Raw genomic sequence first — 72089 nt, forward strand, 5'->3', positions numbered from 1 at the left:
AGATTAAGCTTGAAAGGCAGATGTCAAATCACCAAGTTCAAACCAAATCAAGCTTAGGTTAAAGGTAACCCATTTCCTCTTGCATGCATCAGATCTTCTTCTCTTCTTCTAAACTCTCTGCAAGTCCGAAAATGGCATACAAGGGAAAGTTGTTTTCTGCCCTAATCTGCTGTATATCTACGGTCACAAGTAATTCTTGGGGAGTAAGTAGCTTCTCAATGGCTCAGATTAAGTTGACCATTGGAAGATTTTTGTGGTTGCTGTTTTATGGCTTTCGGTCAAGATGAGGAAGTCAGAAGCAAAGTCTCTACTCTAAGGTTTAATGGGAAAAAGTGAATCTGTGGGTTGGTGAAGCTCAAGACTCAAGGTGTTGACCTTAGAAGAAGAACTCAGCAATATGCAAGGAGATAAAAGATGACTTTCTGCTCATTCAGAGGTAAGGAGAGAAAACCAGAGTTTGTGAGTTGTGTTCTGAAGAAGTTCCTCTACTTGGATAATGCTTTCTTTCAAAGAAGCATTCGGCCAATACTGAAGAACTGTATTTGAGGTTTGTGAATCTGGTTTTGTACATAGCAAAGAGGCTGCTGATGAAGTCAATCTCCTTCATGTTTTACAGATTGTGAAGTACTTTTCTATGTTTATCTTTCTGTAATTTCTTATAAGAAAAGGCATTGTGAGAAAGCTTAAGAAAAAGCCATGAGTGGAAAAAGGTTGAGAGAAACACTTGAGAGAAAAGCCTAGAGTTATTTCCTGATTTCTTTAGGTTGGTTAAGTGTCTTGTATCTTGTACCTGTAAGGTATCCCTTTCTTAGTTGGGTTAGCACTAAGAGTGAATAGTTAGGTATTAGCATAGCCAATGTCAAGTTAGGTTAGAACTTGAGTGTGAAAGGATTGGGTCAATCCTGTTAAATTGGTGTATGTAATACTGTTAACTATAGTGAAAATTCTTCCACTGTTGTGGAGGAGACTGGATGTAGGTTGCATAGCACAAGGCAACTGAACCAGGATACATGCTGGTGTTAGCTTTTCTCTTCTCTGCTGTGTTCTGTTTTCTGATATTCATGAGACAAAAATAAATTGTCTCATAAATTTCTACTGCTGAGTACAAACAGAATTAGAATTGAAAGTTTGTTTTAAAAGGGTCATAACTGCAACTAAAAAGGCAGGCATAGATTCAACACCCGTTCTCTAAGCCTACCACAACCTTCAATTTCAATAAAAAATGAAAGATACATTTTTATTCTATAAAGTAGTCAAGAAAAACTAATAAATTAAAAAATTAAACAAAATGCTTGACTCTAAAACTTAGACTCATCAATGATAAAAGAATACTATATATAATCTTAAGTCTCATGGAATTACTTTTGAGAATGTTCAATCAATATATGTGTTACTAATACATATGTATATAACAAAATTATAAACCAAGATTCTGAAAATTGATTTGAATCGACCAGTCTAACCATGAACCGGTGAGAAAGACGGATCGGTCAGAAGCCATGACTGTCGGATTCAAAACTGCATTTGGACCATCAAACCGGCTAGGAACCACTGATCGAACTGAACTGGGACCTGACTGATTTTCAAATTTTTTCCTAAACGGTGTCGTTTGTTCAAAAAACCCTAGCCAAGTTGCATAGTACCCTCGTCTCTCTCACTTACTTAGTCACTCCTTCTCCTCCCTCACTCCCTTACTTTCGTACAGCCACTGCCCTGTCACTGTTGCCGTTGCAATTGCTAGAAGCCTCCTTCCCCACTACGGTCATCTCCGCCACCATTCGAACCTCGAAGCCACCATCACCACTGTAACTGGTCGGCCTCGTGCTTCCATCGCTCTGCCACTGTTTCGCCGCACCGTCGTCTCTGCCATTGTTCAAACTTTGAAGCCACCGCCGCCACTACAACTGGTCTAGCCTCGTGCCTCCAATGCGCAACCGCTGCCCCGCCGCGCCAGCTCTGTTCCACTATGCTGTAGCCCTTCAACCGCGTCAGCCCTTCCGTCATGCTCCTTGTCCCCCTTTGTGCTCTGTTTGCTCTCTCTAGAAGGTATTTTTTTAACTGTAATTGTCATTTTAATTGGTTAGCTAATCTGTAATATTTCATTATTATGATTTAGGATTTTAGGTGATCTTGAATATTGATTCTGATATGATGTGGTTCTATTAACTGATTGATTTGATTCTGATATTCCTGCAACTTCGAAAATTTAGTTTTTTGCACCCGTTTTCCGACTTCCATAACTTTCACTACAAAATTCCATTTTTCTCAAATTTTATACTGTTTTAAAGCTAATGAAAATACCTTTAATGTGCGACAGATTTCGTTCAAATCCAAAATTCAAGGCTCAAGTTATGGACCGCCAAAGTTCATTAAAATAACGTTTTACCAAAAGCTAAATTCTTAATTTTTCCCAAACTTTTCCAATCCAAAACCTTTTTAACTACCCAACCTTACCACATCAACACCAAACCAGCCAATCTATGCTTCTAATATACTAAAGCACTCCACAACACTCCAAATCCACAATTAAACTCAATTCACACATTAATTCATACCCAAACAACATCATATATAATTATCAACATATATCATTGATCACTCAAAAATCATTATTTCAATAACAACAACCTCATTTATATTACTAATTATCAACCTCATAAATACGAACAATTATCAATCTCAACAACACCAACATTTTAATCCTATCTTACGTTTATCTAACCTAAGTTTTCATGACACATTATATTTTTGTTACGAGAAACCAAAACCATACCTTGGCCGATTCCTCTCTAAGCTCGAAATGCCTCAATCATCCACCGTTTCTCAAGCTCCAAAACTCCAACTCCTCACCAACTGAATTTCCAACTACCAGGATTCAATTTCAAGCTTCTAATATCCACCAATTTAACTCCAAAATGGTGATGAAGAAAGGAAATGAGCTAAATCTCATTTGCTTATGTATGTTGGGCTAGGCCTTGGGCCCAATACGGGCCCGGTTCGCCTGGTTCGGCCCGTTTGGTCCAATTTTAGGGCAAATTCTTTAAAAGTAGTGTCAAAATTCTTATTTTAGTTATTTCTACCTCATTAAACTATAAAATTCTATTTTCTAATTTCTTGAATTAATAATTAATTTATTGACTAATTATTTATTAATTTCGCGGTTTTACATCCTACCCCGAACAAAAATTTTCGCCCTCGAAAATTTGTTTCTCTAAACTCCACATATATTTCCTCTTTTCCAAAGAGCAACTCCTCGAGTCCCCATTCGATAGAGTTCAATGGTTATACTAGAGGTCTCAGGTTCAACCTTTAGGTTCAACTACAAGGGTTTTTCTAGCTTCATCCGACATCTTCATTCAAATTTTAGAATCCAAAGGCTACACACTTCTCACTACATTGATGCTCTAACACATTTTTGCTGCGTCACTCTGATCATTTATCTTTACGATCTTAATCATTAATCCATTCAATCGAAAATCGGCTGGAATCTCCTTCTCACACTAACTAAATGTCGTCAACCTTTACTTCAACTACACGAGTTCAAAATCCGTTAGTTGTCTCTACCACTAGGTTCATTACCGCCTCCATTACCGTTCCTAGTTTGCTCACTCCATCCCTTTAGCAGAAGCTTGCACAACAGCAGCCAGAGAACCAACCATATTACCTCACTCGCATTCACGAGACGCCATTTGGGTCTTATCCACACTGAACAATTGATATTAAGGTGATCAGTCTTAATATCTAAAGTCTAATACTTCGAATCTCCAAAAGTATGCTCATAAACATTTATGCTATATATGTCAAGCAAACATCCAAAATAGCATATACATATAGCCAGAGTATGCTCAGAAGCATAGTCAGTCTATTTCCCAGGTTCTATGAGAACGAACTGCTCTGATACCATAATGTAACACTTTACCACACTTAAGTCATAAAACTGAGGTGGCAAGGTATTGTTTAAAAGTAAAAATATATATTATAATAATTGAAAGAAATTTTATAACGAGGAGCCTTTGAAGGAAAGTCTAAAACAAAAGTCGTAACGCTCACGTCAACGAAAAACTTGCGTATGAAGAAACGTAAGATATATGTATATGAATAATAAACAGGGAGTGTCAAAGGTACAAATATTCAAGCTCCAGGCTCAACCTGTGAAGCCAAGGTTGGCCGGAGAATATTTACATAAGTATATACAAAATAAACCCAAAAGTTGGAATTTTTTAATTCAGTTGGCCTCTGCAAATGGTGAAAAGGTACAAAGACAACTTTATATAGAGTTTTATGTTACGTATCCATATTTTAGTTTAGCTGCAAATAACTAATTTTCTGCTGATTGATGAGCAGAGAGTAAAAGAACTTGAGCTGGAGACAAGAAGTTTAAAGAAATTGTTTGAGTGTGATGATTAAATCCAATTGTACTAGTAAATTTGTAATCTACAACTACTTTTGATGATTGAATCTAATTGTATTTGACAATTTCAATCACATTTGCATCAAGAATATTATAGTATCGGTTAATAGATTTCTTGTAATCCCTATTAGTGAAAATTTCTTATTATTTTAGACCTGAATAAGTTTAACGTACATCTCACAAATATAAACAAGTCTAAAATATGCCTTACAAAATATGAACAAGAGGATTTTAGAAAAAAAATCCTTTGTGGCTTGAAAGATCATTTATCATACTTCTCCAAATAAGAGTAATTTACTTTTTACTAATGAATTAAGTATGTCCATTTTAGAACCATGTTAATCTAGGAAGAATTGCTTAAAAATTTGTAACATATATACTGCCTATGTCTTAGCAAAATATGAACATATTATTAATTTTCTTTGGTATATATTGTAGAGTCTTTTTTTTTCTAGTCAAGATTCAATAGAGAGTTCAAATCTTGAACATATGAAAACAACAAAATAGAATGCAAACAAATAAAAAAAATAGGATTTTTTTAAATAAATTAATTATATAAAATAAAATATAATTCACAAGATATAATATTTGTATGGCATTGTTGCTGAAATAATAAATGAAAATGACATTACTTTATCATAAAAAATGAGTTTTTTTAAACTAAAATATCTATATAGTGCATAGAAATAGAGAAAAATTATAAAAGCCACAAAGCAATAAATATTTATTTAAGAAGTCATTGAAAAATAACTAAAGAAGTACATCCACCAAACCTAACAAATAAATACTCAATAACCAAAGTATTATAATTTATCTAAATTACTACTATTATCTTTACATCTCATGGTTTGTGTGCATATTCCACAACTCATTGGCGGACAGCTATAATTTGTGACTTCTTCTGGTTGATCCGGCTCCTGAGTAAATGCACAATCATGCGAATATCATGATCCTCAAGCTGCAATTTATTTATTATAAATTAGTACAAAAAAATAGGGATTAAATATAAGAGATTTGTTTTATAAATGCTCACCTTTTTGTTACCATTTGGTTTAAACTCAAAAGTCATATCTATCCACTTCATCACCCAAGTTGCAGAGTTCCAGCTTGAACTACATTGAGGTATATCTTCTGGCCTTTTAATTTTGTAGTCATGAAATTGTTTATTATACTCTTGAATGCCATCATCCTTGTAAAAGTTCGACATGATGATTTACTCCAATACGTTTGCCTGATTTCAATTAACTAGTTAAAGATTAAAAACAAAATATCAGCAAATAAGCTTAAATAAATTTTCTTTTGGCCTTACTAGTGTATTGATAACACGTTCACAATAGTGAATTCTGTCATCATTAAAATGGGTGTCCAAGTGATAGATTGTGCGATTGTCAACCGAGATTATCATTAGATACCAGTGGTCACCCTCTTGAATAAGAACATATATCTAGACCATAAAATTTGTCCATGAGTTATGTATGTTGATGAGGAAAAACTATATTCAACAAAGAATATCCAAAAAAAATCTTACAAATTTTAAATCAGCAGTAGGTTGCATAAATTTATAAATATAGTGTTGCATCTTCTGCGTTAAATTTATCTTGCTGAAGACATCCACCTAATTCATTAATGTATTCATATAACTGTTAGTACATGATAAAGCATGGTTCTATATCGGCATTACATTTATAACTTATAATCAGTAAAATTATCTTGTGAGGTGTTATATAACATACCACAAATCTCGGTGGAAGTTATCATGTTGTCTTGAAACTTACATCAGATTGTTCATCAGTGCATCTCAATGCCGCTATTTCAAGAATCTGAACCATAATCTAAATATATTGTGCAGAAAATCAAATATAAATTAATTAATAGATGATTTATGTACCTTATCAGTAATGGATCTGTCAGGTATGAAATGATCAAAGTCCAATCTAGTACCTCTGATTGTATCTATTACCACAAGTTCTTCACTGTATCAATTAAAAACCAAAACACATTAGATGGGTCCTCATTGATTGACAACATAGATAATATCAAATTAACTTATGCTGGATCTAGCAAGGCTTAAAATGCATATGCATAGGCCTTTATCTAATCTTCCAAAAGACGCATGTTTGGAGTTGGTATAAATTTACACTTCATTGACTACAAAGTTTAACACAAAAGTATTAGCAACACACATTGTAGACTAGATGGTTAATTAGCACAACTCATAACAAACTAGATAATTAAAGATTGGTGTCTAAGAGGTAATTACGTTGGTAATGAAAAGGAAATAAACAGGTCTTCTATAGTCTTATGTGGGTTGGCTCAGTGCATAAGACGCCTTGGATTTATTGAATGATTTGGGCTTGATGAGTTTGGAAAACTCTAAATTTAATTTGATGATGAACAAACATTATTAATTTAATTTAAATTACAAAATTGTTAATTTGATTTTAATTCATATATATTGATTGACAATTTTGTTGGTGCAGATTTTGCATATGGGCCGAACAGAAAAGAAAAATGTTGCAAGCCCAATTATATTGAAAATACATTTAGCATTGATACAAAATTAATTTGATCCTTATGGCTGAATATTTGTTGTATTCTTTGGGTCAAAATTTGTGATACAAGCCCAATTGAAATACTTGCTACAAGACCATTAAAGTTGGTCCGAAATCAAAAGGAATTGGGCCAGATTGGATTTTTGTTACTACAAGCTAAATTATAATCTTTGCTAAATGATCCAATGCTTGGTCCGAATCTAAGTAAGAAAGAAAGCAAAATGTTTTGCTTCATTTCTTCCAACGGATCCCACCTTTCATCATGTAATGGATCTCAAATTCAATTAATTTAAATTTAACTTACATTGGGAACCATGAGAGAGAAAATGTAATTGATATGATTGATTGCATTAATGCTACACGCTACTCAGCATAGAGGGAAGTAAAAGCAACTCACTTTAATTAATTTGTTCTATTTCATTTAATTGCTTTTCTTTCAAACTTTCTCTTCTCTCTCATCTCTCTTCTCTATTCGGTCATATCACAGTAGCAACCATGGAAGCTAAAGCTAGCCACTGAAGAGAAGAAGAAGCATGCTACAAGACCATCACAATGATGGCAAGAAAAAAAAATATAAAGTATGCTGTGGCTGAGATTCTCATCACTTATGGTAAGATTTAGTGAAGAGATCTTGGCTTCTCCATACCAAAAATGGTTGAAGAAGATATCGGTCAGAGAAAGAAGATCCTTGGAGGGATGGCTTGATTCTGACTTTGCTCAACCACCATAGGAGGTAGCTACAGTGGCTATGTGATGGAGGAGGCAGAAGTTGGAGCAGATGAAGCTATCATCATCATAAAGCATCAAGGACCAGGAGTCCATCTTGGAGAGTAAGGCAAGGATGGAGGGCTCGGATTGATGAAGATTGGTGACTAAGGAAGGACTAGAGGTAATTGCATGTTGGGTTTTGCAATGGTTATCTCTTCTCTCTCTCTCTGGCCGAATCGATTCTGTTTTGAAGAGGAAGAAGATTAGCTTGGTTTGCTTGGTTTCAACCGTAGAGGCCTCTCCCTATAAGTAAGGGTGAACAGCCAGGGTTTGGAGTAAGGAAAAGAGTGAGCACAGAGTTCCTATAGCTCCCTAAGCTAACAGAAGTTCTTCTCCTTCAATGTTTTTTATTTTGTAATTTTCTATTTAATTTTGTCTATCTTGAGTCTCATGGAAAAAGGAAAACAGTGAGGTTTGTAAGAAAAAGCCATAGAGCTGAAAAAGGCAGAGAGTGTAAAATTAAAAGAAAAAGCCATAGATGTCCTTAGAGGTCCTTTGTATATCTGTGTTGTGTTTCATGATTCTATGGGAATCCCCTTGCAAGTTGGGTTAGCACTTAGCAGTTGAAAGCTTGGCTGTGACCAAGTCAAGTTCAGGATTGGGGCTTAGATTCTGGACTTGTCCCGGATATGAAGGGTAGTTCCTAGGGTGAATTGGTGTTTGTAATCAAGAATGATTATAGTGAAATTCTATCATCTTTGTGATGGAGACTGGATGTAGGCTGCACTGCACTTAGCAGCTGAACGAGAATATATCTGGGTGTAATTTTCTCTCTCTTCTACTCCATTTCTGTTTCTGCTGCACAGGAGATAAAACTGAAAGATATCTTGTGCTGATCAACGAGGCAAAAAGAAAAGTCTCGTGGCTGGGTACGAGACAAAAAAAAATCTCGTGGCTGGTACGAGACAAAAAGGCAAAAAGTCTCCAGAAGTTGTTTCAAAGACCAGCAAGTGTTACTGAAGTGAAAAAGGGGCTAAGATTCAACCCCCCCTTCTCTTAGCCACTAAAAACCATCAATTGGTATCAGAACTTGGTCTCAAAGAGATCAAGCTTTGCAGCTTGGAGAAAAGATCCAGATGGCAGAAAATAGTGGCTCAAATCTGGTGTCCTACAACCTGACCGAAGGACAGTCAAGCAACAGACCTCCTCTTTTCAATGGGAAAAACTACACCTATTGGAAGGAGAGAATGAAGATCTTTGTGCAAGTAGTGGATTACAGACTTTGGAAGATTATCCTGGAGGGTTCTCAATATCCAACCATCACAAGTGTCGAAGGAGTTGTCTCTCTTAAACCGGAAGCAAGCTGGACCGAAGAAGACAGAAAGAAGATTGAACTTAACGCCAAGGCCATCAATTTACTCAACTGTGCTATCAGCTTCGAGAAATACCGACGAGTATCACGATGCACAACGGAAAAGGAAATCTGGGACAAACTTCTAGTTACTCATGAAGGAACCACCATTGTAAAGAAGACCAGGATAGATATGCTAAACAGAGAGTATGAAATGTTTGCCATGAAGGAAGGAGAATCTACTGATGAATTGTTTGAGCGCTTCAACATCATCATTTTCGGCTTGGATGCTATGGGAATCAAGTATCCTGAATTTGTGCTTATGAGAAGAGTGTTGAGATGTCTCACAAAAGAGTGGGAAACAAAAGCATTAATAATTTCTGAGAGTAGTGGTCTTAACTCTATGACATATGATAACTTGAGAGGAAATTTACTTGCTTTTGAAAATACCTATTTGAAAAAAGATTCAGAAAAGAAAGGAATAGCTTTTTCATCTGTTACTAACCCTCTGGATGATGAATCCAGTGATAACTCGTCTAAAAATGAATTTATGTTGTTTGCCAAAAAATTCAGGAAAATGGTGAAGCTCAAGGAGAGAGGTAAGGGAGGCAGTTCAAGAAAACAAAAGAAAGATTTCAGCAAGGTGACATGCTACAACTATAAGGAAACGGGGCATTTCAGATCTGACTGCCCTAAATTGAAGAAGGAAGAAAAGCCGAAGAAAGGAAAGAAAAAGGGACTGATGACGTCATGGGAGGACCTGGAAAATGACTCTGAAGACGATGAAGAATCTGAAACAAAGTCTCAACCATGTCTCATGGCAGATCACATTGAACAGGTAGTCTTTCATAACCCAAACACTGAAGATCTTCATCTTATGATAGACCACCTTTCTGAAAAAATAAGATGTTTTTTGCTTGATAACCAAGATCTTGAACAACAAATCACCATCCTTAAAGCTAAAAATGGTTTTCTCAAAGAAAAACTAAGGGAGACCGAAACTGCTTGTGAACTTGTTGAGGAAAATAAGTAGTTCAAAGCCCAACTTAGGAGTTGTGAAAGTGATCATTTTGTTGTTGCATATGTAAACTGTTTTAAGGAAAATGAAGAGTTGCTTAAAGAGGTTAAAAGGCTTAAAGAAGACTTAGCCAAGTTCACTCAAAGTTTTGAAAATCTGAATCAAATCTTGGCTAGTCAAAAACCTCTTTATGATAAAGCTGGCTTGGGGTTCTATAATTCTGTTGAGAAACCTTATTTTGAAAACATTGCCTCATCTTCTAGTGACACAAGGTTTCAAAACCCAACAAGCTTTAACAAAACAGCAACTCCAAGATTTTGTAGACTATGTAACCGAAATGGACACTTTCCCATTCAATGTTTCTTTGGTGAAAGGATGATTGGTGATAAAGTTTACAAAGTTGTTTTTGATTATAATGGTTTAGGACATAAGAGATGGTTTAACGTGAAAGGATCCAAGAAAATTTAGATACCTAAGGTCACTTGAGCTTGTTTTGTAGGTATGCCTAGCATCTAAACGGAAGGAGAATATGTGGTACATGGACAGCGGATGTTCTAGGCATATGACCAGAAAGACAACCTTCTTCATAAAGCTTGATGAGTATGATGGAGGATTTGTCACATTTGGTGATGATGCTAAAGGAAAGATAGTGTCTATTGGGAAGTTGGTAAAAGCTTTTCATCTTGTATAAATGATGTTCTTCTTGTAAATGGTTTGAAGCATAATTTACTTAGTATAAGCCAATTGTGTGATCTAGAATTTGAAGTTATTTTTAGAAAGTTGGTGTGTTTGGTTGTTTGTAAAAAACTGGGAATATTTTATTTGAGGCTAAAAGGTGCAATAATGTGTATGGATTGACTCTTGAGGACTTGAAAGAACAAAATGTAACATGTTTTACTTCTCTTGAATCTGAAAAATGGCTATGGCATAGAAAGTTGGGTCATGCTAGCATGTACCAAATTTCTAAGCTAGTTAAGAAAAATCTGGTGAGAGGAATTCTAAATATCAAATTTGATAAGGATCTTACTTGTGATGCTTGCCAATTAGGCAAACAAGTAAAATCCTCTTTTAAACCAAAAGATAGAATTTCAACCAAAAGGCCATTAGAGATGTTACACATTGATCTTTTTGGTCCAACAAGAACTCAAAGTTTAGGAGGTAAACACTATGGTCTAGTGGTGGTAGATGATTACTCTAGATTTGGTTGGGTACTTTTTCTTGCTCATAAAAATGATGCTTTTCATGCCTTCTCAACCCTTTGCAAGAAAATTCAAAATGAAAAGGATTTAAAAATTGCCCATTTGAGAAGTGATCACGGAAGAGAATTTGAAAACCAAGACTTTGAAAAATTCTGTGATGACTTTGGAATTGCTCATAACTTTTCATGCCCTAGAACCCCTCAACAAAATGGGGTAGTTGAGAGAAGGAATAGAAGCCTTCAAGAAATGACTAGGGCCATGCTTTGTGAGAATGAGATTCCAAAATTTTTATGGGCTGAAGCTGTAAATACAGCTTGTTACATTTTGAACAGGACCATTATTAGAAAAATGGTTGAAGAAAACTCCCTATAAGCTATGGAAAGAAACTCCTCCAAATCTTAAGTATTTTCATGTTTTTGGATGTAAATGCTTTGTACTTAACAATAAAGAAAACCTTGGCAAATTTGATCCAAAATCCTATGAAGGGATGTTTGTTGGATACTCCACTACTAGCAAGGCCTATAGGATTTATCTCAAGGAACATAGGACCATAGAGGAATTCATACATGTCTCTTTTTGTGATTCTAATTCAATTCCCAGTGCTGTGATTGAAGATGATACAGATTTTGAAGATATTGTCATCAAGGAAACCAGTGAAGAAAATTCCAAGTCTACTTAAAATGAAGAATCTGTCAGTTCAGTTTTGTCTCGTCAGATTGGAGGAGACATTTCCATTTTTTCTCCTGATCCAGCAAGAGAAACTGAAACAGTAAGACCCACCGAAGGTCATCAAAGTTCAACACCACTCCGGAAGCCTAGAGAATGGAAGTCTATTAGGGGTTATCCTCATGACTTCATCATTGGAGATCCCTCTCAAGGTGTAACAACAAGATCCTCAACCAAAAGGCAATCCAAACTAAGCAACCTTGCCCTCTTGTCACAAATGGATCCCAACAATGTAAAACAAGCTCTTGAAGATCCATCATGGGTCAAAGCCATGCAAGAAAAGCTTGCTCAATTCGACAAGAATGAGGTTTGGACACTTGTACCCCATCCGGATGGTAAAAAGTTACGGGTACTAAGTGGGTGTTCAAAAATAAATTAGGTGAGGATGGAAAAGTTGTTCGTAACAAGGCTAGATTAGTGGCCCAAGGTTACAATCAAGAAGAGGGTATAGATTTTGATGAGTCTTTTGCTCCGGTAGCAAGAATGGAAGCAATTAGGTTGCTTCTTGCCTATGCTACCCATAAGGGTTTTAAAATATTTCAAATGGATGTAAAATGTGCTTTTCTTAATGGCTTTATTGATAGATAAGTGTTTGTGGCACAACCCCCGGGTTTTGAAGAAAAAGAATTTCCAAACCATGTTTTCAAACTCTCTAAGGCTCTTTATGGCCTTAGACAAGCTCCAAGAGCTTGGTATGAAAGGCTTAGTGCCTTCTTGTTGGAAAATAAATTTCAAAGGGGTACCACCGACACTACTTTATTTATTAAAGCATCTAATGATGATATCCTCCTAGTTCAAGTCTATGTGGATGACATTGTGTTTGGATCGGCCAATGAGTCCTTGTGTGAAGAGTTTGGAAAACTCATGACTAGTGAGTTTGAAATGAGTTTAATGGGAGAGCTAACTTTCTTTCTTGGCCTCCAAATTAAACAAACTCCTAGTGGTACCTTTATTCACCAAGGAAAGTATGCACAAGAACTAATCAAAAAATTTGGCCTAGATAGTTCCAAACTAATGGGAACACCAATGCATCCAAACACAAAACTTGAAAAGGATGATGATGGCAAAGATGTGGATGAAACAAGGTATAGAGGAATGATAGGTTCACTTATGTACCTTACCTCCTCTAGACCGGATATTGTTCAAAGTGTGGGTGTATGCTCAAGATTTCAATCTCACCCAAAAGAATCCCATCTTTTAGCCGTTAAGCGCATCATTAGATACATTAAGGGAACTAGTGATTATGGCTTATGGTATCCTAAATCTAATGACTTTTCTACAGTAAGATTTTGTGATGCAGATTATGTGGGAGATAGAGTGGATAGAAGGAGCACCTCCGGCATGTGTTGCTTCCTTGGAATCTCACTCAACATATGGTCAAGCAAAAAGCAAACCACAGTGGCTCTATCCACAGCTGAAGCTGAATATATTTCTGCATCTGCATGTTGTTCACAATTAATTTGGTTAAAAATGCAGTTGGAAGATTACAAATTAAAGATCAATAGTATACCCTAATTTTATGATAATATGAGTGCTATAAACATCTCAAAAAATCCTGTTTTGCACTCAAGAACCAAGCACATAGAAATTAAATATCATTTTATTAGAGAACATGTGCAAAAGGGTACTATTGATATTCAATTTGTAAAATCTGAAGACCAACTTGCTGACATTTTTACAAAACCCCTCTGTGAAGATAGATTCTGCACTTTGAGAAAAAGTTTGGGAATGATTGATTTAAGTTCTATTGATAACTTGTGAAATTTTTTATTCTGCTCAGTTTTGTCTCGTAAGAAAGCAGGAGATAAAAATCAGGGTGTGTTGGAAGGGCTATGATCAAGGGGGAGACTGCGCAGAAATTAATTCTTATGGGCCCCACCGAATTTCTTTGACCCCACTCTGACCGTTTTATTAGTTTCTCTTTATGTAAATCACAATCTCTTTTTATTGTCTCATCAAATCTTGTTGGAAGTGGTTATTGTCAAATCAAATCTTTTCCCTCCTCTAATCCTTTGATTCTAGGAAACCAATTTTCAGTTTATTTCAAATAAAAGAAAACTCCCTTGGTTAATAACCGCCACTAATGGTCATTAAACTCCCTTCAATTCTCTCTCCACTCCACATTTAATGCGTCCCTAACCTCCCTCCTCCCTCACCCAATTCGGTTCTCTTCAACTCTCCCTATTCCACTTCTCCATTTTCTTTATCATGAAAAAGAAAACAGCCCCTAGAAAAAGTGAAAGAATCCTCTTCTCTCAAAAACCTTCCACACCTCAAACTCACACCCACATACATATCCATTCTACCTCTTCATCTTCTCCCACACCACCATCCAAACACACAGACACCATGAGGAGGAAAGTAATAGCAATGAAGACATTTTCAAGGAAAAAGAAGGAGAAGGTTCCCGTGGCTGAAGAAAAAGAATCACACACTTCACCCCTTCCATCACCACCATAATCACCACCAGGGAAGACTACACCCGGACGGAGTACCCAGAAGATAAAAGGGTTTGCCTTGCATAACATCAGGGAGCCAGCAAACTTGGAGTCATTGGATTTTAAAAATAAATTCAACAAATCACACTCTCATTTTGATCCGACCAGGTTCAACTCTTGTGCCTCCTATGAATTCCACAAGGAGGTAATTGTGCCACCTATCTTGTCAATCTCGACTCACTCACAAATAAAGGGATCAATGCTGCTCCTCTGTTTGAACTTCTTCAATGGACACTACTGCTTCATATTCAGAAACCGGTCTATCCCGGTTTGGTACGTGAGTTCTATGCTAACATGCGGCTGATTGATGGCACCATCCACTCCTATGTCAAGAAGGTTTACATAACTCTGAACACTGAGGTAATCGGAACTGCCCTGGGCTATACAGATGAGGGGCCACGAGCTTATATGACCGAGAAGTGGGACTCTCAGGTTGGGGTCACATACAAAATTGTCCTGCAACACATTTGTGAAAACTTATCTGGATTGGACGACACAATTCCAACCCACAAAGCCCTCGACCCTACAAACTCTCTGCTTCACAGGATCATCACTCACATCCTGACCCCCTCAAAGTGGTTCCCATAACAGAGTAATCTTTTCTGACTATCTCATACGTTTTGCTCTTGTTACATCTACTCCTATATCATTTGGTTACCTTATGATCAGACACGTGGGAATCAGTTAAGAGTACCAAAAAGGCGAATCTGCCTTATGGCATATTTTTAACAAGTATTTTTGAATATTTTAAAATTGATCTCCTAAATGAAGCTGTAGAAAATAAAGTATCTATGATCAAAGGGGGAAGAGATATGAAGGGAACCAAGGGAAAGAAATCAGCAGCCTCGGATAGTGAGTTTGAGAGTCGGCCTGAGTTTTCCAAAACCACTGAATCAATCAAAGAAATCCTTACTGAATTCTCCAACATGTCAGAGCTAATGGTACAATCCCATAAGGCAGCCCGCAAGTAGGCCTATGAAAATGAGAGGGCGTGGATGAGGTGTAAAGATCGGGTAGGACTAATGTTGCAGAGTTTTGAGGAGGAGCTGGGTGCTTCTAGTGAAGAAGAGGCTGATGAATCTGAGTTCCACTTATCTGATGATTAATCCTTGTTTCTTTTCTTTTCGTTGATATTTGGCTTGTTCTGCCTCAATCTGATACTTTAGTAGTTTATTTTAGTTCTGTAGACATATGACACTGTGAAACACTCTTGATATTTTGGGTATATTTTGGATATTCTATTTTCTATGTCATCTTTTGCAAGTACCCCTTGATGCCAAAAGGGGGAGAAATGCTGGAAAATTGAAATTAACAAAACAGGGGATGAAATCCTTTTGAGGATTCATGATCTTCCTTGTTTCAAGTTTCAATATCTTGTTATGATGATATGTTTGATGTTGATAATGCATCTATTGAATCTTGGTAAACATGATTGCTACTGCTTGATGTTTGTAATTTATTTGATTTATCTTGGCAAAATGTTTGTTTGCTGTGTTTGTGATGCATTTGACTTACCTTGATAATTTGTTTGCTGTTTTGGATTTATTTTTGGCAGTTCTTTTAAGCCGTGATATAAAAATAAAGTTTGATTATTGCTATGGTTTGAGATGATCATGCTTGATCAGAAATATTTTCCTTGCTATGATTAATTTGCTTTGACTGGTTAATTGGAAAATATTTTCAAAATAGCTTGAACAGCAACCTCTTGAAACATCAAATTTTTTGGTTGATATGAACTCAATTACTTTGTAAGAGATTGAGCAGAAAATCAATTTATGATAACAAATGAGTTTTGTTTATCAATCCAATTCTGCTCATAAATCAAGCATTCAACAATTTCAAAAATAATATGTTGAATAACATAGTTGCCTCAAGCTTGATTTTAAAGTTACAGGTATAAAGCTTTCCTTGGTAAAATAGCATATATTAAGGGGGAGCCTTGTGACAATTGAAAAGGAAGAGAAACACGAATCTTCAAAGGGAGTACTCAATACTCAATACTCTAATCTCTTTCCATTTCAATTTTAATAATGTTTGTCATCAAAGAGGAGATTGATGAGTTTGGAAAACTCTAAATTTAATTTGATGATGAACAAACATTATTAATTTAATTTAAATTACAAAATTGTTAATTTGATTTTAATTCATATGTATTGATTGACAATTTTGTTGGTGCAGATTTTGCATATGGGCCGAACAGAAAAGAAAAATGTTGCAAGCCCAATTATATTGAAAATACATTCAGCATTGATACAAAATTAATTTGATCCTTATGGCTGAATAGTTGTTGTGTTATTTGGGTCAGAATTTGTGATACAAGCCCAATTGAAATACTTGTTACAAGACCATTAAAGTTGGTCCGAAATCAAAATGAATTGGGCCAGATTGGATTTTTGTTACTACAAGCTAAATTATAATCTTTGCTAAATGATCCAATACTTGGTCCGAATCTAAGTAAGAAAGAAAGCAAAATGTTTTGCTTCATTGCTTCCAACGGATCCCACCTTTCATCATGTGATGGATCTCAGATTCAATTAATTTGAATTTAACTTACATTGGAAACCATGAGAGAGAAAATGTAATTGATATGATTGATTGCATTAATGCTACACGCTACTCAGTATAGAGGGAAGTAAAAGCAACTCACTTTAATTAATTTGTTATATTTCATTTAATTGCTTTTCTTTCAAACTCTCTCTTCTCTCTCATCTCTCTTCTCTATTCGGTCATATCACAGTAGCAACCATGGAAGCTAAATCTAGCCACCAAAGAGAAGAAGAAGCACGCTACAAGACCATCACAATGATGGCAAGAAAAAGAAAATATAAAGTATGCTGTGGCTGAGATTCTCATCACTTATGATAAGATTTGGTGAAGAGATCTTGGCTTCTCCATACCAAAAATGGTTGAAGAAGATATCGGTCAGAGAAAGAAGATCCTTGGAGGGATGGCTTGATTCTGACTTTGCTCAACCACCATAGGAGGTAGCTATAGTGGCTACGTGATGGAGGAGGCAGAAGTTGGAGCAGATGAATCTATCATCATTATCATGAAGCATCAAGGGACAGGAGTCCATCTTGGAGATCAAGGCAAGGATGGAGGGCTCAGATTGATGAAGATTGGTGACCAAGGAAGGACTAGAGGTAATTGCATGTTGGGTTTTGCAATGGTTATCTCTTCTATCTCTCTCTGTCCGAACCAGTTCTGTTTTGAAGAAGAAGAAGATTAGCTTAGTTTGCTTGGTTTCAACCGTGGAGGCCTCTCCCTATAAGTAAGGGTGAACAGCCAGGGTTTGGAGTAAGGAAAAGAGTGAGCACAAAGTTCCTATAGCTCCCCAAGCTAATAGAAGTTCTTCTCTTTCAATGTTTTCTATTTTGAAATTTTCTATTTAATTTTGTCTGTCTTGAGTCTCATGAAAAAAGGCAAACAGTGAGGTTTGTAAAAAAAAGCCATAGAGCGAAAAAAGGCAGAGAGTGCAAAATTAAAAGAAAAAGCCATAGATGTCCTTAGAGGTCCTTTGTACATCTGTGTTGTGTTTCATGATTCTGTGGGAATCCCCTTGCAAGTTGGGTTAGCACTTAGCAGTTGAAAGCTTGGCTGTGACCAAGTCAAGTTCAGGATTGGGGCTTAGATTCTGGACTTGTCCCGGATAGGAAGGGTAGTTCCTAGGGAGAATTGGTGTTTGTAATCAAGAATGATTATAGTGAAATTCCATCATCTTTGTGATGGAGACTGGATGTAGGCTGCACTGCACTTAGCAGCTGAACCAGGATATATCTGGGTGTAATTTTCTCTCTCTTCTACTCCATTTCTGTTTCTGCTGCACAGGAAATAAAATTAAAAAATATCTCGTGCTGATCGACGAGACAAAAAGAAAAGTCTCGTGGCTGGGTACGAGACAAAAGAAAAAATCTCGTGGCTGGTTACGAGACAAAAAGGCAAAAAGTCTCCATAAGTTGTTTCAAAGACCAGCAAGTGTTACTGAAGTGAAAAGGGGGCTAAGATTCAACCCCCCTTCTCTTAGCCACTGAAAACCATCAGGGCTCAATCTTTGGCTTTCTAACTGGTGCACGAAATTGTGATCTCAGGCATCGGCGCCAGAAACTCTGTACGCACGTCTTAATAAATCGTTTTTCATTCACAACTTCGATACAACTAACCAGCAAGTGCACTGGGTCGTCCAAGTAATAAACCTTACGTGAGTAAGGGTCGATCCCACGGAGATTGTTGGTATGAAGCAAGCTATGGTCACCTTGTAAATCTCAGTCAGGCGGATATAAAATAGTTATGGAGTTTTCGAACATAAAGAATAAATAGATAGAAAATAAGGATAGAAACGCTTATGTATATCATTGGTGAGAATTTCAGATAAGCGTATAGAGATGCTTTCGTTCCTCTGAACCTCTGCTTTCCTGCTGTCTTCATCCAATCAGTCTTACTCCTTTCCATGGCTGGCTTTATGTAAGGACATCACCGTTGTCAATGGCTACTTTTAATCCTCTCTGGAAAATGGTCCGATGCGCTGTCACTGCATGGCTAATCGTCTGGAGGCATCACCCTTGTCAATGGCTACATCCTATCCTCTTGTGAAAATGGTCCAAATGCTCTGTCACAGCACGGCTAATCATCTGAGGTTCTCGATCATACTGGAATAGGATTCACCCTCCTTTTGCGTCTGTCACTACGCCCAGCACTCGCGAGTTTGAAGTTCGTCACAGTCATTCAATCCCAGAGTCCTACTCGGAATACCACAGACAAGGTTTAGACTTTCCAGACTCTCATGAATGCTGCCATCAATCTGGCTTATACCACGAAGATTCTGATTAAGAGATCCAAGAGATACTCATTCAATCTAAGGTGAAACGGAAGTGGTTGTCAGGCACGCGTTCGTGGGGAATGATGATGATTGTCACGTTCATCACATTCAGGTTGAAGTGCGAATGAATATCTTAGAAGCGGAATAAGTTGAATTGAATAGAAAAACAGCAGTACTTTGCATTAATCTTTGAGGAACAGCAGAGCTCCACACCTTAATCTATGGAGTGTAGAAACTCTACCGTTGAAAATACATAAGTAAAAGGTTCAGGCATGGCCGAATGGCCAGCCCTCATGATCTAAGAACCAGACGTCCCAAGATGTCTAATACAATAGTAAACAATCCTATTTATACTAAACTAGTTACTAGGGTTTACAGAAGTAAGTAATTGATGCATAAATCCACTTCCGGGGCCCACTTGGTATGTGCTTGGGCTGAGCTTGAATGTTACACGTGCAGAGGCTCTTTCTGGAGTTGAACGCCAGGTTGTAACGTATTTCTGGCATTCAACTCTGGTTTGTGACTTGTTTCTGGCGTTTAACTCCAGACAGCAGCGTAGAACTGGCGTTCAACGCCCTTTTACGTCGTCTAAACTCGGCCAAAGTATGGACTATTATACATTGCTGGAAAGCTCTGAATGTCTACTTTCCAAAGAAATTGGAAGGGCCCCATTTTGAGTTATGTAGCTCCAGAAAATCCACTTTGAGTGCAGGGAGGTCAGAATCCAACAGCATCAGCAGTCCTTCTTCTACCTCTGAATCTGATTTTTGCTCAAGTCCCTCAATTTCAGCCAGAAAATACCTGAAATCACAGAAAAACACACAAACTCATAGTAAAGTCCAGAAATATGAATTTAACATAAAAACTAATGAAAACATCCCCAAAAGTAACCAGATTCTACTAAAAACATACTAAAAATAATGCCAAAAAGCGTATAAATTATCCGCTCATCACTAACTCCGCCTGGGGGAGTGAACGGTAATTTTTTCTGTGTCCCATAATAGTCTTACCCTAAGAAAAAAAAACATGTTAGTAAATTCTTATTATCATGTTAAGAAAAATAGATTTCCATAGAACATATTGGAACAAAGTATATGCTAGCACACCCATTAACCAAGGGATTGATCCCTAAAGTCTTTCATGAGCACACTGCTCGGATGGGTGTCAATATTTGTGATGCCTTGGTTTAGTGGGAGTTTATTTTATGCTATATGTCCTATGATATATATTGAATTATTTTTCCTGCAGAATTAAGTTGATGGTTTATTTCATATTATGTGAAATGTTCATTTTGCAATATTTGTTTTGCGTTTGATCTCAATAAAGTTTTAAAGTTGGACCAGTTGGAAAAAGACATGCATGAGATCACTTGGCATGTAATTTTCATATTACTCACCCAAATTTGATATATGTCGTTAAGTATGTTAGGATGGTGATTGTTGTGGTTTAGACACGACATTAATGTGATGAAAGCTGCAGCGATTCCATATCTGATATATGAGACGGACCAGATTGTTAAAGTAATGAGAGAAATAGCATTCAGATGCGCGCATAAAGTTTATAGGATGTGATTATGTCAAGAAAGAATATATGTATATCCCAAGTGGAAGATTGTTAGGAAATTATTTAATTTTCTAATTTATTTGTGGGCAATACATATATTAATTATAATCACAAATTATGCTATTTCAAATTAAATAAATTATATAATGACGATCTCATTTATTGTTATAAATACTAAATTGAATAAGTCATTATTACTTTTGATTTGGAATTAAATGAGAATAAAATCGGATATTATCTTTTATTTCTTAGATAATTATCTTTTGGATTTTTAGATATATTATCTTTTGGACTTTAGATACTATTTTATTTGGGGTTTAGGGTTTAATGGGTGCCATACTCAAATATAAATAGTGCCTTCAGGGTTTTGGTCCCAATATACCAAAACCGCCTTTGTTGCTCTTTCCCCATCAAAAGAGTTGCAATTCAGCCGCCTAGGAATACAGAAGGTTTTGGTTGAGGAAGATCGAAAGAACCACTAGATCCAAATCCTTTCATCAATTTCTGACTTTTATGAGTAAAAGTACGCTTCCGCATTATGAGATATTTTTGGTGATTTAATATGGACGATCTGGGTTAATAAAATTATTTATTCCAACCATTGCTGCTTATATATTAGTAGCAGCTAGCTGAATCAGATATTACAAGAATAACTAACTATAACTAATCTATAATAACCGAATATATGTTATCTAGAGTAACTAACTTGTTATTCAAGTAAATTGTATATGACGCATTTTCTGCTATTTCCTGGTGTTGTTCGAGTATCTTTCACATGAATAAGAGCTAGTAAAATGAAAAGAGTTTTTTTTTTAATAAAAAAAGAGATATTTAAGATTTAACTATTCAATTAGAGTGATTAACAGCTGTTACGGCCCAGCCCAGCTGAGCATGGGGACCGACCCAGTCCGGAGACCTGCCGACCCGTTTGGGCGGGTCATCATGCCCGCCTGGCTGGCAACTCGGCCACGTACCTTTCTTGCCGGCTGCCTAATAGCTGGGAAGAAGGAAACTTTCTGGAAGGAGGCCTCATCCTATGGGCCCACTTGTCTGACAAGGTATATAAGGGGAGGGTCCTATCCCTCCCCTAAGGTACGTCACACACATCATCTTACTCCCTTTTCGCCTGCACACTTAACTGACTAGAGCGTCGGAGTGTCTTTGCAGGTGACACCCCCCTCTCCACACGAAGAACTCGGGACGTCGGCTACTCCACCTACAACCCAGTAACCCGGAACCAGGCGATACCCCACCTTACCCACCGAAGTATCACCCTGATCCGTCCGGTACCCGAGCAACCGTACAACAGCTATGCAAGTTCTTACTTTTATAAGAATGGCAATACAATTTATATTTAAAAATATTCACTCCGTTCTTATTCAATTAAGGTGAATAATTATCTACTTTGATGTGAAATGAGTTTTGAACATAATATTTTCTTTGTGAGACAGAGTAAAATCAAATTCTAAATGTACCGCTCTTACAATACATATTCCAATATTTTTATATATGTATATATAATAAGTAATATAAAATAGGTTTAATTACTCGATAGAATTTTACTGATTTTTAATTAAGTCTTTTTCTACATATTTTTTAATTGGATCATTATATCATATATATATATAAATTTAATATTTACCGTGACAAAAACGTTTAAAATAATAAAATATTTTATTAAAAAATAAATATTCTCACACTATTAAGATAAGAGATCTAATTGATAATATTTTCATATTTTAAAAATTACAAAAGTACCCTTATTATTTTGTCAGACACTCACACAATCCTAATTCCATGATTATGTTTATTTGAGAATAAATGAGAATGAAAGAAAATGAAAGAAAGAAAATTGGAAAGAAATTTATTATTTTTTTATTATTTGATTATGAAAAAAATTAAAGAAAAAAAGTTGAATAGTGTAAAAAAGTGGATGAGGTCCACAAATTTTTTTTTCTCCAATATTAGAAAGAAAAAAGAGAAAAAATTTATTATGTTTTTTTCTACTTCTAATATTATTTTTTTAATATATTTTATAATACAAAAATAAAATTATCTTTTTATAACATTTTTTTTAGGAAAAGTCTAAGGAGCAGCAACTTTTTTAAATTCTGACGCCATTGGATGAAATCTCACACCAATCTCACACCATTAAAATCATCATTAATGACTACAAATCACAAAAATTGTTGACCCTCTAACACTCCTCTTTTTTTATTCAAACACATCTAAAAAAATAAAAATTCATTCAATTTTTTTTATTTGTTTCCATTCTACTTCCTTTCTTCTTTATTTCTTTCCTTCTAACCAAACATAACATAAACATAAGTTATTCGTTGAGCTTCCGTACACTAAACCGCACGGTCCCGTCTTGCCGCGTCTCCTCCGTTCGTCATCCCTGACGTGCTCGTTGCCAGCGGTCTTGCCTCCATCTGCCTCGTATATGCTCGTCCGCCATCACAGGCTCACATCACCCAACGCCTGGTGTGCTCCACTGCTCGCGTCTCGCTGTGCTTCCTGGTGAGTGGTCGCGTCTCTCCGCACCGCGCCTCCGTCCCTCCCTCGCTTCTCTTTCATGGTTTTGTTGCCTGAACTGCTGCTCGATTTGAATACTCTTACTTGATTTCATCAAAACTGATAAATCAGCTGACCAAATTTACCACGGTATACCACCTTCTCCATCCTTTCCTTTGCATTAACTAAGTTTCAGTAGGTTGATTGACGTCCACCTTACCAATGGCATCAAAAGAGCCACCACTTTTGTCTTGGAAAGCACATCCTTCAGATGAAATCTTATTCTCTTCATATACCATGGATTTCGGTTGGCTACTGTCAGGGGCATAGTTTGATCCAAGTCCAACCATATCAATACCATTTCCAACACCTGTGTTTGATTTTCCATTTGAATTTGAGGTGTTAATTAAGCTCAACATCTCAGTAGTAGCAAGCTTTCCCACCATATCTTGTAGTCCTTCGATTTTCGGCGAGGCCTATTTCTCCATGAAGTTGTGAACCGGTTCACTAACTTGTTCAGATGGCATGGATTCAGCAGGGCTTTTGATGAGTTTAATCTCTGATGTTTTATTTATCTCATCACGAATCGGCTCATTCAGCTTTTGCTCAGAAGGCATAGTAGTCTGCTGTCCTGTTTGAGTTGTTTCAATTGTTGAAAGAAAGATGATAGGTTCACATGCTGGCTTTGGATCTTTTTGTTGCTCCTCTATCAACACCTGATTCTTTTATATTAGTTGAGGCATTAATTTGATGCAATGTTTTATTTCTCCTAACAGGATTTTCACACTCAAACTTTGACACCATAGAAGAAGATTGATTCTCATATCTAGGCTCTGATATTACCTAAGGATACCCTCCATTGAGGATTAGGCAGATGCAACTCTGCCTTCCTCACAAGGTTGCTTGCGGCATTGTGCTGGTGAAGGAATGTATGGTGGTAAGGGAACATAATCATTAGTCAGAGTTTGTGGATTAATAATTAGAAGGAGGCACTGCAGACATGGTCTCTCCTTGAACTGCAATTTTTTCTTTCTATGGCCGCCCATGTTTTCGCTTCATTGGAACACTTATGATGAGAGAGCTTGAAGCTTGATTCTGCTGATTCATCTTCCACACACGATTAAGAAAAAAAAAAAGAATTTGTGCGCATCTAATACATGATTATTAAGAGGTACAAATACAATGGAGCTGGACTGAGAAATCACGAGCAAAAAATGAAAATTCACATTCTATTTCAACAATCAAAGAACGGAACACAATAAAAAATATAATTAAAAGAAAAAAAAGAAAAAAAGTGTTAAAGTTGTTTTTTTTTTCTTAGATGCAAATGCGATTAGAAAACATGGGGATGTTGTAATGTAACTAACACAAGTTATGTGTGTAGAAGTCTCAAAGAAAGTAGAAGAGAAAAAATGAGGAAGAGAGAAATTTCAAACCATATGAATTTATTATAAGTAGAAGATAAATGTATATAAATAAATTTATAATTCACTAATGTTTTTTAGAGTTTAATTTTAACAAGGGTTAAATTGAAAAAAAAAATTATATGGTATAGGGATTCGATTAAAAAGAAAAAAAATATGCGAATCTAATTGAAAATTTGGTGAAACTATAGGAATTTATAAAATAATTAAACCTATAAAATATATAAAAATTAATAAAAATTAAAAATAATTACCTAAATCAATCTTCAAGAATTTTAAAAGCGAACATTTTAGTCCAAAAAAAATAATATACAAATTAGTTCCCATGATTTTCCTCCCTCAGGCATATCAATTTTAAAGCTATTTTCCGACGTGACTCATCAACAGAAATTACTGAGTTGGTACGTTAACTCGTGCACGTGGTAGTTAAGTATCCACGTCTGTAAGGAGAAGCGTTTCTATATAAAAAGGGGAGTGATTGGTGGGGTTTGATGTCTTTTCAAGAGGATGAAGACATATGGAAAAAAACAAAGAGGTGAGAAGCGTTTCATCCTACCTATTAATACGATGACGTTTTAATTAGATTTTTGGAGACTGTTTTGTCCTCCTCGCACACGTGGGTACTTAACTGCCATGTGTGCGATTTAACGTGCAAACTCAGTAATTTTTATTGATGAGTTACGTCGGAAAATAGTTTGGGACTAATATGTTTGACAAAAAAATATTATAAGAACTGATTTATGTGTTAAATTTTTTTTTTAAGGCTAAAATATCCACTTTTAAAATCTTTAGAAACTGATTTAGATAATTATTCAAAAATTAATTTAAAAAGATGTAGGAACAAGTAGGTATGAACACTCAAAAAAATAGATTAGTGTACAAAATTTTATTACTCACAAATAGTAGCGAGGCGGATTTTATTAAAATATAGTAGAACAGAGAGCAAAGAAAGGAATTGGATAGTACAAAAATCTATCCCTATCCATTCAGTTGTCATTTCTATACTTTTCTATTTTAGAGTTAGTAAACACACTTCAATCTTGCCATTCACACATACAAAGCAAGTGACCAACCAAATAGTTGATAAGTTATGAAGTGCAAATACTAATACAGATATAGAGCATGACACGATACGTGGACACACTAATTTTAATTTTTTGTAAAATATGGATATATATATTATTTTTTAGATTAATTACAATAATATTTTGGTTTTTTTATTAATATTAAGGCCCGAAATAATTTTTTAAAATATTTTAAATGTCTTTTTTATTATATAAATCATATGTAAGATAATTTTTTTATTAATAAATTTATTTTTAAAAATATGTCGACATATGATAATATTTAAGTGTGTATAAACGTGTCTGAAGAATTATTTTTTATTTTAAATATAATTAAATATAAAAAATAAATGTTGAAAGAATGTCAAAAAATTATCGTGTCTAAAATATATTCGATACAAAAATAAGATAATTCGATGAAATATCTATGTTTCATAATTCATAAGTTAGTAATATTTGCTCGAAATTAAACCATGCTAGATTTATTTGGCCAGAAGAGTATCCAGCAGTTATACAAAATTTGATAACCAATAAAACGAAAAGTACATGTAGATGTGTTCATGTAACAATTATTATGCTTAAGTTTGTCAAAAAGGAAAAGGTTACATAACTAGGCTCATTAATTTGGATAATGAAAAACATTGTGGTGTATTGGCTGAAAATGGAGATACTGTGTGTATTACACATAGATAGACGTGTCAGATGGAAGCACAACACGCAGGAGGCATGTAGCTTGAATCATGTGGGGGGCGTGGAAGCTAAGTGGCACGGTGTGGTTGAGCCAACTAGGTAGTACGCAGGAGGCGTGCTGACATGGCAAAGGCTGGTTGGTTGGGAGGGACAGCACGTGGGGGCGTGCTGAGGTGTCGAAGACTGATTGGTCCAAGTATGCAGCACGTGGGGGGCGTGCTGAGTCAGCACGCAGGGCGTTCTGACACGTGTCAAAGCGTGATTAGCTGAGACAGACAGCACGTGTGGGCGTGTTAGGTGTACCCTTCTATATAAGGCAGAGCTCGATGGTGTTTTGCATACTGAATAAGAGTTGAGTGTATTTTCAGTGTTCTTTGAGGCTATTGTTAGTGTAATGGAGGGCACCGCAAACTTGGTAGTGTATCACAACGGTGAGATAATACATAATACTCATGAGGGAGTGAAGTTTGTGTCCCAAAATCCGTTTTTGTTTGTGGTTCCATGAACGATGACGTTAATGGAGCTGCAGAACGGCCTCTGTCAAACTATGAAGAACGGTACGTTAATGAGAGTGAGCAGAATTCTATACCAAAATTCGATTATAGTTTTTGGTGGTCTAGTATAGTTTGATACCATGCCGATCACTGATGAAGCGAGTATGCAGAATATGTTTCAAATTCACCGGCAGACCCAGATGCGACACCCACAGATTGAGTTGTACATTGAGTTTGAAGCTGTAGAGCCAGTAGCGGTTCAAAATGATATAGATATAGATGATGATAGAGCTGCAGTGTACGAAGGAATGAATAGTGATAGCGAAGAGGACTTCGAAGCCACTTATGAAGCCGGCGACGAAGATGAGGATGGTGATGTGGGAGTTGAGGCAGCAGCAGAGAATGTAGTGGTTCATCCCTTGAGCAGTCAACCGATGGGGATTCCTCCTTTTATGCGTGAGTTGGATCTCGACGCCATGCATGCCCTTGAGTTTCCGGAATATGCAAAAATTGGTACGTGTTGACTAAGTAATAAGTTTTTGTTAGTTTATACTTTGGATTGATCAATAAACGATGATTTTGGCTTTCTGTAGGCGTTGCTGGTCCTAAGGACGGAGAGTTTCGGATTGGAATGGAATACAATTCTAGAAAGTCGGTCGTCGCAGCAATTAGAAGTTTCACTATATCTAGAGGAGTTGACTATGATGTGTATGAGTCTGAGCCACAGACGTTCTATGCAAAATGCAAGATGTACGGGCGTGGATGTGACTGGCTTATCTGAGCCAGCTTGATACGGAAAAAAGGTTGTTGGGAGATACGCAGATCAACGGTAGGCACACGTGCACGATCGGAACGATTTCACAAGATCATTCCAAGTTGGACTTGGATACAGTTGTTGAGGCTATAAGGCCATTGGTCGAGACGGGCCCGTCCATCAAGGTGAAATCTATAATTGCGGAAGTCCAGTCAAGGTTCAACTATACCATCAGTTACCGAAAAGCTTGGTTGGCAAAGCAGAAGTCCATAGCCAAAGTTTTCGGTGGTTGGGAGGATTCTTACCAAGCCTTGCCATGGTGGCTCTCGGTCATGGTGCAGAAGATGTCTGGTTCAGTTGTCCAAATAGAAACACGACCACTGTACAACGGGAATGAGGAGGCACAAGGCGTAAAAATACTTCATCGTGTATTTTGGAGTTTCAATCCATGCATTAGGGCATTCAGGCATTGCAAGCCCCTGGTTCAGGTTGAAGGCACACACCTATACGAAAAATACAAAGGTACACTTCTAGTCGTTGTTGCACAAGATAGGAACCAGAACATTGTGCCTATCGCCTTTGCCTTGGTGGAAGGGGAGACAGCTGATGCGTGGCACTTCTTTCTCAGGAATTTGCAAACGTATGTTGTTAGAAAAGATGGTGTGGGTATGATCTCAGACCGGCATGAGTCAATACGGGCAGCAGTTAATCGTTCCGGTGGTGACTGGCAACTTCCAAGAGCATGGTGGATGTTTTGTATAAGACACATCGGCAGTAACTTCTTAAGGGCATTCAAAGTCCCTCACTTGCAGAAGCTTGTTGTCAACATAGGGTATTCAAGAACGGTGGAGGAGTACAATATCAACTATAAGAGGTTGGAAGAGCGAGGCGAGGCATATGCCAGGTGGTGCGATGCCATCGGACTCAGACATTGGGTATTGGCATTCGACAAGGGACATCGATGGGGCCATACGACAACGAACCTTGTCGAGTGCATTAACTCAGTGTTGAAGGGTGTCCGTAATCTACCTGTGTTGGCGCTGGTCCGAGCAACATATTATAGGTTAAATGAACTCTTTACGCGGAAGAGTGCCGAGACTCACAAACGCAAGCGTGCTGGATTTACGTACTCCGTATTTGCGCAACAGCGGATAGAAGAAAATATGCAACATGCTGGGAATATAGTTGTGCACCGCTTTGATAGACGAAATGAGGTGTTTGAGGTGCGCGAAATGACTACTGAAAAGGTGTTAGTTGTTGATCTTGCGCGACGGACGTGTGACTAGGGGCACTTTCAGGTTGAACGAATACCATGTCGCCATGTTATTGCTTGCTGTGCTAACCAGCGTCTCGATTGGCAGTTGTATGTGCATGATGTGTACAAGATGACGGAGGTTTGTAAGGTATATAGATTTGAGTTCACACCATTAGGAGATCTCGAGACATGGCCTGCTTATGAGGGACCCACATTGGTCGCTAATCCCGCCCTGGGGCGAACGTCTAAAGGCAGGCCTAAACTGACCCGATACTTGAATGAAATGGACTCACATGACATGCGTGGTCCTCGAATATGCCGTCTCTGTGGTGCTCAGAATGGTGGCTATGCTGTGCTGAGAGTGCTGAGAATGGTGGCTGCCCTGAACGTGATGGCTGTGCTGAGAGTGCTGAGAGTGGTGGCTGTGCTGAGAGTGTTGAGAGTGGTGGCTGTCCTGAGTGTGATGGCTACCATGACTGTAGGCCGGTGGCTGTGGTATATAATAAGGAATCGGCTCAAACACTGCATGCTGAGGTGGCTGTGGGGCAGGTGGCTGTGGATGATGAAGAACGTACCCCGTCAATCTCAACAGATGTCCGTAGGAGCGTATGTACCAATCCCGGTACTCCACCTCGGTAAAAAATCCCAGGTCGGAAGGGGGTGCTAATCCTGCAATCGACTGTGTTGCCTGTTGGCCCACTCCGCTATCCATGGCCCATGCAAAACTGTCCAGTCATGAAGCTGCACTCGGCGTAGAACGATGCAATGCTAGTCAAGTGGAATATCCCTTGCTGCCCGTGAAGGAGGTTGTGCATATCCAAATTGACGCATCACTCGGTCTGCAGGGTGCCACTCGACACACTCGAACGACAACAACGGAGCAACGATGTCACATACCTCAAGATGGGGATGCAACTCGTCGGGAACAATCAATCCGTGGTACAGCCGCCACTCAAACTGCCACAGTAGTATTGGTATATTAGAACCCTAACTATAATGGTTGGAAAAACGGATAAGAAAAACCATAACTATTTACCTCCTACATGTAGTCTATATCATGCCTGAATGTCTCTACGGTATTCGATAACCACGCTGTGGTCCGTTCCGAATGACTCCACCTGACACATTATTAATTGAAAAAATTTAAATAACTCACCATAAGTCAAACATGCATCATGAATATAACACATGACTAAAATAAGACTTATTACCTCCTGGCAACTGGTATCTCGGCCGGTGGAAGGGTTTGTCTCGGTACGGGAGCAAGACACGACATTCGCTCCCATGTCCAAACAAACAACAGATTCAGAGGGCCATCCATCTCCTTTGTATCATATCGTGATGCACGGCATAGTGCTCTGTAAAGATGCGCGAGACATGCTGACCCCCAACTATAAGTATGGATCTGCTCGAAATCGCGAAGCAATGGTAGATATTTCGCATGGGCATATGCGGTCGACTTGTCCGTGAATAGGATCGACCCTAATAAACAGAAGATCTAATATCTGACGTATCTCCTGATGGATTCCTCAGTGTCCAACGGCTCTGCATCTCTAATACGTCGAACCCAACCCAGCTTTATATAGGACTTCGAAGAATGACTGACTAATGGCTCACGACCGAAATATTGCTATGCTATGACTTTGAAGGAAGTCGCCACTACTATATGTCCATCCACTGACAGGCTCTCCATCAATGGGTAGGCCGAATATATGAGCGACATCCTCTAATGTCACTGTAACCTCACCGACCGGCAATACAAAGCTGTGGGTTTCTGGCCTCTACCTCTCAACCAGAGCAGCTAACATGGGGTGAAATTCTCTTATGACTCCAATTCTAGAGACGTGATAGAATTCTGTGGCGCGTAAGTAGTTCTCCACCATCGGATTCCACAACTGTGGTGGATCCAGTTTACGCACCAACAAATTTCTGTTAGGCTGCATCAACAAAGATATATATTACATTAATTAAATAATAACCCTTATAAATATTTTAATAAACATTCATATATTTATTTTAATATCTTATTTATTAAAATATTTAACATAGCTTATCTATTTATTTATTTATTTATTAAAAATTTAAATTCTTTATTTATTTATCGAATAAAATATTTAATTCTTACCAAAAAAAATTTATGCGATAACAGTATTTAATAACATTTATCACGTATTATTTACTAATCTTTAGTTATCAAATTATTTATTTTTTTAATTTTTTAATAACAATATATTTTATACATTTTACATATTTAATGTATTATTATAATATTTATTTATTAATATACGCAACATATTTATATTTAAAAAGTCAAAATATTTTTTTTTCTTGAATATATTCATAATAACAAAAATTAAAAAAATAATTAAAAAAATTCCATATTCTTATTATTATTAACGTTTATTTTATTTTATACAAACTATTAATATATTGTTAAAATATTTATAAAATACACAAAATAATATTCTCATTACAAAATATATATACATAAAAAAAAATATAAATACATAAAAAATAAAATTTAAATATAGAAAAAAAATTAAAATTTGCCAACTTACATAAATAGGATGATGCAAATAGTTGATAATATGTTCTTCGGACGCCATATAATTACGTACCATTTTTTTTAATCCCTTAAACTAAAAATTTTTTTCACGGTAGAAATTTTTACCTCACTACTATTAATTACTGCTCACTACACTCTTCTCACCCTAAACCTATACACCGAGACAGTCCACACTTCTTTACTTCTCTCTAATTTCTTTGCTTCACTACCTATTTGATTAACAATGGCAAAGAAAAAGAATGCATATATATAAAAGAAGGAGATAGCTCGCTAGTTCCCGGAGGGGCTGTCCCTGCATGCAGGCAGCCTGCAACACGCCCCGCGTGGTGCAACAGCAGCATTGGAACTCCGTGAACTTTTACCGGGTCTCCAAACCCCACACCCTCCCCCTCCCCCTCTACTGTGCTTCACGGGTCTTCAAGCACCACGCCTCCCCCTTCCGATGGTGAGTCAGCACACTCCTGGCATGTTGAAGGAGTGCCGTCACGTCACAGGAAACACGCTCCCGGCGTGTTGCCACGTCGCTACCTGCTCAGATACCACGCCTCCAGTGTGTTAACCGTGAATTTCATACTGCGGCAATACTCCTTTTTATTGGCTAATATTCAGCCAATACACCACCTCTATATCCATAAGAAAAATAATTTCTGTACATAACTATCATTTTCTATTAATGAAATAATTATGAAACAAACTTTCCCTGCCTGTACAATTTGTTTATTTAAGGAGACGTGATCACGTTTTCACAAAATCAAATATAAATCAAAATTAATAATGATTAGTTGGCGTAAAATAATAATAAGTTTTTAAAAACTTCTGGTCCAGTAGAATTTTTAAGGTTGTTTATTTTGAATTTATCATCAATAATTTCATAATTCCATTTATGAATGAGATGACAGTTTAAATATTAATGTAGCATGATTAACAATGAACGCTTTTTAGTTTTCATATTGAAAAAACAGTAGTGTGATTCATTATTATTGGGACTTTAAAATAATTTTATGTGTTATTTAAGAGTGTAAAAGATGACTTTCAATAAATCAGAGGGTTTGATTTAGGATTATCACAAGTCAGATTGTCGGTATTGACTCAAATTAAAGGGTCAGATTTGAGCTTATCTAATGACCAAATTTAAATTTAAAAGGAAAAGTATAGCGTACCAACATATTATTTGCCAACTTCTGCCAACTTTTATTTATAATTGTGTTTTATGAAAGTGTGTTCGTAGATGTGTCTAATAATTAATATATTTTAAATACATATATAAAGAGACATATCCAGAAAATATATTTATAAAGACACTTCTATTAAACACAGTTATAAAAAAGATATTTTTATTAGATACATTCACAAATACACTTTTATGAAACACAATTATAAATAAAAGTTGGCAGAAATTGACAGATATGCTGTTGGTAACGTAGTGGAACCGAATTCTAAAAGATTGGACGAAGAAAAATAGATCGCCTCGATTTTGTGCCAAAGACAAATCGGATGGACAGGGTTAATCAGAAAAAATCTGACGGTAAGAATTGACACGCAAATCAAATCCTCAATTTTGTGGTTAATAAGTAATAACACATGTCGCATATGCAACCTGTTCTAGTGGGATGTGAAACTCCTCTCTTTCTTCTCTCCCTCGACGCTGAACTCTCTCACTCTCATTCCTTTTTTCAAACCTTTCATCTCATCAACTTTTATAGTTCATACAATTAGAATACCAAAATTTTGTTAACCAAAATTACAATGTCTATAAAAAATATTAAAAAAATTAATTATCTTAAACTTCACATTATTAATTATCTTAGTCAGTCAAATTATGTAAGTATTTATTTTAATTTTTTAATTTAAATATATAATAATTTTGTAGATATAATGTTATTTATAAATTAAATGATAATATTAAAATATTTTGTGTAAATATAAAAATTAGTTTATATTAAAAATAATAATATGTGAGTGTAGAGTAGAGTTAATCTTTGCATAATAAATTTAGATTTATTTTATAAATTTATTAATTATATTTATTAGAAAATAATAACAATTAATATGAGTTTATTGGATAATTTATTGATAATAATACATATTAGAATATTTGTTCGTTTTTATTTAGCCTAACAATGAATACTAATATAAGTTACTTTTAAATTTTATTAGATTAGAATAATTTTTTTTATACCAAACTAAAAGATCACATTTTTTTATCGGAACTACTATAACCTATTTAAAATTATTTTAGTAATATAAAGAATAAATATATTTTATTCGAAACACGTTAAAATTACAATGTATTAGTGTGTTACTAAGTATATTTAAAGATTATTTATGTAATTTAATAATAATAATAATAATAATAATAATAATAATAATAATAAATTTAGTTAACATATATCTTAAAAACACATTATAAATTTATTATTAATAAAAATTTTAAATTTTTTTATTTAATAAATTTAAATAAATACATTAAAATTTAAATTTTTTATATTTTAATAAAAAATATTAATATATAATTTTAATATGTGCTCTTCAAATATAAGATAAAAATAAATCCAATAAAATAATAATAATAGTATAGCAACAATAATAAATATAATAATAATAATTACAATAATAACTAAAAATAATAATTATAAAAATAATTATTAAAATTATAACTATTTAGTGTGTTTAAATTTAAAAAGAAAGAAGATTTTATCATAACGATGATAATATGGCAGATTCTAGAATCTATATATTTACAATGACTTATGACTGATTTCCAACCTTGATTAAGTTGGTATTAGTGTTACTATTATATTAATTAATTAATCAATTCAAACTGATTTACTAGTTAATTTACTATTATATTAAAACATGTAACAATTTCTATTTAACAATAAATTTTTAAATAAAATTTTAATTTATAATTGACTCATTTTTAGTTCGAACCAAAAATACCGTAAAAATCTAAAAAAAGTTTTTAGTATTGGTTATACTAGATAGATAATAGAAAATCTAAACAACGTAAACAATGAATTGAAAATTTGGCACAATAAAATTTAAAAAAAAAAACTCTATCCAAATTGTTTAATAAAAAAATTTCATTCAATAATTCAAAAATTTTAACTATTCATATACCTTAATTTACCAAAGTACTAGCTTTTCTCCCAAACTCTCTGCCGTAGCTTGATCGCCAACCAGCTCTCATCGTCGCCACCGAGATCCATAATAATCTGCATATATCTAGTGAATTGAATGTCTAACATATTTTAATTGTTTTTAATTAAAATCATTCCAATCAAATAACTATCCACATAAGAATTAAAATAATCATTACATACTAAAATGATCATTCAGTATATTATGGATTGACCACAACAAAGTAAAAACAAGAGAAGAAAGGTGCTGCACAAATCGACAGCACAAAAAATAATGCATACAATCATGAACATATACTCACTGAAAACCTTATTTCTAAGCTCGAACATGTACCTTACTTTGTGCATGTGATTCCCATAATCATTGTCAAAAACAAAGAAGACATAATTAAAATATAGCCTCCTTCCATAAATTTTGTTATCCAAGACGAGAAATAAATAGCAACTATGCAATCAAATACCAATAAGAAGATAGCAATTTGCTATATGCTCTTCTTCCATATAACTACGAATGAAATCAGTCACATTATGATCAGCATATGCCTAATAACTACAATTCCGTATACTTAACTTATTTTTTATGTGATCTTGAAGGTAGCACACATAATAATGTTTGTAATCATAATAGTGATGAGTTATAGGGCTACGGCGTGCAAGGAGGGCACCGCGATGATAGACAGCGTTCAACGGTGACTGTGGTGCACGAGGAGAAAGTCGTAATGGTGGACGGCGGCACTGCACCTTACAGTGATTGAAGTTACAGCGTTAATTTTGGCGTGACGTGATAAAAGGAGAAAATATGAGTTGGAAAAGAAAAAGAATTGAAATGGAATAAAAGTGTCATGTGATAGAAGAGATTATATCGCCTAATTTTAATAATTTAAATTTAAAAATTAATTATTCTAATAAATTAAAAATCTAATTTTAATAATTAATTTAATTTTTTTTAATCGTTGTTCATGTTATTTAACATTTACATTGGCTCTTTATATTTTTTTTCTTTTAATATTACATTGTATCTCAAAACACGAGATTAGGATAAGTGATGGTGGGAGAGACATTGCCACAGGAAGCAGTAATGAGTTGCATGTGTTTGAGTCGTATGCAATCAGCATCTGTGTGGCGGTGCCGATGAAGAATCTGAATCTAAAGTGGCAGAAGGAAGGAACAACAACAATGCCACGCACTCAATATACTCATAGTGGTTCTTTATCCATTCACCCGGGGCACCGAATAACAATATAATATTATATAATATAATATAATACATAAAAAGAACAACTCATTTGCTAAATTTTTTGTCAGAATAATTTTGTTGCAGTTTAGGTTAAAGATCAGAGCGCCATATATAATGGGAAAAATTCTGAAGGAATAACTCATTTTTATAATTAAAATCAACTAAATTTTTTTATGTATTTCTTTTTTTAATTGTTTTCTATTATATTAATAAATTATTAAATCAATTTACTAACATAACTTATTCATATAATATGACCGATATAATAGTGATTAGAGGCAGCTTAGGAAAACGAATAAACTTTATGTTTTCTTTCCTGTTACTTTATCTTCCTATTGCATTGTGTTATAGCAATTACTATTTCATGAAACAACACGTAGAATAGTATATTATATATTAATTAATAAATAATGTTACATAACTAATAAATATTATTATTTTTTATTAATATTTAATTAATAATAATTTATATTTATATTTATAAAAATTTTGTGCATATATAAATTAATATTTATATTAATTAAATAATAATAAAAATTATTAAAAATTACTGATCTCAAATTTTTTTTTCTTAATTAATAGTACAAAAAATGGATAAGTGCTAAAGGTTACAGGCGTGGCTGATTTTTTTTATATAAAAATTATTGTCGTATTATTTTTTATTATAAAGAAGTATATTGTGTTTTAATTTAGTATAAAGATAATTATAAATTGAAGAATTCAATTTGTGTTTTAAAAATTTAAAAATTAAAGTTCACAAATGAAATGATTAGATTTGTGTAAGTTTATAAATTAAAAGGTATTATAAAAAATACCATTAAAATCGACGGCCAAATCGACAACAAAGCCATTGATAATATTAAAAATCGGCGGCAAAAGTTATCTCTTTTAAATGAGTCATTTTTTTAAAATCTAATAAAATCGATGGCTTGTCAGACCGTCGATAAATTTTTAATAAAATCGACAACTAATATGTCGATAATATGAATTTAAGATATTTACATATTTAATAAAATCGACAGCCCGACTGTCGATAATATTATATAAAATCGACAAAATATCTGTCGATATTTAATTTATTAAAATTGACAAATTAGCCGTCGATTTAATTATTAAAGTATCAACAAAGCCATCGTTTATTTTTGTTTTCTTTTATCTATTTAAATTTAAAAAGCAACAAAAATTTCGTCAATTTTTTGTCTATTTTAAATTAAAAAAGCGATAACATTGTCGTCAATTTTAATAGCTATTTTTTTTAATTATTTATTTTCATTTAAAAATAGTAGATAATTAATACCAATAAATTTTTAAATATAAAAATAAAATTTATACTAAAGATTAAAAAATAAGGCAAATAAATTTTTAAAGAATATTCTATTATTATGTATCAATATGATGCCTAATAATATTGATTCACAAGAAAAAAATTATACATATAAAAATACTGAAATACATGTAAAATTAAATAATAAAACAACTTCTAAACTTTTTCTCATTTTGTGTGGTAATTATGAAACTATACATATAAAAATATTGAAATAAGGTGAATAGAACTACTAGCTTACAAGACCCAAGAACTTGAACCAAACTTCAAAAAGGTTTTGATGAAAAGGAACAAAGCTTTGGGCTTCAAAGTTCAAACACTACATATTATAGTTGCCAATTTATGGGATCTATTCCCCTTTTCTCCAGAAGTTGATTTGTGCGAGAAAAGTGCCTGCTCAGATGAATTTAGAATACACAAGAAAGAAAGTAAGCATGAAAACTGGTTTACGGGGATGATAAATAGATAACTGATTAAGGTGGTTTTCAAAATATTTTTTAGTATTATATGAGATCTACGTCTCTGTTTATTTAAGTGGAAACCAAAATATGGCTCAATGTGTCAATGGAACAGAATATGAAACAACTGTTTTAGATCACCCGCCATGAAGATGAATAATGAAAACCAGTAGTGGAGTAGAAAAAAAAGTGAAAAATGTATTTTAATACAATAATGCCAAGTTGATGAAAGAGATTAAAAGAAGGTTTGTATTTTAGACTGTGATGACTAAATATATTTGCACTCTCCACTTAATCAACCAAGTACGATGCTAACACTTATAACTTCCACTTTAGAACTCTGCAAGTCCTATTATAGAGCAGTAGTGTTGTGTACATTATTTACCAATTCAGAAGTTCTTCTTGCGCTCATTATTTACCATATTAACACGATTAAATTATACTTCAAAACAACCTTACCTGCACCCAAAGAAGCCTCTATCTGCAGACAAACCAGAAGGATGTGCACCTTGAAGTATATGATGTTTTGTTGCATCAATTAACCTAAGTATGCACTCAATACAAGCTCATCAACAAGTTTTGTAGAAATTATCTTCCAAGCAAGGAAAGAAAATAGTCCAAATTAGTTTATAGAAACTCTTCTGGGAGCTGCTTATAGTTTTATACATTATAGATGTACATTTGCACAAAAAACATGCTTGTCATCTATTTTTGAAAAAGAGACAATAAATACTTGAAGTTTAATCTTTTCTGATCAAGCTGACTACATAAACCCGGGATGCTGACTCTACATTTAGTTTCTAAAGCTTGTAAGCTTTTAGTGTGTTATACAATAGAGGTAGTACCTAGATTTCTCCCGAGCAGAGTTGCCCCACAACAGAAAAACAACACCTTCCCTTTTCTGTGATATTGTTTTGATAACAGCATCAGTAAATTGTTTCCATCCCTTTTTTACATGAGAGTTTGCTTGATGTTTCCTGACTGAATTCACAAAGTATTTGTTAAAAGTCAACACTTCAGTACAAGCATAAAACATTAAAGATAGGTAAGAACAATATCCCACTAGATTAATCTGCAAATAACACAGCAAAAAATAGTACACATATAACTCAACAAAATAACTGATTGCACGTTCACTAAAATAACAGCACACCATCCTAATTTGGTTTCCATCTCCAAATCTAGAATCCTTTGATTTGTAGAGACCTGAAAATGGAAAAAAAAATAGTTGTTATTAACCTTCCATTTCACTTAACTCTAATTAGTCCTTAGAAACATTTCAACTTCCAGAATGATAATACACTCTCTTCAGCTACTCTGCAATAAACCACAACCTCTAAACTTGAATATTGGGAGTTTGGGACTCTATGAGAAAAAAAGGGGTATTGGGACTCTTGTTAGAAATGGAATGTGCACTGTTATCTCAATTCTCAAATTCAAATCACTTGGTTACTGGTAAAACAATTTGCCAACAAAATCATGTCACAATACAAAGACAGTTGATTGTGCATTGTCAATTTCTCATTTAGCCTACAATAACATTAGTCGCAAGGAATGTACTTTAATTAAATTAATGTGACAAGGATAACACAAAGTAACAATACTAATAAAAATAATTGTTATTAAAATACTAAAAGGGAAGTCAGATTTTTTTTCCTCCAAAGAAATGCAGCAGAGCATGGTCGCATTTTACTTTGGTTCATTAGAAAAAGAGCAGGCACTAGGCCAGAAAAAACAACACACATACCGACCCTGCATATACTTCACCTTTGCAAAAAAAAAAAAAAGAATGTGATTGCAATGAGCAAAAATCAGAAACTAAATATTGAAGCATCTTCAACGAAAACAAGGATCAAACAGTTCATCTCAATAAAATCAATCCAAAGAAGTGGTTATACTTGGGAATGAAAGAGCCCTAAAAGCACAGGAAGCAAGATCTAGTATATACATAATACTAGACTGAAAACACAGTAACAGCATGGTCATCAATGTCAAAACAACATCTATCTTTTGTGATCGATCTTAACTCGCTGGAATGTTAGATAAATGTTTCATGTTTCTTCAATGCAATTAATTATGTATGTCTATGTCTATATTATTCCCAATGTAATTAAACTGATCTTAACATTTAGGATTCATAACAATAAAATTGCATATAGCAAAGTCTAGATTGACATGCAAGGAACAGCAACAAGTTCACTTACCAATTCGAGCAAGACAATTTATCTATCGAGGGATGGAGCTTCTGCACTTTGATTTATCCATCAAACACCTCTTTGATGAGACGATCGCCACTCTCGCCAACGGAGATGTTGAGGACAAGCTTCTGCACTTTGATTTCCCTCATAGGGTTCGCAAGCTTCTTCTCTTATGCCTGCATCCATTAAAGTGTTCACACTCATTCCAAGTCATATAAGAACAAAAACAATTCAATATATAAACAAAATCTGAACGTATATCTAATCTGAAGAAACATATGCATATGAAGAAAGGAAAAACCATGGCGCTTAGGGGAAGGATGTGAAATGCAGCCGCGCGGAAGCAACAAAAATGTCAATTCACTCTGCTTTCTAGGGTTTATGAACTAACTATTTCTCTATACAAAATCTTCATTCATAGAACCGAATCAAAGAAGAAAAAGATATATATATATATATATATATATATATATATAGAGAGAGAGAGAGAGAGAGAGAGAGAGAGAGAGAGAGAGTAACTGAACGACAGAGCGGCAGCGATGCGAGCATGACGGTGCGACGGCGACGCGAAGACGGTGCGGCGGCAGCGAAGAGGGAAGATTGGTTTCTCAGGTGAAATGGAGAAAATAGAAATTGGGGGTAAAATGTAATCTGTGAATTGGGGGGAAACGATTGAGGCGGGGAATAAGAGCGGGGGTAATTTGTTGTTGATAAAAATCGACGGAAAAGTAGTCGATTTTAGTTAAAAAAATAAATCAACATCGCCGTTGATTTTATATAATAGATCTAACATCATTCATTTAATTTTTGTAAAGAACATCTATCATTTAAATTTATCGACAAAAAAGACCGTCGATATTATAAATATTAAAATAGACGAAGTATTTGTCGATTTTAAAGAAAAAGCATTTTCGCCTTATTTACGGTCGACGTTACGACGATAATATTAAAGTCGCCAAAAAAATAGACGACTTTGTTGTCGATTTTAATATTTTTATTTCTTAATTAATTTTTTATTGTATCGACAAAAGACTGTCGAAAAATATCGACATTAAATCTAGACGTCGATTTTTAGCGTCGATAATTACATTGTTTCTTATAGTATATGTAAGTTCATAAATTAGGAGTCAATTTTATATTTTAAAAATTTAAAAAAATTAAAATTCACAAATCAAATAGTTAAATTTGTGATCTTCAAATAAAAAGTACATTAAATTTTTTATATTATTAAGAAATACTACTATAAATTTAATATCAAAATTAAACAGCGCACAGGTTTAGCAATACTTTAGAGCCAAATCAAGTCCAAGTCCCAAAAACATAAGATTCTTTGTTTTTTGTTTTGTTTTCTCTATTTCTATATCTTGCTCTTATATTGTGTGCAATCAGTATAGAATTCTACTAAAATATAGGCACCCGTTTTTCATCATCAACATTGTCACAAAGCCAAAAAAAGAAAAAAAGAAAAAGAAACTTGTATTATTTAAATAAAAATAAAGTTTGAGTTACTCAATTAAACTTGTGATTCAAATAAAATTTAGGACAAATTATTAAAATAAATCATTTACAAAGATATATGTAATATATGTTCTAAAGATAGCATTAATGTTTATTTTTATTTATATGTAGATCGTGACACTCTAAAATAAATTTTAAAATTTTATATAGTTTGTTATATCCCACAATGAATTATTAGGATGGAGAGTATTAATGTATAGCACCCAACAATGAATTAGAGATGTGTTATAATGTGCTTTTCCTTTATGCGCTTTTTTTTTTTCTTTCTCTTTTTTTTTTTTTTTTAATTTATATCGCTGCTGTTATCATCTTTTTTAATTTTTCTCTAATAATTTTTTTTTATCCTTTTTTTTTTGTTTTCGTCATTGTCACTATCATCATCATTTTTTTCTTTTTTTTTTTTTCATTTAAATTTATTCTTCTCTTTCTTTTTTCTTTTCTCCCATTATTATCATTATCGTTATCATTGTTATTATCATTTTTTTTATATGTAAATTATAATATTTCTTTTCTTCTTTTATTTTTTTTTAATTTTTACACATATAAGATTTCAATCCAATAAGTGTGTATTCAAATCTAATTGAAAATCAATAATCTTAAAAGAAGTAAGATCAATAAAAAAAATGAATAAGAAGTAAAAAATGTAGGATTAAAAAGAAAATTTCTGTATTTTCGTATTTTGGTATCAAAATTAACAAATTTTAGTGTTATTTTGACAAAAAATTCAATCTAATAAGTATGAACCTACATTTATTTAACTAAATAAGATTCTAATATAATATAAACATGTTCATTCAAGTAATTTCGGTGTTATTTTATGATTTTTTAGTATGCAATTTACTTTTTATATTCATTCAATTAAATAAGATTGTAATACATGTTCATTCAAGTCTAACATGAGAAGCAATACTCCTAAAAAAGAAAGAATAACAATTCAAAACAACTCATCCTCCTCCTCCTTTTTTTATTTTTCATTATCTTGATCATCATGATTATCTAACAAGATTAGAACATCAAATTAGAATATTCCTTCTCATTATCTTTAGTTAGTAAGTAGAGGAAGAAAAGAAACTCTCATTGAATCATAAGAAGACATTTATGTGTTTGTAATAAAATTTTGGTGTCAACATTAAGAAGTTTCTGTATTTTTGTAGTAATATTTTGGTGTTAAAAATTAAGAAATTTTAGTATTTTTTGTTTCTGACAAGAATTTAATCTAATAAGTGTGAACCTACATCCATTCAACTAAATAAGATTGCAATATATTATAAACATATTCATTCAAGTAATTTCGATGCTATTGATGACATGTCACCATGTCATGTTTTTCTATGCTTTTTTATACAAGAAATTTATAATTAGTGCTTAATTATTGCATTCTTTTGTGCTTAAATGGTATATTTCCTTGATCTTTTGATTTTATAAATTTTGTAGGAAATAAGAAGAAAAAGAAGTAAAAGAGCACAAAATAAGCTAAAAAGAAGAAAAGAGGAATTTTGGGCACATTTTGGAGTTGAGGTGATGAAGCAAGTTGGCAACTTAGAAACCAAGTTGGCAACGCCAATGTGTGTGCCTGGAGCAACGAAGAACAAGCAAGTTGGCAACCTGGAAACCAAGTTGGCAACGCCAATGTGTGTGCCTGGAGCAAGGAAGAACAAGCAAGTTGGCAACTTGGAAACCAAGTTGGCAACGTACAAGTGTGTGTGTAGGAAGGATGCACGTTGTCATTGGCGTGTCCAGCAACAACTTTGGCAACAACTTGGGCAGCAACGCCAGCAACCCTGGAGGGTGATACATTGCAAGTTGCCAACTTGAGAACCAAGTTGGCAACGCCAGGAAGCTACCAGAGGAGAAGGCTTGCACGTTGTTGCTGGCGTGTTTGCCAACAACTTGGGCAACAACGCCCATGCAAAATGGAGGAGAAGGCTTGCAAGTTGTTGCTGGCGTGTTTGCCAACAACTTGGGCAACAACGCCCATGCAAAATGGAGAAGAACTGGCGTTGTTGCTGACGTGTTTGACAACAACTCCAGCAACAACTCCAGCAAAAATTGACAGGCTGACCATGTCTTCTTCAATAGAGCATATCTTGAGCTAGAAAACTCCAAATGAGGTGATTTTAGTGGCATTGGAAAGTAGGCATCAAGAGCTTTCCAACCATATATCAGAGTATGAGATTTGAGTTCATTTGAAGACTCAAAAGCTGGCTTTATTTATAGCCTCAGAGACTAAGGGCGTTGTTGCTGGCGTGTTTTGCCAACAACTTGGGCAACAACGCCAGGCATCCTGACCATGTCTTCTTCAATGGAACATAACTTGAGCTACAAAGATCCAATTGAGGTGCTTCTAGTTGCGTTGGAAAGTAGACATCAAGAGATTTCCAACCATATATCATAGTCTATAGTGGAGCACAAAATTGAAGCTCAAACCAGAGGCAACTTTGGGCATCAAAACTGAGTTTAAAAAGGCAGAAAGGGCCAAGTGTTTGGCAACAACTTGGGCTGGCAACGCCCAAGCACCAAGTTTCCAGCCCAGGAAATTCTTGGGCACGTTGCCAACGTGCATAAAGCTGGCGTGTTTGCCAGTAACGCCAGACCATTGGGCCAGAAGTGAGAAGAATGAGCTCTGTTTCCTCTGTTTAGCAACACTTCCTCCATTGAGCCAATATTCAACAAGGATAAAGCCCACATTTCTAACCCAATTGAAGATCTCTAAATGAGTTTTAGGAGTAGTATAAATAGAGAAGGAGTTTTGTACTTAAAAGGATTATTTTTACTTTTACTTTTTAGACACTTTTACTATTACACTAGCATTTTTATTTTTTTTACTGCATCTCACCCGTCTTCTATTTTGTTTTTCTTGCAACTTTGAATTTCAGTTTTAAAGGAATACTTCTTCTTCTTCTTCTTGATTCTTCTCTACACTTAGTTTAATTTTCAACTTTTACATTTATTATTGAATTTAGAGCTATGATTCACTAAACCCCACCTTCATTAGGGGGAGGAGCTCTGTTTATTTGAATGGGTTGATAATTCTTCTTTTCCTTCTCAATTCAAGTGGTTCATACAAGAGGAAACTCTTGTTCTTCAAAGATTCAACTACATTCGAGAGAAGGGTTGAATCTACATGAATTATATGGTGAACTTGAGAAAGGAGCCATGTAACTCAGTTTAGAGTTCATCCTTTCATGATTTCTTTGATCAATACACTTTGGGTTGGTATGTGAGATGTAACCTCCCTTAGTTGAGATCCTGGAAGTTGTGTGGCCTTGGATTAGAAATTGAACTTCACCTCTTCTCATGACCAATTAGATCACGAGAGTGGTAATTGATTGTGTTGAAGAGAAATTAAATTGCCAAGAGATTGAGATTCAATTATTCACAATCCGCCATGGATCTATACCCATGATTGAGAAGGAATTGAGTAACATCAATTCATGACAATTTACATCTCTGATCCCTAATGATCTCTCCGTCATTAATTCTCATCTCTTTTGTTCTTTAGTTCTTTGAATACCCACTACCCAATTTCCTTCTACATTCTTGCAATTTATCATTCTTGCCATTTACATTCTGTTTCTCTATTTCTTGCAATTTACTCTTCTGCTCTTTAAAATTCTGCAATCTTTACTTTCTTGCAATTTATTTTCCATGTCATTTAAGTTTCTTGCACTTTAAGTTTCAGTTATTCACTTTCATTTTCTTTCTCTATTCTAGTTCTTTAAATTCCTTGCCATTTAAATTTTTGCAATTATGTTCAAAAATCACAAATCTCATGAAATCAAAACCATGTTTGCTTGAATAAATTTACCATTTAACTAAAGTTGCTTAATCTACCAATCTCCGTGGGATCGACCTCACTCTTAGTGAGTTTTATTACCTGATACGACCCGGTATACTTGCCGGTTGTGCGTTAATTTATAATTTTCGCGTATCAAGTTTTTGGCGCCGTTGTCGGGGATTGGCAAAGATTAACAATGATTAAGTGAATGGTGGTCTAGATTAAGCATTTTCTTTGTTTTTGCTTTGTACAATTCTTTTAATTTTTTTGTTTTCTTTTTGACACTAAGGTGTTTGTGTTATTGCCTCACTAAGAAATCCTCATCTGAGACATGAATTTCAATTGCTTTGGTGATTGTGTTTTACAAAACTTAAATGGAGTTTACCTTATATTTTGATCAAAAAAAATTTCTGGGATATCACCCACCACCACCAATCTCTAATGGTGGCTGGAAATATCACCAAGAAAATACAAATTTTGAGCACTCCAATTTATGGAGATTTGCTTTAGAGACACAAGATGAGCAAGAGAATCATATGGGATACCAACCACCACCACAAAATGATTCATATCATTATCCTCATGGTGGATGGGATTATCACCAAGGAATGAACAAGCATGAACACCTCCCAGAGCCACAAAGTGACTCCCACTGTGATGACAGTTACACAAACCGTGGCTGGGAAGGGAATTTCAATGATTCATGTTCCATTCATCAAGAGACATCTTCCTTGGAGTATACTCTCAATAAAGTCATGAAAAATTGTCCACCCTTACCTCCCAGTTTCTCATTTGAAAGTTCTTCATCACTTGATTATGCCTCAACACAAAGTTTCCTCCAAAATCCATACAAGTCATCCCATCAATCACACAACTCATTCCACACCCCTCAACACAACTTCACCACAACACATCCATGTCACCAAAATTATTCTCAACCTTCATCTCTTGAACCAGCAGATGAGGATTACCTTCAAGCCATTGAAATACATAGAAAACTCGTGGAAAGATACACACAACCCCAATCCTGGAAAGAAATCATCCTCAAGAAGATGAATGGACCCTTAGAGCAAACAAGGGGAAACTTAGAACCATCAAACAGTGAGAATGAAGACCAATTTATGGGTGAGAAAGTGGAAAAGAAAGATGAGGAAGCCTCTGTGTTAAGTGAAATTTCAATGGAAAAGGAGGTTGTGGAGGTGTTTGAACCTGTGGCTTCATATTCACAGAAGCTGATTGAGGTGATAAAGGAACATGAAACTTCACTCCCAAAAGACTTAATGGAAAATCATGAAGAAGAGGAGGAAACCAATCAAGGAAATTCACACTCAATTGAAGCAGAAGATTACAGGAAGGAAGCGGCCACTGAACCATCAATTCAAAAAGCTCTTGATGAAGAGAATACTCCAACAATCACACAACCACCAAGACTTGGATTCAAGGAAGTGAAGGCAATTAACAAAAGCACCGAGAAGAGGATTGTGACCAAGCTACAAAGGACAATATTCATGAAGAAGAGAAGGTCAACTACAAGCAATCCTCCCCCTGATCCAGCAAGCAAGCTCAATCAAGCCATTAACCAAAGAAAGCTTGCTGAGGAGAGACCAAGACAGGGGGTAATAGCTGAATCTTCTCCTCCCTTGAGGTCATTCCTCTTAACAAACTGGAAGAAGAGGAAGAAAGTGAAGAACAACATACCAACAATAGGTAACGTTTCTCTTCTTTGCTTTGTTTTCTTTCTTTGCTTTGTTTAAATTCAATAAATAGGCACATGGTTACATTTTAAGTTTGGTGTTGCCCTGCAACAAATTATTTTCAATCCCTTGGGATGATTGCATCAATTTTACATGAAAGTATCACGCTAAGATTCTAAGTTTGGTGTGCCACTTATTTTTATATGCAAGTCATCCAGCAGCACCACTTGTCTGCATAATCACAATGCCTCTTCAAATTTATCTTTCTTTTGGTTTGACACTTTGTTATTCTGTCTACTTTAGTATTTCTATGCTTTTAATGCTTTCACTTATTTTACTTCTTAACTGTTTTTGTTAATACAAGCACCAAGAGATCCTTATTCATGACAGATTTTTGGCTTGGTGATTGTGTTCAACATATAACAGTCCCTTTTGTTTAGTTTTAATTCTAATAAATTGACATATGATTGCATTCTAAGTTTGGTGTTGCTATGCAACAAAATTTGCTTCCAATCTTTACTAAATACTTGCATTAATTTCAAGTAAAAGTGTCACACTAAGTTTGGTGTGCACTTATCTTTTATGCAATGTATTGAGCTCACCTTCTTAAGTTTGCAATCACAATGTCTCTATCTCTTGTGCCTTGATTATTATCTTTAATTTTGCTTGCTTAGAACACATGTACTATTAACATTTCATTGTGTAAGATATTCATGATCCATCTTAGCCCCATAGCCATTGTTCTAATTGTTGCTTGAGGATGAGCAAGCATTCTGAGTTTGGCAAGGGAAGAGGAAAAATAGACGAAAAAGGACAACAATGATGAAGATGAACTACAAGGTTGTAAAGTCCCTTTTCCTCTCATTTGTTTCCAGTACTCTAAATTGCATGATTGTCTTTATCTCTCTGTATGCATGTGTGGTATGAATAAGCATAGCTTGAATTTTGATTTGCAACATGTTGCTATGACATTATGACTACCAACTTGAGTTTTGTGAATTCAAAAGCAAAAAAATGCATCATGATCATAAACAAACAAGGAATTAAAGAAGAACTTAGCATGTGCATACAAGTATTGAAAGGCTAGTCTGGTTAATTGTTGCTCAATTGCATTAGATTTTATTTAATTGAAGTTTTCATCTAGGACATTTTGTGAAATCTTTTGAAATCATGAAAACCTTGAAAAAGCAATTACAAATTAAGGCAAGAAAGAAAAAGGGAAAGAATGAGAAAGCTGAAGGCTCTGAGTACCAATGACAATTTCATTGTTAAGTACTTGTGGTGTTTATGTATCAAGTAAAATGCTTGAAAACAAAACACTTAGAAGTCAAGGCTAGGCTAAAGTGAAAAAGCACTCCCTCAAAGCTCAAGGCTCTGAGCATCAATGATTAGAGAATCAAGAAAAGAAACAAATGAGCTTAATGAAGTCCTCTAATTAAATGCTTGTGGTGCTTATGTATCAAGTGGTAATACTTGAAAACAAAGCATTTAGAGTCGTAGCTTTGTTATCAACTCATGGGGCAAAGCACCCAAAAGGAGAAGCTAATAAGAAAATCAAAAGCTTGTTTCAAGGAAGGAAGATAAGACAAAGATTTCATAAATTGAACTAGATAGAAGCATCAATCATTTACATTTCTTTTGTGATTGTAGCATGCTTAGAAAACTAGCTTACCATGAACATTGAGTCGCTATTCTTTTTACCTTGGATTGTCAATCTTTATTGCATGATTCTTTTCTTGCTTGGGGACAAGCAAGGTTTAAGTTTGGTGTTGTGATGACATGTCACCATGTCATGTTTTTCTATGCTTTTTCATACAAGAAATTTATAATTAGTGCTTAATTATTGCATTCTTTTGTGCTTAAATGGTATATTTTCTTGATCTTTTGATTTTATAAATTTGTAGGAAATAAGAAGAAAAAGAAGCAAAAGAGCACAAAATAAGCTAAAAAGAAGAAAAGAGGAATTTTGGGCACATTTTGGAGTTGAGGTGATGAAGCAAGTTGGCAACTTGGAAACCAAGTTGGCAAGGCCAATGTGTGTGCCTGGAGCAAGGAAGAACAAGCAAGTTGGCAACCTGGAAACCAAGTTGGCAACGCCAATGTGTGTGCCTAGAGCAAGGAAGAACAAGTAAGTTGGCAACTTGGAAACCAAGTTGGCAACGTACAAGTGTGTGTGCAGGAAGGATGCACGTTGTCACTGGCGTGTCCAGCAACAACTTTGGCAACAACTTGGGCAGCAACGCCAGCAACCCTGGAGGGTGATACATTGCAAGTTGCCAACTTGAGAACCAAGTTGGCAACGCCAGGAAGCTACCAGAGGAGAAGGCTTGCACGTTGTTGCTGGCGTGTTTGCCAATAACTTGGGCAACAACGCCCATGCAAAATGGCGGAGAAGGCTTGCACGTTGTTGCTGGCGTGTTTGCCAACAACTTGGGCAACAACGCCCATGCAAAATGGAGGAGAAAAACTGGCGTGGTTGCTGGCGTGTTTGGCAACAACTCCAGCAACAACTCCAGCAAAAATTGGTAGGCTGACCATGTCTTCTTCACTAGAGCATATCTTGAGCTAGAAAACTCCAAATGGGGTAATTTCACTGGCATTGGAAAGTAGACATCAAGAGCTTTCCAACCATATATCAGAGTATGAGATTTGAGTTCATTTGAAGACTCAAAAGCTGGCTTTATTTAGAGCCTCAGAGACTAAGGCGTTGTTGCTGGCGTGTTTTGCCAACAACTTGGGCAACAACGCCAGGCAGCCTGACCATGTCTTCTTCAATGGAACATAACTTGAGCTACAGAGATCCAATTGAGGTGCTTCTAGTTGTGTTGGAAAGTAGACATCAAGAGCTTTCCAACCATATATCATAGTCTATAGTGGAGCACAAAATTGAAGCTCAAACCAGAGGCAACTTTGGGCATCAAAACTGAGTTTAAAAAGGCAGAAAGGGCCAAGTGTTTGGCAACAACTTGGGCTGGCAACGCCCAAGCACCAAGTTCCCAGCCCAGGAAATTCTTGGGCACGTTGCCAACGTGCATAAAGCTGGCGTGTTTGCCAGTAACGCTAGACCATTGGGCCAGAAGCGAGAAGAATGAGCTCTGTTTCCTCTATTTAGCAACACTTCCTCCATTGAGCCAATATTCAACAAGGATAAAGCCCACATTGCTAACCCAATTGAAGATCTCCAAATGAGTTTTAGGAGTAGTATAAATAGAGAAGAAGTTTTGTACTTAAAAGGATTATTTTTACTTTTACTTTTTAGACAATTTTACTATTACACTAGCATTTTTATTTTTTTTAATGCATCTCACCTGTCTTCTATTTTGTTTTTCTTGCAACTTTGAATTTCAGTTTTAAAGGAATACTTCTTCTTCTTCTTCTTGATTCTTCTCTAAACTTAGTTTAATTTTGAAATTTTACATTTATTGTTGAATTTAGAGCTATGATTCACTAAACCCCACCTTCATTAGAGGGAGGAGCTCTGTTTATTTGAATGGGTTGATAATTCTTCTTTTCCTTCTCAATTCAAGTGGTTCATCCAAGAGGAAACTCTTGTTTTTCAAAGATTCAACTACATTCGAGAGAAGGGTTGAATCTACATGAATTATATGGTGAACTTGAGAAAGGAGCCATGTAACTCAGTTTAGAGTTCATCCTTTCATGATTTCTTTGATCAATACACTTTGGGTTGGTATGTGAGATGTAACCTCTCTTAGTTGAGATCCTGGAAGTTGTGTGGCCTTGGATTAGAAATTGAACTTCACCTCTTCTCATGACCAATTAGATCACGAGAGTGGCAATTGATTGTGTTGAAGAGAAATTAAATTGCCAAGAGATTGGGATTCAATTATTCACAATCCGCCATGGATCTATACCCATGATTGAGAAGGAATTGAGTAACATTAATTCATGACAATTTACATCTCTGATCCCTAATGATCTCTCCGTCATTAATTCTCATCTCTTTTGTTCTTTAGTTCTTTGAATACCCACTACCCAATTCCCTTCTACATTCTTGCAATTTATCATTCTTGCTATTTACATTATGTTTCTCTATTTCTTGTAATTTACTCTTCTACTCTTTAAAATTCTGCAATCTTTACTTTCTTGCAATTTATTTTCTATATCATTTAAGTTTCTTGCACTTTAAGTTTCAGTTATTCACTTTCATTTTCTTTCTCTATTCTAGTTCTTTAAATTCCTTGCCATTTAAATTTTTGCAATTATGTTCAAAAATCACAAATCTCATGAAATCAAAACCATGTTTGCTTGACTAAATTTATCATTTAACTAAAGTTGCTTAATCTACCAATCTCCGTGGGATCGACCTCACTCTTAGTGAGTTTTATTACCTGATACGACCCGGTATACTTGCCGGTTGCGCGTTAATTTATAATTTTCGCGTATCAACTATCTTATGATCTTTTACTATGCAATTTATTTTTTACATTCATTCAACTAAAAAAGATTGTAAATTTTTAATACATGTTTATTCAAGTCTAATATGAGAAGCAATACTAAAAAAAAAAGAATAATAATTCAAAACAACAACATTATTCTTCCTCCAGTATCATCATCATCATCATAAGAAGTAAAAAAAATAGCATCATCATCATCATCATCATAAGAAGCAAAAACCAAAATGCAGCATTAAAGAAGCTATATTTTCGTAATTAAATTTCGGTGTCAAAATTAAAAAGTTTCGGTGTTATTGTAAAAAAAATTAGTATTATTTTCTAATAAATTCTGCATAATTCAAAATTCCTCATCATCTTCTTCGTTATCATCATCTTTATAAGACTCAGAATTTTTAAATTTAATAATAAATTTATTTGTGATATATTATATTTAATTAAGATGATATTTTAAGAGATTTTATATATAAATTAAATAATTTCTTATTTATGATTTAAAACTTTAGTAATTGAATAATAATAAGAATTTTATATGCTTTAAGTTGAATAATTAGATTTTTAACTTTATTTTATGATTATAAAGGAAGTTGATTTTTTTTATTATCTTTGATTATTGAATTAGAGTATTATTTTTGAAAATAAATTTTAGGTTGATAATAAAATTGTATTTTTATAGATATTATTATTGAATTAAATTTGATTTTTAATTATTACTCTACCTAAACCCTAACTCCCAAATCAAAACCCTAATTAACACTAACCCTAATCAAGCCACCGCCTTACCGCCACTCACCTCTCTTACCCCACTCCTCACCTAACACACACTTCACACCAACGCACACACACAGAGAGATGAAAAGAGAGAAAGAGAAAGATCCGAGAGTGAGGCTGTGATGGGAAAGAGAGAAGAGAGGAGGGGGAGATACTGCCACCACGCCTAGCCGTCGAAGCACTACCATCGAACCCGTCACTTGCGTTGCCACTGTGAACCGTGAATAGAGGAGAAGGAGAGAGACGAGTTTGCGAGGAAGAAGAGGAAGCAGCGTCGTCACTCCATCGTCGTTCCTCGCTACTGTCGAGCCATCGTTCGTGCTTCCATTTTGCACCGCCGTGATTCCCGTTGTCGCCAGATCTGTCGCCGCTGAACACGGAAGAGAGAGCCAGATGCGAGGAGCAGAACGCGATGGAGCGGAGGAGGTCTCGTGCTGCCATCGCCACGCTCCTCTGCTACCGCGAGAAACCACCACCGTCGCCGTTGCTGATTTGGACTGAGGTAGAAGAAGCGCCAGGGAGAGAGAGAAGGTGACGGTGGGGAGGAATTTTGTTGTTGTGGTTTCTGTTGTTGTGGTTGAAGGTTGCCACTGAGCTGTATGTGGTTGTTGGAGCTGCTCCGCCGTAATTCTAGTCATCGGATATGGCACGGTTGTCACCGGAATCAACTGATGGAACTACCGTTGCTCAGTTCTTGATTCTTTCTCGGGTCGAAGTTACTGCGACTGTATGTGGTGTTTGATGGCTACCGCTGTTGCGGGCCGGGAAAAGGGGTCTTTGACGCGCTGTATAGCTTTCGAGTTTTGACGAGTTGAGATAGGGGCATTTTCTTAAATTCATTTTATTTTCAAGAGTTGTTATAAGTCGATAATAGTATGAAAAATATATTTTTTATAATTACGTGAGTCTTATAAATTGAATTAAACTGTTTGGATGGATGTGATTATTTATTTGATTGATTTATTGAATTATTGAGGAAGCTGGTTATTCTGATTTGTTGTTCTGATTTGTTAAATTGGTCATTGTTGAATTGATTTTCCTTGAATTACTGGAAGAGGTATAATGTTGGAATATAGTTTAATTTTGAAAATGTTTGACTTTAGAAAAGATTCAAAACTGGAATTTGGTGTGATTTTGGAAAGGATTTGATATTTGAAGCTAGTTGGGAACGTGTTGGAAAATGTGGTTTTGTTGGAACCTATAAGGGTGGCATAGTCCAAATTTTAGAGGAGACGCTACCCAAATTTTTATAAAAATTGGAGACTTCATTTAAAATGGTTATTTAGAAAGATTTAGATTTTTAATGATTTTAAAATTTGATTTTTGGAGTTATTAAGAAAAGGGTTACGTTGTGGAGTTTGATTTATTTAGAAAAGAATGAATTATGTTTTAAATCTGAATTATTGAAGAAAGTAATAAGATGTATGATGAGAATGAATGTGAAAATAAAATTGAATTTGATTGAGATACCTAGGCAGTAGCAAGGATTGTGGTTCGTCTTGCTTGCTCCAGGTCAGTGAATGTGCCGCCTGGGTAGTAGCAGTAGTAGTGGATTATTCTACTTGCTTCAGGTTGAGTCTTTAAACACCTGCCTGGGTAGTAGCAGCAGTAGTGGTTTATTCCACTTCCTCTGGGTTAAGCGGGTAGTAGCAAGGGGGTTGTGGCTCAGGTCCGCATGCTCCGCAATGGGTGTTTCTGTCCATGGTTAGCTACCAAGACTTGTCGGGTTGGCTATATAACCGTCAGATGAGACTCATCAGCCGTAGGATAGGCATGCATCATATGCATTTATATGTTTTGTTTGAGTTCGAATTTGTTTTGGTTTTTCTAATTGCTTATCTGTTATTAACTGGTAATTGTAATACTTGTTGTAACTGCTCCTTAAATGTGTTTATCTTGTATTATTTGTGTTTGTATTTGGTTCTGTTTTGTGACTGAGTAATGGTAAATGAATTGATGCCTTTGATGATAGTGCAGTTGATTATATTTGGGCCAGAGCCCAAGGTTGATTATGTTTGGGCCGGAGGTTGAGGTTAATTATGTTTGGACCGCGGCCGAGGTTTGATTATTATATTGGGCAGGAGGTCGTGACTTGATTTTGTTCTGGGTCAGGGGACTGTGTTTGATTATATTATGGTGTATTATTGATTTTTGGAGTTTTTTTTCTTATAATTTAAAGAAAAGAACTTTTAAATTTGGATAAATAAATGTCGGGTTTTTTTTTTCAAAATATTCATAAGATAACGATAATCACTGAGTTTGAAAATAGTTTTCTTATTAAATATCTTCTTATAACAAATTCTGAAAATTCATGGTGAGATCATGTGGTTAGGTTCTCACCCCCTACAGACTTTTCTTTTCAGAAAACGGACGAAGAAGCTTATCAAGAGTTGTTGAGTTTAGCTTATGCGATATAGATGTATTAGTTTAGTTATTATTATTCTTCTCTTGCCATTAGTATTATAATTTTGTAAGAGGGATATGAGTTGTATGAGTTGTATGTATATAATATGTATAAGTTACTTGAGTAATAAGTTATGTATATTGGTATATGCTTGTTTGTTTTCAAGATAAAGTAATTTTTCCGTTTTTTTTCAAAGGAAACAGCAGTACGATTTCGAGTCAAAGGCTCCTATTATATTATTAAATATATGAAGTCATCGTAATACTTCTTGCTATCAGAGTGGCATAGTCGGAAGCATGTCATTCTGATAGTGAGGGTATTACAATCTTTTTTTTTTCTTGTCTTTCATTCTTATAATTCTTCTTGTTTTACCCTTTTAACAAGAATAAAAACAAGAAAAAGAGAAAAAAATTAAACAAAAAAAAAAGAATACATAATGTTGCAAAAAATCACCAGGAAGACGAAGAGAAAAAGAAAAGAAAAAGCGCAGCAACTATATGTAGAGGAGAAAGAACGCAAAAAAGGAGTGTGAAGAAAAAGAAGAAGCGCGCGATGTTGCCGGGAGTTGGAACGGTTTACATGCTCTTACTAATAAAATTGATTTTTTTTAAGTTTGATCCAATTTAATTAAATTTAGTTGTAAAAAAAACTTAAATATGTAGTAGAATTGTACATCTTATAGGTAGTAAATTACCATAGTACGAAAAAACATTACTAGATTTTGCAGGGTCCAACAATTTAGTAACTTGGGAAGTAATTAGTGAGACCTTCCCACAATCTAAATGGACGATTGACTTGTAAAAGTTTGAATTGATTTAGAGTCCGTTTGTAAAGTAACAAAAGTTACTTTAATTTTTTTTTCAATTATAAAAAAATTATATTACGCGTGTTTGGTACCATTTTGAGAAATGCTCTTAACTTCTTGAGAAATTAATTGAAAACTTTTGAAAAAGTAGAAAAATATGACTTCTTTTTTAGAAGTTATTTCATCACTTCCATTAAAAAAAATTAACTTCAAAATAAAAGAGATCATTGTATTATTTTTATTCTTGGCTTTGTGAAAAATATTTTCTACTGAAAATATTGATCCTCTACTACCATTTTCATAACATCACCATCAGCTAGAAGCTATTCTATCCATAAAGGTACTGGGCCGATGCTTGCATTTGATGCTTTTGTCCAAATTTTCATACAATGAGTTGCTTGCTCTTTATATTGGGCTACACTAATAATTATTGACTTGGGCCTGCAACACTTAAACCATTCATCAAAAACACATTTAAGTTATCAGTCCAACTAAAGTTGTATTTGTCATCACCAAAAATATTATCATTATTCACTAACTCAACAATTATTTTTATTAGTTATTAATTTTATTTATTTTATTTTATAATTTTGTATATATACTTAAATTATATGACTTATTTTTTAAAATAAAGATGATTCTATTGATAAATATTATTTTGAACCATTTTATTAAAATTAAAAATTAAAAAAAATTAAAAAAATTATATTATAATTTATCTATTTTTTATTTATGTTTAATTTTTTAATTATTATTTTTTATTAATTTTAATAAATTTTATTTTAAAAAAAAATTCAAATAAACTATTCCACTGTTCTGTTAATCTGCCATAAAATGAGGCGGATTAACATTTTAAATCCATCTTAATTGATAAGATGGGTTGATCCATCCCATTTTATGGCACGGGTATAGGCAGAAAAGATTGGATGGTGGGAAAGGGATCAGCCCGTTTTGCCTTGGCCACCCCTATTAGCAATGGAGTTATTATTAGTTTAAGTTAGAAACTTGATTAAAGATCATTTGTATACACAATTTTTTTCCTTAATCATGCATGTGTCTTAATCTTTTATGTAGTACCTTACTTTAGTATAAAAGCAAAATAGATTTCAAAAGTCGATCGGCCATAACTTCAATACTTTCCCTTGTGTATATGTATTATATGATTGCATAGTTTCCGCCATGCTTAAAGATTATGATACAAACTTTTTCATCAATCTTAGTTAGGGTTAAAAGTGAGTCGAACTGCATTGAGCTAGACCAAACTCAAGCTCGTCTCACGAAAATTAAGTTTGGTTTACGTCTCGACTCATTAACAATCAAATCTATTTTGTAAGCTTAAGTTCGGCTCAACGAAAGCTCACGAGCTGATTCGAGCTCACGAGCTGATTCGAGCTCCCGAGCTAGCTCAAACAATAAGAACATAATCCATAATTCTATATCAATAAATTATAACTTATATATTAAAAAATATTAAAAAAATATAAATTTTATATATTATCTATCTATCAATTATAAATTTTTTATTTATGTCCTATATCAAAATTATATATAAAAAATAACTATAAAATTTTAAGTAATTAAAAATATTAATATATAAGTAAAATTATATATATATTAAATTATTAATACGCATATCCTATATGCATTTAATTTATATTTTTAATATTATATATATATATATATATATATATATATATAATCGAGTTAGCTCATGAGCTAATAAGATGAGCTTATCCAAGCTCAAACTCGACTCATTTAATATTAATTTATGAGCTCAATTTCAGGTTTAAGCTTAGCTCATCAGCTCACAAATTTAACTTATCAAGCTATTAATGAGTCGAATTCGAACTAGCTCATGAGCTAGTTTGACTTATTTTTAACTCTACCCCCAGGGTCCATTGTCATGGCTTCTTAGAATAGGGTTGGAATGGAAATGTTAATTAATTGCCATGGATGCCATCCTTCAAAAAATTGATACTTTCTTGATTTTTTTAATATGTAATTTTAAAGTTTTAATATGTTTTATAATAATTAATGCAATTCAAATTAAATCTAAATATAATTGACATTATATTAAATAAGTGTTTTAAAAAAATATCAAATAAGTTCTTGTGATAGAATATATACAAGTGTAATTACTCGTGCTTTACATGTGATAAAATTGAAATTATAATTTTAAATTATTTTGTTAAGATTAATTTGAATTATAATAATTTGACTAATAAAAAAGTAATGAGTTATGGATTGTTTATTTTTTTTTAATCTAGTATTATAATTGTATTAACTCTGAAATAATTATTAACTGGTTTTAGTAATTTACTTTCTTCAATATAAATCAGACATATATACTGAATGTGACCATAAATAATCTAGTAATATCTAAATCCACCAACAAATTATTACATGTGTAAAAATATATCAAAATCAGCTGAAAATGAACAACAAATCATTAGAGAATTCTAATGCAGAAAGTTCTCCAATAAACAATAAATAATTTAAACCCACTAAATAACAACTCAACACTATCCTTTGATGCCTGCAAAATATATACTTGAAACAATACTATATCAATATTAGTAAACAAAATTATATGATTAACATAATTATAAAATTTGTATCAGGAGAATAAAATAATATGGATTTTTATGATAATTCTAATATTCTCAAGCTATAAATATACAATAAGAATGCATTACCCATTAACACCTAGAATTTGTCAATTTTTTAAATTGATAGTAATAAATTTTAATAAATTTAATTAAGAAATTTCGTTATTACCTTTTCATTATAAGCTCTCAAAAACTTCTCTACATACCACATTCATCGTGCAGTTATCTTCCAAGTGTCCGTGATCTTGCAACAGCACTCGTAAACCATCTTTACTCGTTACTCTTGATAACGCAACATACAATTGACCATGGGTGAAAACTAGCCTTGGAATGTATACTCTAACTTTTGATAGAGTTTGTCCCTGAGACTTATTTATTGTCATTACAAATGACATAATAATTGAGAATTGTCTTCTTTGAAATCTGACCAGTAATGTTTCGTTATTTGAAATTAGATTCAATATTGGGATAAGAACAATACTTCCAACTTTATTACCAGTTAAAGTCTTGTATTCTATCACATAGTTTCCCGTTATTCTAACTTGCATTCTCGTTCCATTGGATAAACCATTAGTTTGGTCTATATTCCGCAGCAACATAATAGGAGCACCAACCTTCACAACCAACTTGTGTGGTGGTAGACCTGAACAATTAATTCCATTTAGAATCTCTGGTGAGAAAGCATCTAACTCAAATTCCATATTTCCCTCCTCGGCACACATAGAATCAGAATTTAAGTGGACTCTTTCTTGTCCGAGTAACCCTGCAGTCATCTTGTTGTTGACATCAGTAACACAATCTAGAGTTAGTGCAAGAATTGCTCTAGCCTTAAAATAATTTTCAATGGATAAATTGGATAACATATCTGGATACACAAAATCAATGAAATCATCCAAAGCTGTCTCAGAGTTCTTAACCAAAATATCAGATGGTATATGAATGATCGATTCACCTTCTGTGGTATCACCAGTCAAACTATCACCAATTTTGAGTAGCCGTTCTGTAAAATTTTTGAGTTCTTGTATGTTGTTCTTTTCACGTAGTGACAATCTCATGTTTTTTGTAAGCTTCAAAACCTTACAGTTATGCCACAAATATGAAGAATTAATAGAATACTGGATTATATCTTGCCTTGAACCTCTGGGAATCACAGGTAAAATTTGTCTAAAATCTCTTCCGAGAACAACAACTTTACCTCTAAATGGCAAATGAACATTATACGAATCTGAGCACCTCAAGATGTCTCTGAGACATTTGTCTAAAGCTTCGTAACAATACTTACTTATAATTGGAGTTTCATCACATATGATTAATTTGGCCATAGTTATTAATCTTGCAAGAGGACTTTTCTGTTTAATGTTACACAAAGAATCTTCATTTATGGTCAAAGGAATTTTAAACTTTGAATGTGCAGTTCTTCCATTAGGCAACAGAAGTGCAGCAATCCCACTCGAAGCAACATTTAAAACTATACCTCCTTTATATAGTTGACCATAAGAATATTTTTCTACAACCACCTTGACCATATAAGAAGAAAAGTCCACCCATATTACCACTAATAGCAGCGATTATTTGATCGTATGCAAATTTTTGCTCTTCAGTTAGCTTTTCTAAATACCCACTAGTTCACTTGCAAGGGCATTAACGTCAAATTTCAACTCTTCCATTATAATTCTGTCTTCTAAGCTAGACACCAAATTTTCTAAAAGATATGGCATTCCACAATATTCTTTCAGTGACTTGCCATTTGACTGGAGCAAATATTTAATTTTTGCAGGTGTAATATCTTTTATTTGAACTTCTGGCATCATTAAATCTGTATTTTTTTAATTTAAAATAACATAATTATTTGAAAAATTATTAAATAAGTTTCTGGCAAAAAAAGTCTGAAATGCATTGTTGAATGATAAATAACACTCCTTGTTTGTTAATCATCGAAATTAATATATATATAATCCAATTTTCGAGTAATAGTTTTGAATATATTTTGTTTTGTTATGTTTCCTAAATATTATCAGAGAAAGAGAAAAAGTTAAAGCATTGTTAGCAGAACCGGACCGGACTGGCCGGTTTGACTGAAAAACTGGTAAACCGGACCCTATACCGATCCGGTCTGAAAATTAATAAATTATTAAAATTCAAAAATAATACTTATTTTAATATAAAAACAAAATAAAAATATTTATGATAGAGTAAAATTAACAAAATACTTATTGTTTCTGTTCCATATTGTTTAAAATAGCTAGATATTTTTAAAATATTAGTAAAAATATGTATTTTAAATTTTTAATTCTAATTTTTTTACTATATTTTGTTTTTTATTTACATAGGACCGAGTTAACCGGTTCAACCAGTGACCCAGTAGCTTGACCGGTTCGATTACCGATTCGGTTCTGACAACTATGAGTTAAAGTGAACACCAATAAACAATTTTGCTATATGTATGATAATTTTACTCCCAAGAAAGGTATTTTGTTCTAGAAAATCACTCTTAAAATTCCTTATCCAATATTTTTGTTATAATTATAGGCTAAATTGAATTCTACCAAAGAAAAAAAAATTATGATAGACTATAGTTACCTTCCATTTGCAGTAATCTTCTTTGTTCATATAGTACGTCATCAGAGAGAAAGTTCCAAGTCTTTTGCTAAACAAACTCTGGTCTACTCATGTTATTTGATGTTGATAAAACAACAAAAAATTTCCTTAAAAAAGTCGTAGAGTGCCATGTTCCTGCTTCAGAGATTGCATCAATGAATTCTCTGTCATCCTGCAATAGTCCTAGTGCATAACATGCATTTTTGAAGGAGTTATAAACCACATCATCAACTATTCTTAGATCACTAAAATTCGTGCATCCTTTTTGAATGTTCAAAAGTAGCCTTAGATAGTAATCTTCTTTATTTATTGGTGGTATATGAGATATCCTTCCTATGGCATAGTTTTGCTTTCTATAAGTCCACATATGATGCTCTCTATTCCAAACAAATTTTGTTGGAAACTCAGAATAAGTCAAATTTCTTGCATCATTATGGTCTTCATTTGCTTTGAACCATCCAATCAACATAGATTTCTTGAAAAAAGAAGTCTCAACAACCAACTGAATTGTATCAGTATCTTTGTAGACAATTGACATATCATCAAGAAGATGAAATGACAATCTTATTATTGCTGGTTCATTCATTTGAATAGGATAACCAAACAATTTCCATGAAGCTTCACATGCTAATATATATCTACAATCATAATAATTACGTATTTCATCTATCTGAGATCCATTGTTTTGATAAAATGCAAATGTCACTTTGTCATTATCCTTGTGAAGATACTTAAACAAATATTTAATTGCTGAAGTTTGGCAAGTATACTCAATATTGATGTGATATTCAAATTTTAGAAAAAGACCAGTATTGTATGAAACTACAAAGGAGTTGTCAACCTATATTTGGCAATTTTCTTGCTCTTTCATAATTAAATATCTTAGATCGTGTCCCATCTCAAAAAAAGAGAAAAGAAACTCTGTACATGTATTTTTGTCATAACTATTTAGGTTAATTTTTATTTTTTTCATAGTTTACAGTTATTTTTAAAATATTTATTTAATATATCATATATTAATATTAAGAGTATTTTTTAAAAAGATATATTCATAAAAATAAAAATAATATAATTACAAATATAACATAAATAAATATGTTAATTATAAAAGGTTAAATCAACATGCTTACCAATGCTTTTGTTGAATTTTGCAAACTGGAGAATAAGTATGTATTCGATTGCTTGGTGATCACGTAGATAATCGAGTAATTGAGTTACAAATTGATCCCACAGTGTGCATCTTATTTTTTTCTCATTTCTAAATAAAAGTAGAAATTAAGAGAGACAAGTAGTAATATATAATAAAGAAATAAAAGATTTTGCATATGAATAGACAATTGTTACAAAATAATTTTTTATTACAAAATTTTAAACTTCAAATATTGTTAATCATGAAGATCAACCACAATGTAATAGCCACTTTTTCCTACTTTTGACCATGATATAAGCTTCTCTTTTTTGGTCAAGAGTCCAATAACATCTAATTAAAAAAAAACAAATTAAAAGCATGAAATTAAGGAGAAATAAATGACTAACATAATAATAATACAAATTAACTACGAACCAAATAAGTTAGATTTTTCATTTATTTGTCTCAATATATCAGCATGAGCAAGAAAATTGAAATGATTGTCAGGAATTTTACCATCATTGACCGTATTTGCTACACGTAACTCCTTCTTAAAAGTTATTCTACACACGTGTGTAGTCGGAAGATAAATTCTGCTTAATTCCTCAATCAGAAAATTTGAGAAGACATAAACCTTTCCCTCGATCAGATCATTTTCAAACATCTTTGTCAAATAATTCTTAATTGAACAATGAATTTTATCACATTGTAAAACAAATTAAATACAAAGGCTATTAGCACTTATAACTCTATTAAATCGCACTGTCTTTGATTCATGCAAGGGTTTACTTATCAAATAAACTTAAAATATGAACAAAAAAATATTTATACACTAGATATAGTATCACTTGAAAAAATCATGGAAAATAATTAACATACCTTATCATCCATGAGAACAATTTCTATGAAAGCCGTCTTGTTCTTGTCAAATTTGGATGGGACTTTCCACAACCTTATAACTCTTGTCTTTATTTTCCAAACTTTTTCATTACATAATCTACCATAGGTAATATTGTTGATAGAATCGTAACTAGTAGCCATTAGGTATGAAAAATAATAAATAGAAAAAGAACAAAAAAAGAACTATGTCTGAGGTACGAATTTTATAGATGATAAATAATTGTTACAATTCACTATTACTCCTTATATATATTACTCCACACACACACACACACTCTCATTGTACACGGTAATAATTAGCCAATATTTTTAATAGAGATAATAGGTAAAAATTATGCCATTATATTTTATTAACCTTTATGATTAATTCAATGGAGATACTTGCATGCTCAGTATATATGTTATCTACATTAATTATGTGCCAATATTTTTAGGAAAGAACTAAAAGAATATATATATATATATATATATATATATATATATATATATATATATATATATATATTATTGCTCTATAGGAAGCAGATATAAATTGCTACATTCTTTTTTATTATATTATACAATTTAAAGTTATAGTATTATGTTACTATTAATTATAGATACTTGCTATAAAATTATATTAAATTTAATTATGACTCTAAATAAATAAAATAGATAACAATCAATATTATTTTTTTTTCTTTTCTACATTCAATATTTACTGTAAATATAAAAAATAAAATAACTAATGAATAAAAATATGAGTAGAAAATAAAACATAATAATTAAAATTTAATTTGTTAACTAATTAATCTTGTGTCCATACAACAACAACAACAACAACAATAATAATAATAATAATAATAATAATAATAATAATAATAATAATAATAATAATAATAATAATAATAATAATATATTATTATTATTATTATTATTATTATTATTATTATTATTATTATTATTATTATTATTTTTATCCACTAATTAAAACAGAAGATAAAGAACTATATAATTAACAAAACATTATTAGAATGAGCGAGAATTATAGCATGAATTATTGTGGATACACCTATCTATAGGGGTAGCAATATGTACCATACCCGCGGGTACCCAACCCGATCCCACCTGCTCGGGTAGGGTTTCCAACCCGATCCGCAACAGGTAGGGTAGGGTGCGAGTAGAGTTCTCGTGCGGGTCGAGTAGGGTGTGGTTGAGCTTCAACCCTATCCGACCAACCCGCACTCTATATATGTTTATATTATATACTTATATAAAAATATGTTTTAAGTGGATGTTGAATCAAAGACCTCTCACTAAATGCAAAAGATCCTTAGCCACTGAAAGAAAATTATTAATTAATTATTTAATATTTTTTTTTACATAAAAATCAGTTCTATTTTAAATTTTCATCAAGTTATATAATAGTGTTGTATATTTTTTGTAACCCGCGGGTAGGGTCGGGTACCTGCGGGTTAAGAACAGGTAAGGTTAGGGTTGGGATATTCTCAACCCGCGGGTAGGGTTAGGGTTGGATCCAAACCCTACCCTACCCTACACATTGCCACCCCTACCTATCTATTAATAAAATTGTGGATACAACTAATTATTGTAGATACAACTATCTACTAATAAAATTATTGCACATGAATGAGAATTAGAACTATATCAATTAATATAATTATAATGAATAAAAATATCGATGATTGATAATTAGTTTAATAATGCATTGATTTGATATAATTATAATAAAGATATTTTCGTAAAATAATATAATTATATATTATTCTCGTGCTAATTATAATATAATTAAAATAAATTCATTTGAAAAAAATTTATGTGTAATCTTCATAAATTATAGTAATTTCTTTATTTATGTATACGTATGTATTAATTTTGTTAAATAATTCTAAATATTTTTTTATTTATACATACATATATGTTAATTATATATAAAAATATTTAAATCACATATATTAAATTTTTTTTATTATAATTATTTTCTTTTATATATATATATTTATACATTTTATTCCACAATGCGTGTAATAAGCTTTTAACAGAGATACTTGCTACAATTAGGTAAAAATTATGCCATTATCTTTTATTAACCTTTATGATTAATTCAGTGGAGATACTTGCTCAGTATATATGTTATCTACATTAATTATGTAAAACCCGGTCAAACCGTAATTAATTAAATAATAAAATAAATATGAGCGAACATAGTTAGAAAATTTAGCACTTGGAATTTCATAATTTAAATATGATATTTGGACTTAGTGGATTTTTTTGAATCGGAAAATATGATTTTTTTTTTAGTAAAAACGCGCATTGAAAATTTGACCGACAGTACCGGCTGAGATCTGTCTGATACTGCAACTGAGAAAATTGATTATAAGTGAATAAGGTTAAAAAATTAGAATTTATAATAAGGGAAGATAGAAATATTTAAAATACGATTTAAAATTCTAATCTTAAAAGTTTTGGCCCAAAATTGGGCCAACAGACTAAATCGAGTGAACCGAGCCCAAGTGGGCCCAAGCCCACTCTATATAAACTCCACTTCAGCACATAACAAACCCTTCTTTCCCACCCTGAGAGTGAGACACGGATTGCGAGAGAAGAGAGGTGAGAAACCCTTTTTACTATTCATCACCAACTTCAAACCACCATCCTTGGGCTACGGAGCTCCAATCGACGAGCATTTTGCAGCCATGCGTCGCTCTTCTTCTCCTCTTCAATTTTATTTAGGTATTGTGGTGAGTTTCTCAATGACCTATGCCCAGTTTAATTTTTCCTCTTGTATTTTGAATTTGGTTTGGGTTTTGAGAAAATTTTGTGGTTTTGGTTGTTTAGAGATGTTCTAATATGAGCCATTGATGATTTTCATCAACAAATTTTATGGGTTAAGATAAGGAACCCTCCAACCCTTGTGATTTATCAATTTCATGAATCATAGGTTGATTATAAGTGTGAAAATTAGTTATGTTAGAGTATTGAGTGATTTTGGTGCACAATTGGGAGATTGGTATTACTTGTGGGGCTTTAGTGAGGCTTGGAACTAAGGGTTGGTGGAGACTTTCAAGAAAAAGCTCAATTGTTTTGGCTCCAAGAAGTATGATTTAAGTTTTATTTAAGTACCGTGTGATATGATGTGAATTCCTAGGTTAGGTGTCCCTAGGATTAAGGTTGAATGGTATGATTGATTGGTATGATATATGTAATGGATGATATTGATATTGGATAAGGATTGTGGAATTTTTGCATAATTGATGTGTGAATTGAAGTTGGTATAGATGATATTGAGATTTGGATTATGATTGTGCATTTATGAGTAATATGTATATATATTTAATTGATAAATGTTGGGCTTGAAGCCGTGAATTGGGGCCGGAGGCCGTAAAATTGGGCCGGAGGCTGGAAAAAGGTAAGAAAGGTGAATGATGCTTGTATAAGTGATGATAATGATGATATTGAATTTATAATGATGTTGCTTGCATGAATGATGATTTATGTGTGGCTTGAATTGAAAAGTGTTAAGAGACTTGATAATGAGAATTGATTAGGTATATTTTGAGATATGAATTGGACATTAAAATGTGAATTGGTATGATTAGATATTGTCAAAAAGACTTAGAATTTTGGTATTGAGATAGGAGATTGGTGAAAATAGAGGTTAGAGTATTTTGTTGAAAATTATTTTTTTGGTCAAATTTCGGTGAGCCATAATTCGGCTTTCGAATTCCCAAATTGTTTCAAACCTATTTTATATGAAAATTGAGTCCGTGAAGTTTACGCCATTCGAAGAACGGATGAAAAATGTTTTAAAACAAGAAAGTTATGCACGTCGGAAGTTCGATATGTAAAACTATAATTCTACAAACTGTCATTTTTGACTAATTTGCAATGTATGCCTACGCGTATCCCTCCATACGTGTATGGCTATTTCTGTCTAGCGTAATGAGCAAAACTGCACTCCCACGCGTACGCATGGCCCATGCGTACGCGTGGCTCCTGTTTCAGTAAACATGGATTTTGTGTTTTAACTTAATTTCAAACATCTAAACCTCTATTTCTACTCGTTTAGTGCCTAAACCTTAGTTGTATGCTTAGTGATGAGGTAAAATTAGGGAAGGTGAGGTAGCTTGAAAGTGAAGAAAGGTTTAGGTGATAAATTGTGGTTAAAGAAGTGTAAAATTGATGATGATGTTTGATTAATAATAGAGTTGCGAATGATAAGATTGGTTTTATGATGTGATTGTATTGAGAGGATAATAACTTGCGAGTGAAGGAAGATTGTGAAAGGGTGATGTAAGTTGAAAAATGTTACGAGAATGTTGGTTTGTAAATAAATGTGATTGTGGCCCCGGGGAGTAGGCAGTGGCAATGTCCACTTGCTCCGGGTATGAGATAGGAAAGAAGAATTATGAAAAATGAGTTTAATTATGGAGATTTAAATGAATGTATGTTTGAAATACTTGGGAAGTAGAAAAGGGTTGTGGTTCGTGCCACTTGCTCTAGGTCAATGTTTGAGATTTGATAATAATGATGATTATTTGGAATAAATGAATGTATGTTTGAGATACCTGGGTAGTAGAAAGGATGGTGGTTCGTCCCGCTTACTCCAGGTCAGAGATTGTGACGCACAGGTAGTAGCTGCAGTAGTTGAGTATTTCACTTGCTCCAGGTTGAGCTTTTAAACACCCGCCTGGGTAGTAGCAGTAGTAGTGATTCTTCCACTCGCTCTAGATTAAGCGGGTAGTAGCAAGGGGATTGTAGCTCAAACTCACTTGCTCTATAACGGGTGTTTCTGTCCATGGTTATCTATGAGGACGTGTCGGGTTGGCTATATAACCGACAAATGATATCATCAGCCATAGGACAAGCATACATCATATGCATATGTTTGAATTGTTTGGGTTTATTTAATTACCTTGGTTTGCCTAATTATACATGTTTTCATGATTATTTGTTAATTGACTTACTTGCCATCCTTGTGCATTACTTGTTTGTATTGTTTGTATTTGTGTAAAAGTTGAGTTACCTGAGGGATGGTTCAGTTCTTGTTTATTTGGTTGGAAGATAGTGGATGTATGAAGGACATTGGGTTAGAATTAGAATCCCATATGATAGTTGCCAAGTTATGGATTAGTGAGAATTTAGGATGGATATGAGGAGGTAAAGAATTTAAGATGCTTAGTGAGTTTATGTTATAGTGCATTGTATTTATTTGGTACTTTTACCATACTGGAAACCCATGGGTCGGGGGTTCTCATTCCGTATATATTTTCTCTTTTTCAGATGCAGGTCCTGGCGCTCAACAGTGAACTGGATTTGTCTGAATGACGGCGGAGTTTAGCTGATTCTGTTTTGTGCTTTTAGATCTCTCCCCTTATTTTGTAAAATCAATTATGATGTATGCATGTATTCTTTTAAAACTTTCCTATAGAGGCTTTGATGTGTTTTCTATTGTCAACTACTTTTATTCTATACGCTAGTCGGCCTAAACTTCATGGGCCGCAACTAGTGGCTATTTACTTAACTTATATATATACTTTGTCTTATTCTTGCTCTTCATTATGACTTTTCCTTTATATTATTTTCGATGCACGCCTTGCCTTCTATTTTTGCCGATACGTGAGTGTTATGACTTCGCGATTTTTATCTTCACTCTTTTCAGACTTCTCGATTAATACTTCCTTTCAATTATATTTATAATTATGTATTATAATCCACCTTGAGAGTCATACCACCGTATTATCATTGACTTATAACTCGAGTATAAGGATATGAATATTAGGGTGTTACAAATTATGTACCAATATTTCTAGAAAAGAGCTAAAAGAAGAGATATATAAATATATATAATATTATTACTATATAGGAAGCAGATATAAATTGCTATATTATTTTTATTATATTATACAATTTAAAGTTATAGTATCATGTCACTATTAATTATAGATACTTGCTACAATTATATCAAATTTAATTATAAATCTAAATAAATAAAATAAATAACAATCAAGATTATTTTTTTTCTTTTTTATATTTAACATTTACTGTAAATATAAAAATTAAAATAACTAATGAATAAAAATAAGAGTAGAAAATAAAACATAACAATTAAAATTCAATTTGTTAACTAATTAATCTTATGTACCATATTATTATTGTTGTTGTTGTTGTTGTTGTTGTTGTTGTTGTTGTTGACTAATTAAAGCAGAAGATAAAGAATCATATATATTAGGATGGGTGAGAATTATAACATGAATTATTGTGAATACAACTATCTATTAATAAAATTATTGCACATGGATGAAAATTAGAACTATATCAATTAATATAATTAGAATGAATAAAAATATCGATGATTGATAATTAGTTTAATAATGTATTAAATATTGATTTGATATAATTATAATAAAAATATTTTATTAAAATAATATAACTATATATTATTCATGAGCTAATTGTAATATAATTAGAATAAATTTATTTGAAAGAAATAAAAAATTCATGTGTAATTTTCATAATAAATTACCGTAATTTTTTTTATTTATGTATATATATATATTAATTTTGTTAAATAATTCTAAATATTTTTTTATTTATACATACATATATATTAATTATACATAAAAATATTTAAATCACATATATTAAATATTTTTTTGTTATAATTATTTTCATATATATATATATATATATATATATATATATATATTTCACAATACGTACAATCAGCTCTATTTATACGTAAAATGTATACAATTTTTCTTTAATAGAACAATTTTAATTTTTTATTTTATTTTCTTTCATGCACATTTTCTTTTTCTTTTAAATAGTGATATTTTAATTATTTTTTCTTTTTGGTTTTAAGTATATTTTTATTAAGAATTGCTTTACTAATCTAAAATACAAAAAAAAAAGTGATACATAAATACAAAAAAAAAATTAAACTTAAATATATCTTATATTAAAACGTTTAAAAATAACATATCAAAAAAATAAATAGTCGTAATATATAAATTGAAGCAATAATTTAAATTTAAATTAATGTAAAACAAATTTAATCAAATACTAATATTAGAACTAAATTATTTAAATAATATTTAATCTATTCCAGTCTTTAGACACATATAGATTAGACTTATTTTCGTAACGACAACCAACTGAAACAACATCATAAGTTTGAACATTTAGAATTCGTGCAAATTCAGACCATCCCCTTGTTAAATAAGCTTCATCATCTGCTATCCATTAAAATACAGCAAGGTATAGAATTGCCACATCGAGAAACTAAACAAACCCTTATTCCCCTCAATGGCATTGCATTGATGCAAAAGAAGGCCAGTAATTTCTGAAAAAAATCACTATATGTTATAAAATTATTTTAATAACCAAAAACTTAAAATAAGAAAATTTAAAAATATTACCAATCATTAAAATTGCATGTCCGAGTTTGACACGAATTTAGCAAAACTTAACTTAAATCGAGGAAATTCAATCTCATTATGTGCTCCACTTCGAAGATCTCTAGGCAGACGTAGAAAGCATGGAGGGATGGAACTTGAACTTGCCCTACAAAGCTCCGTGGAAACAATTCCTCAATAAAAGATGGAGCTCCTCCTAAGAAAATTAATTTTACCCATATTCCATTAGGTTGGTCATAATATGTGAGTAGATCCAATCATCCTTCGGTAAAATAGAGTTTACTGCCTCTTCTTTGGACGCCTACATCCATGTAGTTAGAACCCGAATTAGTGAATACAACTCGATGAGGTATTTCATGGATGTGATGCATTATAAACGATTGCGGCAAAAGACAATCGCACTGGAACATTAGACGAAAAGAATAAGTTGGAGTAAGAACAATTATTAAATTATCAAAAGAATAATATAATAAAATGAGTATATAAAAAATACTATACAAAATTATAAATTGTACATTAAAAGGATCAACTTCGATGCAAAACAAAGAATACATTCTATGAAGTAGTAAAAGAAGAATAATAAATTTAAAAAAATGAGTTGACTCTTAGATCTAGACTCATGTACCACAAAAAACTCTATATATAATCTTTATTAAAAAAAAATAAATATGTAATTAAGATAATTTTTTATTATTTACTTAGTTATACAATGCATATATTTGTTTCGTTAAAATTATATGATTTTATCATATCATATCATGATTAGAATCATTATTTTTTATCATGAATAAAGTAACCGGACCAACTTTATATCATTATATTATTATTATTATTATTATTATTATTATTATTATTATTATAAACGAATCACCATTAAAGTAACAATTTGCTGTTAATAAAATCATTGGATAATGAATAAGAATTAAAATTGTATCAATATAATTAAAATTAATATAATTAAAATGATTAAAAATATCTTCGAGTGATAATCAGTTTAATAATGCATTAAACATTGATTTTATATAATTATAATAAAGATATTTTCCTAAATTAGTATAATTATACATTGTTCATTAAATACTAATTATAATATTATAATAAAGATATTTGTCTAAAATAAATTTATTTAGAGAAATATAAATTGGTTATTAATAACCGGTGTCATTATCGTATAATTATCATATCATATTATTATTATTATTATTATTATTATCAAAATAATTAAAAATATTTTTGATTGATAATTGATAAATAATTTAATAATGCATTAAATATTTATTTTATATAATTTTTGGTGACTTTTATTTTATATAATTAAAACAAAGATATTTTTCTAAATTAGTATAATTATGTATTATTATTTAAATATTAATTATAATATAATTATAATAAATTAAATATTTATTTTAAAATAAGCTTAGAAAAAAAATAGTATATTTATTTTGACAGAAAAATAGATTCATAAAAAATTGACATCCTACTCTTATTAGCTAAAAAAAATTTAATTTTAATATATTAAATAAATAAATAATCTATCCATAATAACTCAATATTAACCACCTTATAAATTGGTAACATAACAAATTTTATTACGCATGACTATGTCATAAGTAAGATACATAAATAAAGAAAAGATCAACCTTAACATTATGCTGACTCATGAAAAGATGAGGTAAAACGAATATATCCATTATACTATGTTCAATGCGAAAATATATCATCACAACCCTAAAATATAAGGTAAAACGAATATACCTTAGGTAGCGTTTGTTTTGAGGTACAGAGACAGAGACTGAGAGATTGAGACTCAGTATCATGTTTGTTAGTTCAGAGACTGGTACTAAAATTTCTGTTTCCGTCTCTAAAATTCCAGTATTTCAGTACCTCTAAAAAGTAGGGACACAGGGGACTGAAATTTTTAAAGATGGAGACTGAAACTTTAATAACATTTTATACCTAAAATACTTTCATTTCAATTAATTAATTTCAATTTTACCCTTTGTGCAAATTAAATTAGAGTTTCATTCTTGTTTCAATTCCTATCTCCCATTTTGCACCAAACAGAATACTAAAATTTATTTCAATCCCTGTCT

The 72089-nt window shown here is 33.1% G+C and overlaps 1 protein-coding gene and 1 long non-coding RNA gene across 4 annotated transcripts; both read right to left on the reverse strand.

Moving 5' to 3' along the window:
- Positions 1–37340: 37340 nt before the first annotated feature.
- LOC112743797 (uncharacterized) lies at positions 37341–40780 on the reverse strand. Of its 3 annotated transcripts, XR_011871172.1 has the most exons (6): positions 40480–40780; positions 39967–40136; positions 38916–38968; positions 38608–38743; positions 38222–38305; positions 37341–37697 (listed from the first exon to the last, which is right to left on the reverse strand). It is a non-coding gene; the product is annotated as an uncharacterized lncRNA (long non-coding RNA). The 3 variants fall into 3 exon arrangements; XR_011871171.1 differs by lacking the exons at positions 37341–37697; positions 38222–38305 and having other exon boundaries at positions 38367–38743; XR_003813687.2 differs by lacking the exons at positions 37341–37697; positions 38222–38305; positions 38608–38743 and having other exon boundaries at positions 38805–38968.
- A 17347-nt stretch (positions 40781–58127) lies between these two features.
- Positions 58128–59477, reverse strand: LOC112742995 (uncharacterized). Its single transcript, XM_025792231.1, has one exon. It carries the CDS (start codon positions 59475–59477, stop codon positions 58128–58130), a length of 1350 nt encoding a protein of 449 aa, XP_025648016.1.
- Positions 59478–72089: the final 12612 nt, after the last annotated feature.

This window comes from Arachis hypogaea, chromosome 14 (genome assembly GCF_003086295.3).
Source record: "Arachis hypogaea cultivar Tifrunner chromosome 14, arahy.Tifrunner.gnm2.J5K5, whole genome shotgun sequence".
Lineage (NCBI taxonomy): Eukaryota > Viridiplantae > Streptophyta > Magnoliopsida > Fabales > Fabaceae > Arachis > Arachis hypogaea.

What these genes read in the sequence shown, in the direction of transcription:
- LOC112742995 (XM_025792231.1), bottom strand. Translation starts at nt 59,477, where the DNA reads ATGGTCAAGGTGGTTGTAGAAAAATATTCTTATGGTCAACTATATAAA.